The sequence below is a fragment of the Neltuma alba genome, unplaced genomic scaffold (genome assembly GCF_004799145.2).
Source record: "Neltuma alba isolate B1F8T4 unplaced genomic scaffold, ASM479914v2 tig00010369_pilon, whole genome shotgun sequence".
Lineage (NCBI taxonomy): Eukaryota > Viridiplantae > Streptophyta > Magnoliopsida > Fabales > Fabaceae > Neltuma > Neltuma alba.
The window spans coordinates 232,222-304,310 of NW_021635274.1; the positions used below are offsets into that span (position 1 = coordinate 232,222).

Sequence of the window (72,089 nt, forward strand, 5' to 3'; positions counted from 1 at the left end):
TCACTAGTAACATTCCATAACTTTTTCAGACCTCTAAAAATTTATTTCTCTCAATGATAATTCACATTTTAATATGGGAGCATGATCTGGAAATTTTCAGAATTTTTCACCACCTTTAGGTATTTATTTTGAATTTTCTCCGATTAGACCTTTATCAGTAAATCTGAGGGAAAATAAATTCCCTAAAATTAATTCCTGAGCCTCCAAAGCCTAAAACTAATTTTATAAATTCAAACACACATTTATATGAATTTTTCATCAATCTCACAAATTTATTGTGGCCTCTAACTTATTAAAATAATTATTTTCCTTCATTTTCCCAATAATTTTCTAAAAAACCTCTGTTTACTGGAAATTTTGTAATAATTCATTTTCACTGAAATTCCACCTTCTGGGCCTCAACCGAGTTTCCAAAACCTCTACTCTATACTTTTCCTATTTTTCAAGGATTTTCTAATATTTTTCTCAAATTTTCCCATTTTGACCTTTTTAGACTGATAATTACGAAAATTCCAGCCCGGACCTTTTCGGGATTTCATATCAAAAGTTGTTTCATCTCTCCATCTAGTTCTTGTATTGACTCTCATCCCAATTTTTGATACTTCATTGCCAAATGAAAATTTTCGAGATGTGACAACCGGCACGGAATATGAGAGACCTCACACCCCTGAGCCCAAATATATAGATTGTTTAACTAAAATTTTTAAGGTAATCATAGACAGAGGCATCTCATTAGACAAAACATTCATATACTTAATCATGTTGTGATTCAAAATATAAAGCTATTTGTAGAAATTTTCGATAGAGCCTCTACTGTAAACTAGACTTCCCGAAAATTCTACAATACCCTGCAAGTTTCAAACAATATTTGGAGCTCTGCTCCCCAGCACCAGTATATATATAACTACATTCCAAAATAACCCAAAAGACGAAGATCTAAACATAGATTACGTGGAGCATCTAATTCTAAAAATAAAGACATAAATGTACTTTTGAGTTTACATTAGCTAACAATTACTCAAAATAAAGTCACGAGTTATGGTTCTTCAATGAGGCTCTTCACTACTCAGCTGGGGGTACAGGGTCAGTGGAGTTGTCTAAAGTCAACAAAAGAATCTACCAGTGAATAACGTCCCATTGATAATATTTAACAAAGTAATAACAGATGAATGCAATAAGATTAAATTTTACTTTGAATGACTATATGACAAAGAATTAATTTCTACAGTATACAATCTTAAATTAAAAGATAAATATATATACTCAAGCTCATTAAACAATTAGATCCAAATTCACAATAAGACAGCTTGTTACACAAAAATATTATAAAATAACACTTTTTAAACACCGATCTTCTTATAGGGCTTCAACATAACGGAATAGCAAACGCGGCTTAAAGCCACGAATACAAGCGCGGACACATAGTCCACAAGGGTAAGTAACCAATCAAGCATAGCCAAAGTCACAAAACAAGCATGGATACGATGCCCACAAATATCAAGCGAGCTTGAAATTACCATGGCGCACCAAGGACTAATAGTGCTGCTGTTAGTGACTAGCGTTCGGTATCCAGTTCTCTTAAAAAAGTGTACAAGTATGCATGGGATTGATTTATTACTAACAACCAGAGGAATATATATTTATATATATTTTATTTCTACTAATGGAATCCTTTAAAGAATATTTTATAACAAATGATCCCAATATGAAAATTTTCAAATAATATTTTCAAAACTCCTTTCCAAATTCCAAGTATAAATATTTATTAGAAACAAAAATACAGATTAACAAATTGTAAGTAGAACTTTTAATCAGCATATAACAAGAGAAAATATTCCTTCAAGTAATAAAACATTAAAACATTAAATAAGTGAAATTGAAAAAAATGATAAAATTTAAGTTAAACCACCTTAATAGACCATTTAAAGAAGCTAAATGTTTATAAAAAATTTGTAACAATGGGATGCTATTCACTGACCTGTTGTGCTCTCAAAATATAACTTATTCCAATTAGTACATCCTTGAGTTATGCTCACTCCTCAATCTCCTAGTGTTCCGAAACAAAACATTATTAATACCCCATTTATAAATTATAAAAACTCCAAAATGTTTCATTTAAACATTTCTATACTGTATCACATCGACCCTTCCATTTATCATCACCCCAACTATTACATTCCTTGCACTATATTATAAAAACCAATTTTCTATCAAAGTGTAACCATTTAACTTATGCTCACTATTTTAAAATCAATCTTTTAATGCTGTAACTTAACTTATATACTTCTAAACCATTTATCAACAATCTCATACTTCTAAATCATTTATAAACAATCTCATACAGCTCTAACAAGCCCAACCATGTCAAAGTATCCAAAGATTAGCATAGTAGTCGGCAAGCATAACATATAAATTATAATTCATTTGTTTCCCAATAACAATGTAAAACTCCACAACCTTCAAATTTTCTACCCACAAGAGCAATCAACTAGTATTTCCTTCATGCATCTCCTGAAAACCAAAGTTTAATCATAATTAATCCAAAATAATATCTATCTTGCCCTTTTCCATCAAAATGTTATATGAACACCTATCAAGAAATTATTTTGCTCACGTAGACATTTCACCAAACACCGCAGGGGCACTCAAGATTGTTTTGTGAAACAAGCATCCGCACAAAATTTCTCAAGTTTCCTTCTTAACTAAACTCATCTCATAGATCAAAATAAACAGCACCCAACAATTTCAAGTTTCAAATAATATTTGCAAGCAAGTACCATAAATCACCCCATTCAATATATAAAATCCTTCCTCTTCAATATGCTTCACTTAAGACAGCCCCACAATCCTTGAAATCTCAAAACTTCCAGCAACCCAAGCAATTAACATTCTCTACCCACACAAAAATCACAAGATCCAAGAAGGAAAAGTTCTACATGTGACCACACACACCCAAAATTCTGCAGAAATGAACATGGAGAAAAAATTCGCATAGCCACCGAAGATCAACCAAAAACAGGCCCAAACGCACAACAAGAAGGGTATAACTTACCTAAACTTACACCATACTCCTACATTGCAAGACAGACAAGAAGAAGGGGAGAAAATGACTCCAACTGAAAGAGAAACACCCCAAACTCTAGCACTGTTCTGCAGCGAAAACAGAGGAGAAGGAATCTGCAAGAATGCACGCCGAAGACTGCAAAGTGAACGGTGGAGGACAAAGGGAGATGCGACAGTTGAAGAAGAAAAGGAAGGGTTAGGGATTCAGCTTCTAAAAACTTATTCTGCTACTCCCTTCTCCCGTTGAAATGAAGAGCATCGGGAGAGAAAGAAAAATCTGATGCTTTTTTTCTGTTTTTTTTTTTACTCTCAGGGCATTTAAGTAACTTTAATAGTGTTGAAACAAAAATTAAATTACTCCAATGACATGGCCCTAATTCAAACCCAGTACCTCCAATGCCTTCAGCCACTTCCAAAGCCATTAAACCACATGATTTGCTTGGCTGCAAGCTACAACAACAATAAAAAGAAACTACTAACTAATAATTTAGTATAATAAATTGCAAGATTGTTACAATATTATTCTGTACTGCTAATAGGTTTAACACTTTGATTGACCCTTTTGATATTACTACTATACAAGAATTCTTTCATACAAGCCAGATACTAAATCAGAGGAAAAATAAAGGATTATAGATCTATGCATAAAACAGATCGATCTGTAATACATAAGACCTAAATGAGTTTGGAATTGATCAAAAGGTTACTCTAATTAAAAATCTATGATAAAGGAAGACTCATTGGAGTCTGTGTTTCCGATTATCATTGTTCTCAAAGAGACTTTCATTAGTTTTTGTCAATTTAATTGTGACTTTTAGGTCTACTCAGTACTTTCAGGTCGAACACCATCTTTTATAGGTCTACCATTTAATAACATTCTTGCGGGCATATACTATTGAAGATCACACAATTGTCTTGCTCTTTTCTCAAATCAAGTTTTTATTTCTTTTAGAGGACAACTTTTATGATTAGTTATTGAAATATGACCTTTATCGCTTACACCTTAGGGTCAAATTCAAAATTAAAACCAAGGATTGCACTATAGACACAACCTTAGGTCGTTTCACTTGTTAGAGCCTTAATTATCGATCTTAAGTTAACTAAATGCCATGAAAATACAAATTGACTAGGGAAAATTTGAGGGCTTTCATTAAAACTATTAATTGAGATGAAATGCAATGTAAATATATTTTTGGATTTTTGGAAAATTAGGATGGAATGGATAGGAAACAAGTTAAAAACAATTGATGAAACCTCTTGAAAATGGATCTTTGGCAATCATAGTTCAAAATGATTTTGGGAGTAGAAATCTCAAAGTTTTCTAAATAAAAAACCTTAAAATATCCTTTAAGTCTCGAATCTTAATCAGTGGCCACCCATCTCATAAAATCCTATTAAGCTCACTTAGTGTGTATATTAGGATGAATTAATGCGCTTGGTTCAATGCAAATCCAGATTAACTCAACAATCAAACAATACCATGCAAAAAAGAGAGTATCAAAAGAGTTGCATAGAAACATATATGTAACCACATATATTGAAGCTCAAATTCAATATTAACTAATCCAATACGAGATAATCATTCGGAATTGATTACAACCATAATCAAAATAGTTCATCCCCAATTTACAAATCCTAAGGCCTAGGAATTCATAAATAAACAACTAGAACTATGAATGAAGCTAACTCCCCTTTGAAGCTCTTGGAACTCATGCCAATCAACCCATCTTCAAGAAAACATACACTTAGCCACACATTAGAGCAAGAAGCACCACAACTAGCAGTAATTTTGAGCTACCCATGGTGGAAAATAAATGAGAAATGGAAGAAGATGGAGATTTGGTGAAAGAGAGTGAAAAGGATGAGAGAAAAATGAATGGTAGAGGTTATGAATAAGTGAATGTGGCTAGGTTTTCGAAAATGCCTTAGTCTTAGGGTGTTCTAGCTGGGTCTAGGTTGGATTTTGAGTGGGTAAACTGTTTAGAGTCGGATCTTACAAGTAAAATGCACAGGTTCAGAAACGTGCCAGGTGCCACAGCAGATTTGTCCATCCCCCACAACGGATTTTACGGAATCACATTTCCTTCATTTGGTGCTGTGTTGTTCTTTGGTCTTTGATCTCAACTCCATTTTTCTTGTGTCCTACAATCAAAATTAGTCTAAATGAAGTACCAATTGTCCTAGAAATTAATTAATAATAATTAATCACCTATTATGACAATTTTTTACCCCAAAAAACATTAACTCTATGCAAAGGTATCTAAACTATATCAGACACAAATATGCACAATTATACTCTTAATAACCCATAATAACCCATGAAATGATATAAAATAATATATAATAAATGGGTTAGATCAGTTATTTATTTGTTTCATTATTAATATTTCATTTTTATATTTTATTAACATCATGAGCTAAAAGGTATGTGTTTTTTTCTTTTTTTTTTTTGGGGAATAAATTAAAGTTGATTTTACCTCTATTTTTATTGATAATCTAGTGTGTCGGGGTAAAAAATTATCTAATTATCACTTTTATTTTATAATGATTTTCCTATCGATGAAATTCGCTCGATGAAATTTTATATTGATTTTCTCAAATTCCCCAATATATAGCACCAATTAGTGGAGCACTTCTAACAATTCAAATCCATCAAATAAGGGCATTTTGAAGTTGTTTGTTGCCAAATTGATTGTGACTTTCACTTCAACACGCCCTGCAAGGCAATCTGCTAATTACATATAGCAAATAGCAATTTGGAATTGTTTTGCAATGCACATAAACCAACGTGATAACAAGTTGCAATTACTTTGAAAATGTAATAGCAATGATGATAACTTAAGAAAAGTAATAATAATAGTAATGGACTTAGTCCTTGCGGTAATTGTAGCAAATAACCCAATTTTTATACAATATAAACAAATTTCAACGTAGTAATAATCCAAGTTTTACATTAGAGACAACAGGGATGCTTACAGCAAACTTTAAGAAAAACCGTGTCTAAAATTTATTCAAGTATAATACTATGCTACAGATATATATAATTTAAAATGTGAAATCATCTTTGATTGGATGATTGATTTTGTCACTAATCAATTAGTGATGATCATTTTTGTGATAGAAAAAGTTTCTTCACAAATTCTGTCACTAATTGATTAGCAATGAAATTTCATCACTAAATTTCATTATTAAACTTCCATCATTAGTTTATTGTTTTTTTTCCGGTAGTGGAATACTTGAAGTAATACAATCAAAATATAATTCTCAAACTCAAAGTTATAGCTCACAAAATTGAACACCATATAATTTTTTGAATGCGGTCCTCGAATTTGCAAGCCAGTTATACTTTTTATGTGAAATTTTTACATAAATGGTAGAATTTATTTGTATATTCATAAAATTGTAAAAGTCCAGCAATAAAGAAAGAAATAACTGTCTCACCCAACAATTATAAAAATTAAAAATAAAAAGCAAATGCAAAATTGAAGGAACAATGTATCCCAACCATAAATAAAATTATGCAATGAAACTATGGTCCCATACGAAAAGCAAGGGAGGAAAAGCTTCTTTTCATTAACATAAATTTTGGGTTATTTTACACCCCACCAGACTTGTCCACAAAGAAAACAATGCACCCAACAAATATAGTTAAATATATGTAAAAGCAAATATAATACGTCTAGAATATCAATTAATTTTTTAGTTGAATTTCTTTTAATCTTATCACAAAAGACACCCTTTTGATTTGCAACTCCACATTTTGTTAGTACAACTTGACTTGATTCGAAATCAGAGAAGTATAAAACGATGTGTACGTATTAATTCCTATTTGTGGAAAGATTTGATAAGTTTGATTTGATCAATATGGGAAAACCTTGTCTTCCGCTTCTTACATCATTGCTTCACAGTCTCCTCTACTTCCATGCATACAAACATCGCTACTGACAAATCTGCACTTCTTCTCCTTAAATCCTTTATCACCTTAGATCCATATGATGTTTTTGCTAAATTATTTGTCTCTTCTTCTCCATGCAGTTGGGTTGGAGCAATAATACAAAACAAACCAATTTTCAGCAAGTAAACCAAACAAACCATGCAATAAATAATTGAGAACTATCATAAGCATTCCATTTTATTCCAGAATCCAATTCAATTCTATACCAACATTTCCAATGAACGATTCAACTAAGACACAACTAAACCTAATTCAACTAAATAAACATTTCAATGCCAAAACTCAAATCTAACAAATAAGATAACCAAAATTTCTAATCCTAATTGGACTATACCTAATGAACAATTCAATTGATAAACTAATTCCTAGTTTAATCAACCTCTAAACAACTAAAAAACCTAACAATACTAAAATTTTCACAATATTCATCAACCCATATACTCAACTATTGTTGTTGACAACCCATCCCTTATTGCGTTGATTCCTTCAGCTTCATATTCCTCTTCATTTTGAAATGCCTAAAAAATAAGTAGCCAAGTATTGTGAAATAGGAAGATGGTCATCTTTCTCTGGCCTCACATCCTGCAGCTCCTATAAATAATTAAATAGTATTTTGATGAGTTTAGCATTTAAATTAAAGGAAAAGGTAAAAAGAATAAATGGCAAAAGTTATGTTAGATTTCTTTTTTAGAATTATTTCCTGTTAAAAACTGTATGTGAAATATAATAGTAATTGATGATTAATAAGACTACATGCTAAACATAAAAGATAATCCTATTTTTGATCTTAAATTTAGTGTTGATAAGGTGGACTCTAGATTCAACAGAAAAACGATGAAAAATATATGTGCAACCCGCTTTTAGTATGCCAAAAGCATAAAGTTAACACTTATCGACACAACAAATAAAATAGAATCTCACGTTATAATGTGAGTTCTTAAATACACAATCTATGTGCAAGTATAAAATTAAACGTTGGGACTATCAAACTATAACTTTTTTTCCGTCCCTAGTTTATATGGCAAATCAACCCATATTACATATAAAAATAATCCTTTAATTTTAATACAATTGGGTAAAAAAACTAAATTGTTCATGCATCCAAATTATTAACTCACACTGCCAACTAATGATGCTCAAATGACCTTTTAAATAATGCTGGAAGTGGTAACGAACTTTGCATGATAGGAAATAGAACGTCAGGTCAAGGGAATTGCAAGCAAAAGGCATTTGTATTTTTTTTTTTTTGGTCAAGAAAAGGCGTTTGTAATTTTTTTTTTGGCCATATTAGACTTAATGTTTCTAAAATTACTTATAAAATTTCACATTATCAAAAATAAATAAATTCAAAACTACTACATTTTGATCATAATAGTTTAAAACTGCAATAAAAAATATTTAAAACATAATTTTAAAAAATATTATAACTCGATCACTCAAATTTCAATCTAATAGTGAAAATGGATAGTGTAAAATGGGATGGATGGAATGGGTAAAGGGTAGAAGCCTTATCCAAAGCGTAGAACTCTTACCTAAGGATTTCTCCTGAACTAAGCCCACTTGAATTTATTTTGAATAGCAATTTGGACAACCAACAACACTGCACATTCTCAATCAGAATTTTGATTCGGATTATGACTCTGATCTGAAGCGTTACAAATAATAATTCTGTAGTAACCTCAATTAGTTAGCCAGCGTTCAATATCATTAAATAGGAAAAAAAATATTTCTTCTCAACCAGCATTTTTAAATATGATACATAGAATGATCTCGAAAATAATATTTGAGAAAATATTTAATTTTTGTAATACAACAATTTAATTATTTCATATTTAATAATTTTAACACAATATTCATTATTTAATTATCAATTATTTCGTATTCAATAGAGAATATATGTCTGACAACACGTCACCATTCATTTGGCAATAGAGAGTGTTTTTTCATTCAAAATATCGGCAAACATTAAAAAAAAAAAAAAGATAACTATACATCACATAGGTAAAATATATATATACAATATGCATCGCTCCGCATATCGCATGGTGGAGAAGACCTTAGTTTCTCTTCATTAGAGAGATTAAATGAGTGTTGCTTTAAATTTTAAATTCAAGGTATTATGCAATTTTCTGCTTTTAAACTCACCAAGCAAGTATGCACACCTTTCTGTTTAATATTTTAGAAGTTATCTATGGCATGCTCCCTTAATTTGATCTTTATTCTTTTTTCGTGAGAGATATCTCCTTTTTCCTAAATATAAAATATGAAATAATCAATTACAAACATTATCTAGTGAAGTATGAAATCATTGTTATAAGATTTTATTCATTTTCTTAAATCAGTATTAGTTATTTTGTGATAATTGAGTCTAGAATAAGAAGAAAGATGTGCACAAGCAAAGATAAAATGATCTTGTCCCATGAAAAAAGAATAAAGATCAAATTAAGGAAGCATGCCATGGATAACTTCTAAAATATTAAACAGAAAGGTGTGCATACTTGCTTTAACTAAATAAACAATGATCCATGCTTATGTAATTTAAGGATTTCAAAAAGTCATTGATTAGTATCAATATAAAATTTTAGAAGTTGTACCTTGTAATTGTATTCTCATCAATGGACTGTGATTACAAAGGGTCATATATAAAATATTCCTTCGGTCCTTAATGTATGACCTAATTGTGAAATTAATCTTAGTTCTAAATGTAAGACATATTTCTCATATTTATTAATTTTTTTAAATTGTCCGATACTCTTCCAATCACAATCAAGTAAGAGAGAGAAATGGGATATTAAGAAAGATGATTATGGTGTTTTAGGAAAAAAAAAACATATCATATTATTTATAACTAACTAACTCTCCTCACTTTTTTAATTTAATAAAATTAGTTAAATAAGTCTTATATTAAAAACCAGAAGAATACAAACTTGGTTTAAGTGCCCACAAAAGACCGATTGTGACTTACAAGTCAAGCACGCCAATATTTTCCATATTTCCAAAGACTTCTGATATATTTGTTTGTTTCTTTGACATCTTCTCGCTAACGTTTTTTATGGGTAATCTCTAGTCATAGCCTGCCAAACTAGACCACAAAATAGAAGTTGTTTTGTGCGAAGTGGTACATGACTTTGAGGTCTACTCACAAGTCAACTATTCCATGTGGCTATGAATATTGGGTGGTTGGTATAATGAAGTCAAGCACGCCAATATTCCATATTTCCAAAGACTTTTGATATATTTGTTTGTTTCTTTGACATCTTCTCGCTAACGTTTTTTATGGGTAATCTCTAGTGATAGCCTGCCAAACTAGACCACAAAATAGTTGTTTTGTGCGAAGTGGTACATGACTTTGAGGTCTACTCACAAGTCAACTAGTCCATGTAGCTATGAATATTGGGTGGTTGGTATAATGAAGTCCTTAGACTTTTGATATATACGTTTGTGAACGGTAGGGACAAGATATGGCCTGCAAGATTGACCGTAAGCGAAATAATGCAGTGAAAATGAAAATATGGTTTAAAAAATTAAAGAGAAAAAGGTTCTTCTCATCATCAATATTATTTATGGGGTTATTCTATAACCCATACAAGACGATGAAAATAAAAATAATTTCCTTGACTTGATAAAAAGCCATTTGTAGTTCTTCATCATGATTTTCTTTTTCCTTCATTGCATCAACTTCTTCTAATGACCACTTAATGTTTGAAAAATCTACCATGCTTATGCCTAGTGAGTGCTCTCTAAATAAACATTATTTGACTATTAATAAGTGTATTAATAAAGGGAAAATAATAGAGAAATCATTTAATATATGTTATTGAAATATAAAATGAGATTTATTATGAAACATGAGTTTTTGTGACATTTATTATGAATTGAGGGAGTAGCTTAGTAGCACATACCAAATGGGTCCTTAGTCATAGTGTAACCTAAAAAGGCTACTTACAACCCTACAACTCTACTTCTGAACGAAAAGCGCGTCTTATTAAGCTTGAAACTTCAATTAGTATCTTATATCTCCGCTTAATTAATTTATAATTAAATTTTTACTTAAGGATAATTTTTTAAAATTAGTAATTTTATAACAATTTATACTATAAAAATAAAGTATATTCTCTCTATCCTTTATGATCGAGTAAATAATTAAAGATTTTTTTTTTGGCCTCTTCCATCCATGCTTTCTCTGTATTTGGTTGTTAACCCAAATATATTTGGGATTATGTTTTGCCAATGTCATTGTTTGGCTAGTCTCAGAAATTAAGATGTTATTTATATGCTTTAAAATTAAAACACTTGAAAGATTAATAAGTTTATTATTATAGGACTTGTTGGAAATTTCTAATTTTTTTAATAAATTTAAAAACTCCTCAAATTCTCCCAAGAACATATTCTTTAAATTCTTGGAACATGTTTAGTTGGCATTTTCTAGGATTTAGATTTAGATTATATATTGTCTTCCCTTTTTTTTCCCACGCAACTTTTTTATGCCCCCAAATCAAATAATGTAATGTTAAATTTATGGTCATCTACTGAATTTCTATAGTGTTAATTTAAATTTAAGATTAAGATCTATTATGCAATTTTATGTTTTTAGATTAGTATGCAGATGTTTGTTTTTATTTTATTTCCCATGGCATGGATGCTTCTTAACTTGATCTTTACTATAATATACGGTGTTTCATTTTCAGCCTATTGGTGCGAGAGCACCCTATCTTCTTTCTCAATTTAATTATCAACAAAATTAACATTTTTAAAGGAATTAACTAAAGTTTTAGAATCTTCTAAGAGATGATTTCATACTCTACTGGCTAACATTTTTATTGATTATTTCAGACTTAACATTCGGGAAAAATTTGATAATCTCTGAAATTCCATTCATGCTTTGCTTTAATTTAAAAATATCCTTGCTTATATAATTTTAAGGATTTCAAAAATCATGAATTATTTCTTTTCGATGTGCAAAAAAAATCATCAATTATTTTTTTTGGTGTACAAAAGTTCATCAATTATTACCAATATAAAATTTAACACATAACCAAATGAAGCTGTTTCTTTACCATTCAAAAGGAGACATTTAGAAGTTGTTTCCAGTCAGATGAATTGTAACTACGACTGTAAATTTGACTTTAATGCACAATAGACGGATTGTGTTTTGCAAGTAAAACGCGCTAGTAGTTTCTCTATTTCCAAGGACTTTGATATATTTATTTGTTGCTTTGACATCTTTTTTATCACTAATTTCTTTGGGTAATCTCTAGGTATATTTACAAAAGTATTTGAAGACTAACCGCTAAAATGATTTTCATCCCAACAATAAAATTCAAACCTCACACTCCTTTAAAATATGTGCGGTATTATATTTGTATAAACCAAGGAACAAAAAATCATACCGGACACTAAACCGGTTGATATAGTGGTTCAAGAGTCAGCGGGTCAGATTGGGATCAATCCGGGATCAAACCGGTCATATTAAAATAATATAATTTGATTGAAAATAACAAAATATAACAATGCTAATAATCGCTAATAACAAAATACAAGGAAATACAATAATAGTTTGATTGTAACAATAATAAAATATAACGGTATTGAGAATTTTGATCTTTATGATTCCTAAGTTATTGATGCCAAAATTATCATTAAAATCCATTTAAATCTATAATAACTGAGATATTCAGACCGAATGAGGAAAAATATGACAAATAGCAAAATAATCATTCTGACTGGTTCATTACTGGTTCACACCGGTTTTTACCGATTCAACCCGGTTTGAACCGTTCCCAAGTTTAATCTGTGAACCAGACCGGACCACTGACCAGTTCACTAGTTTTCCTGTTGAAACGGCCTGTTCAATCCTTTTTTTTTTTTAACTTTGGTATAAACTAAACCAACTTTAATTTTGTTAATATGTTATCCTTCAATATGATTTTCAAAATGCTTTTAAAAAATTGCACAAATGATCCCTTCAAGTTTGTGGCGTAGAAAGTGGATTATCAGATTGAGTTTCTGTGCCTTTTGGAATATACATACAAAAATACATATTAATTTTTTTGCCACATACAATCTATAAAATCTGAAACAAAAAATAATTAAATTCTACGCTATTCAAGTGTTTTTGAAGTCAACTGTGGTATTCTCTTATGGGTAAATTAAAATGATATTACCAAATCAAAATTACAAACACACGCACACATATGAGTTGTTTCGTTTGAAATTGGGTGTGACTTTGAGGTCTACTTACAAGTCAAGCGCCCCATGTACCAATGCATACGTACAATCAATTAAAGTTTGTTGACTTTTGATAGATGTTTTGTTCATGCGTGCTTCTTCGCACTAGTAATTATAAATTTTTTTCCTCTATATATGGACAAGATTGACCATAAATGAAATAATGCAATGGAAATGAAAATGTGGTTCAGGAAGTGGAATTATACTCTCTCATTACTAACGTATTTATGGGGTCATTTCATCAACCTGTTTTTGGAGATAACTTTAATCTTTGGAATGCCGATTTCATTTATGCTCAACTCTTTGTTGGTATTAACTGGAATATATTTTGGTTTAGTGATTTGTCAATATCTTTGTTTGGCTAGTCTTGAAGAAATTCATATGTTATTTACACTTAGCTGTCATTTATAAATTTATTTTTGTGGATGTATTTTCATTTTGAAAATTCCCTAATTAAAATAAATTGAATTGAAGGCTGCTTTTAATAAAATAGATGATACACTAGTTGAAAATTGCAAATTGAGACTACATCAAAATTAACATTTTAAAAAAGGGATAAGGTGATTAAATACTCTAAAACTATTCATGAAAAAACACCCAGCATCTTAAGTTTTTTCCCCCCTCTTATCTGCCATTATTTATAAATTTTTTTATCTGTTATTTTATAAATATATGAATTATAACATGTCGTTCAGATCTGAGTTATTGTATGTGTATTGAAATATTATCTGGCAAAAGAATGTTTACAAGAATATTAAAGCCACACAAGACAAACAGAAGAGAAGATAAATCAATTTTAAACAAAGTACAATACAAAAAAGTAAAAAGCTTTTATTATTTGAAAGTGTAATTAATAAGCTTTTCTTACGTTCTTTTGGAATTATACTCTATATATGTGGCCTACAAGAGTAATCATGAATGAAACATTGCAATGAAAATGAAAATGTGGTCCATAAAGTGGAATCATATTTTCTAAAGAGACAAATATATTTCTCATCGCTAACTTATTTTATGGGGTGAATCTATTAGCCATACAATACAAAGGACAATGAACATATGGTTCAATGATGTATGATAAAGGACCACTTGTAGGATCAAACTGTTAATCATCACTAATATAATTTTCTTAACTTCTTCGATGCATCAACTTTTTTTGTGGACAGCTTTAATGTTTGAAAAGTCTACCTAACCATGTGTTTAATGACTACACTAATAAGGAGCAAAACAGAAAATAAATCATTTAATATCTTCTTGATTTATGATGACACGATTTATGAAATATGTAAGAACATTTTGTGACATTGATTATGAAAGGGAGAGAGTAGCTTAGCATAGCATATACCAAAATGATGATGTTTTGTGACATTTACGTGTATTTAAAAAATCAACTATGCGGTATTTTTCTTTGAACCAAGATGATGCTATTACAAAAAATAAAATTTTCATATTAGAGGAGATATTTAGAAGCAGTTTCCTATGAAATTGAGTGTGATGACTTTGAGGTTTATTACTAGTCACAAATGGGAGATAGAGTCAAATTAAAACTAAAGACTTTTGAGGTATATATTTGTGAAGGACTAATGCAATGATAATGAAAATGTGGTCTAAGAAGTAAAATTACACTTCACAAAAGGACAAAGCTTATTTTGGATTACTTTGTGACTCATACAGTGCAGTAATAATAAAAATATGGTCCATGATGTCATAATGAACTATTTGAAGGGTGAAAATGTTTCCTCAACAGTAATGTAATTTTCTTTCTTTTTATTACGTCAACTTCTTTTGGGGCCAACTTGATGTTTGAAAAGTCTGCCATGCTTTTTGCCTATGATTTTGAGAAAAACAACTTCATGCCAGCAGTTCTTCTTCTTTAGACCATTGATACTCTTGGCAAGTTTTCCAAATGATGGCAGAGAAAGCTTCAATATAATTATTCATTTTAAAAAAAGCATCACTTTATTATTTTTATAGCAAAAGTCACACAAAATTTCCATCCAAGGATTAATCTTTTTATTAAAAAAATGGACTTCATAATTTAAAATAGCCATATAGACTTGTTTTTTGCAATCAATTTTTTAAGCTTCATATCCAAATATCTTTTTTTTTTTTAGTTTTGCTTTTCTCCACCGTTTTACTACAGAAGTCCATTTTTCAATACGATGTTACGGGAAGTTCTTTTGTTTTTAGCTTCTCAAAATTGAACAAAAAAACTCATAATACATAGAAGGAATTTTGGATAATTTGCAAAAGAATCCTGAACAAGAAGACATAGAAACATAATCATATTATCAAGATTCATTTTTTTGCTAAAAATCTTGTTGCTTTTGTTAATATTAATATATGAATTGCACTAAGAAAATAGACTGCCTTTAATTCATATATAAAATGAAAATATTATGATATATAGGTCGTAGATATTATGATTTATTTTGTAGTTACTGTGTACCATCCAATAAATATATGTATTATGACATATCGTTCAGATCTAAGTTATTAGGTGTAACAAAATCTTTAAGTTTTCATCTCCATGCACGTGTAATTGAGCATCGTGGAGTGTGTAATCTTCGCAAATACCATTTTTAATTATACAATTTAATTTACTGTATGTGTATTGAAATATTATCTGGCAAAAAAATGTTTGCAGAAATATTAAAGCCACACAAGACAAACAGAAGAGAATATAAATTAATTTTAAATGAAGTACAATACAAAAAAGTAAAGAGTTTTTATTATTTGAAAGTCTGTAATTTATCACAATCATGCATTATATTTAATTTTGGTGTTCTCTTCTTTATCCTTATTTTTTAATGTATTCACGAGAAATGCTATTTTCCAATTTGAAATTTAACTTGGTGGCCTTGACTTTGATTTAGAATTAGAGAAGTATAAATGGACGTGCTTGTTAATTGCTGGATGCGCAACACTTGCAAATTTGATAAGTCTGCTGTGCAAAACATGGGAAAACCTCTAGCCTTTGTTTTCCTTTTCTCACTGCATTGCTTCATGTCCTGCTTAGCTTGGACTCAAACAAACATCACCACCGACAGATCTGCACTTCTTTCCCTTAAATCCCATATCACTTCAGATCCATACGATTTCTTCACTAATTGGTCTGTCTCTTCTTCTCCTTGCAGTTGGGTTGGTGTCACCTGCAATACTCGTCATGGAAGGGTTCATTCCTTGAATCTTGGTGGCATGGATCTTAAGGGTAGCATAACTCCACAACTAGGAAATCTCTCATTTCTAGCTTACCTTGATCTCAGTAAAAACAACTTTCATGGTCAAATTCCTCAAGACTTAGTTCGATTACGTCGATTGAGACTATTCAACTTGAGCTATAATGACTTTCACGGACAAGTTCCAACATGGATAGGAGATTTATCTATGCTTGAGCACTTGATTTTTCAAAATAATAGTTTCAATGGATTTATTCCATTATCTCTGTTCAATCTATCAAGGTTGGAGACTTTGGATTGGAACTCTAATATTATTGGAGGTACCATTCCACCTGAAATAGGAAGTCTAAAGCACTTGAAGAATTTACAACTTTCAAGGAACAAACTTTCAGGAGCAATTCCCCAAACAATTTCCAACTTATCTTCACTTGAATTGCTATGGTTGTCTTATAATAGTTTGTCAGGTATGTTTGGATTAATTTTTATATTTATATTTGTGTTTGCTCAAAACTAGTCTATTTATTCATCTGGATATAAACCCTCAATCATCATTGTTTGGGTGCGTTGAACATGGTTTTTCTTTAATGATCCTTCGTTCTCAAAATTGAAGTTAATTATTTATAAAGTAAGGTGATAAAGCCTAGAATTCAAGTTTTCATAATTAATATTGAATAAGTCAGCTCTAATATTGATTTTTTTTCTTGTCAATCTATGCAAATTATATCATTGTGAAAGAAAAATTTGTTTAAATTCTTAGGAGTTACTTAGGTCATGACGTTTAGACGTAGAAAATATGATGTCAGATAACTAAATGGGTTTTATCTGTCATTACGTACCAAACGGTTCTTGATGATGCTCCAAAGTGCACAAGACTTGTTCCTCAAAAATGCGACTCCCACTTTTTTTTTTTTTTTTACATTTTATACTAATGAGATTTTTTTTTCCATTTTGTGAAATAAAAAGCTATGGTGAGTTGAATTTTAGAAGTTTAAAATAGTTAAGGCGTGTTTTAGAACTCCACCAAAAATATTCACAAAGATGATTATAAATTAACATGGATCCCTTATTTGCAACGTGCTTTGAACACATGGCACCAGTTGGGATTCCTTCTTTCTAGTTTTTTTTTTTAATTTTTCATTTCCCTCATATTTTCTTTTCAATAGTAAGTTTTTTTCGTTTTCTTTTATTATAGACAATCCACTAGAATTTAATAAACACACATACTTATTATGCTTAGAGTGTGCAATATTCGCAAATACTATTTTCACTGTATGTTAATTGAAATTTTAAAAAGGCCCCTTACAACACTATCTAGATTCACATGGAATTAAAAGGGTGGAGTATTTCTTACTTTTATCAATGATATTTTCATCTTGCGTCATTTGTAATTGGCTGTTTATATTTTGTGATATCCTTATAATCTGAATAGTCTCTTTATTTATATATTTATTTTAGCTTCTCATACTTTTAAAAAAATAACTTCAGACGTATTGAAAACGAATATAACATGCCACTCTAATTAATTTTAATTTGACGCAATCACGAGAGGTCATTTTCCAGTTTGAAATTGAGTTTGCACTCCTTGACTTTGATTTGGGATTGGAGAAATATAAAATGACATGTCTATTAATTTCTGGATGATCGACACTTACAAATTGAATTTTCTATTTTTATCTTAATTATAACAGCTTGTTAGGTATGTTTTGAATGATTCTGGTGTTGTCTCCCTTGTTTTTCTTTCTTTTTTAGGTTTTGTTATATTTTTGTGCATTCCTTCTTTTTTTTTCCCCCAACCATTTTTCTATTCTTCTTAAGAGAATAAAAAACAATATGTCATCCAAATTTTGAGATGGTTAGTATTGTTATAATATTAGTCCGAAGAGATCTTTTAAGGCCCATTATCAATCTTTGAAAATGATGTTTATTGCTATCATGTTATTAAAAAGTTTTTGAATTTTTTTTTAATTAAAAAATGAATAAGCCTTACGAGCAACATGTTTGTAAAATGGAATATTTAATTTTAATTTGGATAATATATAATATATATTAATTTTAGGGAAAAAGACAGTAAAATACCCTCAAAATTACTAAATGACAAATTAGGGTAGGTAAATTTCAAAATCCCAATTCAGACCCCAGGTACCATTTTAGAATTTTCAAATCTTGTAAAATGACAACATTATCCTTACTATCGGTGACTACTTCCATATAGCTATTGACTACTCTGTTTTAACTATTGGCAACTTTTGTTTTCAAAGTTCCAATGAATATTTTTATATAGCTATTGACTACACAAGAATAGTAAATCGCATTACTGGAGTGGTCAATAGCTTAGCAAGAGTAGTAATCAGAATTTAAAAATAAATGTAATCAATAGCTAAAAAAGAGTAGTCAATATATAAACAAGAGTAGTCATCAGAATTTAAAAATAAATGTAGTCAATAGCTAAAAAAGAGTAGTACTAGAGCACCCCTGACTAGTAACCAGAGTTCCAGTAACGTGTCATCAAAGTTCAAAAATAAATGTAGTCAATAGCTAAAAAAGAGTAGTCAATATATAAGAAAGAATAGTCATCGGAACTTCGACAATCGGTCATCGAAGCTCCAGTGGTTGGTCGCCGGTGTTAGAGCTCCGGCGGCCGGAATTGCTGATATGGCAGTATTTTAAAAAAAAGTATAAAAAAAAGTAAAGGGCATTTGTGTAATTTTGTAACCTTTGAAAATTCCAAAATGGTACCTGAGGTCTGAATTGGGATTTTGAAATTTACTCACCCTAATTTGTCATTTAGCAATTTTGAGGGTATTTTACTGTCTTTTTCCCTTAATTTTATGATATATTATTCACTTTTATTTTAAACTAGTTTGTAGATAACAAAAATAAATTTTTTTGCAGTCTTCCAACAAATGATCTTGAAAAAATTGGCATAAATCTTAAAAAATAACAAAAATAAATTAAAATTAATCCAAATTACAGGAAAATAAATGGAACTGAAACATAAATCACAATGTAACGAGTCTCCCATGTACGTTCTCCAACATTAATTCATCCAAATATCTCATCAAATCACATATCCAAAATATTCATTCTACCGTTCTTACTTGAGCTAAATTGAAAGGGTTATTTCTATTTTGAAAATAATTATCGTTGTGTTTTATTATTTAAAATGTACTTATGTTATTTCTCATATAAGAGCACAAGCCTTGCGATATGTGTTTTTAAAAAAATTCAAGTATTTCTCATGTACATATTATTTTTATCAACGATAACAATGATAGGACTTAGTTAGCTAGTGACAAATTGAATTTTTGAAAATAATTATATTTGTTAACATTGTTAGCTTAGCTTTGTAAGGATATACCTTATCCTTCAGTATGCTATGAAAGTTGATATTGACATATTGTTTATCATTTAATATTCTTAGGACCCATTCCAAATGAGATTGGTGATCTTCGACAGCTTCATGCAATATATCTTGGAAGGAATCAGTTTTCAGGCACTATACCAACCTCCATATTTAATAGTTCAGTGCGACAATACATTGACCTTGACAGAAATAATTTATCTGGGAGTCTACCAACAAATTTGTGTTCTGGGCTTCCAAAACTTGAACTATTATATCTCCATCACAATGATTTGTCTGGAGAAATACCCTCCATTTGGCATCAATGCAAGGAATTAGTAGACTTAGAAATTGGGGATAACAAATTCAACAGAGGAAACATTCCAACCGACATTGGAAATTTGACCAAACTTGAGTGGCTATATCTTAGCAAAAGCAACTTGCAAGGTAAGAGTTTTAATTATATGGTTGTCTTAAATTTTGTTTAGTATTTTGATAAGTCATGAATTTAATTTAAATATTACAAATTTAGTGAATAATAATTTTGCTAGATTAATTTTAAAGACATGGAACTTGATGCTTTCTTTTAATCTCGGACTGGATATGATTTTGATGCTTTCTTTTAATCTCAAACTGGATATGCTTTCTTTTACATATAATTTATTTTTCACACGTGCATGTCAAAACATGAAATAAAATATTTAAACTGAAGAAAAATAAATTAATCAAAATTTGTAATTAACTTTCATGCAGCGTGGCATTCCTTCCATGTCGGTCATTTTCACCTCCATTTTCTTGTTGGCGGCAAGTTTTTTAAAATAAATCTGGTTCTATATTATCAATTAGATCATATCAGTGTTATTTTTCAAAATGACTAAGTCTTGAACGATGTTATACGAAAAAAATGTAAATTTTGTATCTTGTAGACATGACATGTAAATGAAATATATCAAAAAAAAGTAGAAAACTATTATTTACTAACGTTATAAATTGCTAAGACACACAAATATATTAATTCATTCATATTGAATTGGAACAATTTTCTGGCCAAAAAAAAGAAATTGGTACAATTCCGTACATTCAATTCTTGGTAAAATTAAACAAAGCTCTTGAACATAAAAATTTTCACTGATAATTTCTTAATAATTATTTAAGTTGAAATTAAAAGAAGCGTCCAAAATTTTTGTAATTTTTCTAATTTCATGGATTTCAAAATTTTAATTTTTTTCTTCATTTTTTGTAATTTTTGAAGTGTTAGGTGCCTAAATTTAAATATCATAATTTCAGGCTTTTTTATCTAAAATTGTTTCCTATAATTTCTTACTAACATTGTACTACCTTTGGTTCTTAACATAAGACCTCATTTGACTTTTATTTTGATCTTAAATATAAGATCCCAATCTACTTTGTCTCTCATATTTATCTATTTTTTCAAAATAATCTTTTTAATAATGATAGTTCTAGCCAATAAAATTGATTAGCAAGGATATTTTAGAAAAGATAATATCTATTTATTACAAATAACTAACTTAATTTATTTATTTAATCTACTCAAATTAGTCAACTAGCTCTTATATTTAGAACAGGAGGTAGTATCAAAAAATTCTTTTATGCAGAGATAAATTGCTGAAAAAGTAGTTTAATGTTTTTATGCCACACATGATTAATTGGAAATTTACAAAAAATTATTTACTCAAACTTAACGTCCTGATTTGCAATATTAAAAGGTAAGAAATTTGATGGTTAGACAAAAATTGCTTCTCCCTTAATCTAAATATGTGTGTGTATATATTACCTATATGCAAACAATATCTTTTGTGTTTATAAATAAAGTATTCCATTTCTATTTTTCAAAGTGGAGGGGTGTCAGAAGTCTTGTAAAGAAGTTATGTTCCTTTTAGTTCAAAATATAAACATAAAATAATTTAGGCAATTCGAAAAGTCAGTTAAAATTAATTAAAAATAATAAATATGTAAAATATATGACTTATTATCCTAAAACATCCTTATTTATGGTGAGGTTGAGTGAGAGAGAGGATGAGTCAAAAAACCTCCAAATCCTCGATTTTCACAACAACAATTTGCAAGGTGCGAATTTTAATTATACCACTATCTTAGAACATATGCGTGTTTTTGTTTTTGTTTTAATATTGAGAATGAAAACTAATTTTAAAATGAAATTTTGTTATTACTTTTTTCATTTGTGGAAATATCTTATTACAATTTATTAGGTGTATTTTGAATGAACCTACGCTTTGGATATTGCTTTAGATTTTGTTGTATTTTTGTCCATTTCTTCTTATTTTTTTCAATCATTTTTCTATTCTTTTTTAAGAATAAAAAAACCTGTCATCTGATTTTTGAAATTGTTAGTTATACCAATGGGAAAAAGAATATTGTCATAATAATAGCCCAAACAGATCTTTTAAGGCGGGTTATCAATCTTTGAAAACAACTGTTTCTTATTATATAATTTAAAACTTTTTGAAGCTTTTTCTTAAAAAATGAGTAAGCAAGCCTTGCAAGCAACATGTTTGGAAATTGGAACATTTAATTTTAATTTGCATAACATAAAATATATATTCATTTTATTATTTATTATTAATTTTTATTTTAAACTCATAATCTTATTTGTTGAATGAAACGTATGCAGCTCACATGATATATAGGAATTTCTCAGAATTAATTAATCCACCAAATCTGAAAAACATAACAAAATTAAATCTATAATTATAAATTAATCTAATTTAAATTGCGGAATAATAAACTGAACTGAAGCATAAAACACAGTGTAATGAATTGAAAGGTTTTTTTTTTTAAATAAGTATTTTTGTGTTTCTAAATGCGCAAGTCTTTCTGTGTGTTTCTAAAAATGTAAGTCTCCCATGCACATAATATTTTTACTGAACCAATAATCTAAATTGGGCAATAAATATTGACAATGAATTGTTCCTGTATAGGACTTAGTTAGCTAGTAACAAATTTAATTTTTGAAAATAATTATATTTTTTTAACATTGTCAGATTAACTTTCTAAGGACATATCTTATCCTTAAGTATATTTTTTTAAATTTTTCAATAAAAATACAGACAAAAAATGCAACACCAGATTGAGAAATGTCATAATGTAAACATAAATAAAGAAATACATAATTTCAAAATTGCCATAACGTCAGGTAAGAAATTTGAAAGACAAAATTTGCTTTCCCCTTTCATAATATTTATGCATCGATTAATCCGCATAACGCAAATATTCAGGTTTTGGGGATCAGCGCGCAAGATGCGTGTGTATATATGTGCGCGCGCGCATATATATATATATGTATGTATATGAGTATATATTTTTATATATAGTACCTATAGGCGAACAATATTTCCTGCTTTATTTTCCCTTTAAAGCTGGTACACTTATACAAATATATTATTAACTATTTTATTTTTTTATTTACAAGTCCATTCAGTGTTTTCACAATCAAAATTGTTGTTAATGAATTGTATTTAAATGCCAACCTCTTTACAAGCATTAAGATGATCATTTCTTATTTTTATTATTTTCTTCTTTTTAATATTCTCCATGATAAAATAAATTTAAAATGAGGTTTTATCTTTTAATTTCATTAATATTGTATATATTCATAGCGGAGGCTGAGTTATATAGCTCGTAAAACTAAAATGAGATTTTGCTTTTTGTCATTTTATTCATTATATTGTTGATTCATAGAATGTGGCTTATATATAGCTTATGATTACAATGCCAAAATAAAAGAAATAGAAGATCATGAACTGATGGACCACTAGATATTTATAACGTGGAGAATAAATGGCTTGTTTACTTCTTCTTCTTTTTTTAATCTTTTTTCCAGAACAATTTCATATTTTTTTTAAAAATAAGTTTTGAGAACAAAAAGATGAAAAATATGTTTGGATGACGATTTTAAAAACCACATTTGAAACAAAAAAAAACATAAAAAAAATCACATTGGGCAGTTTGATTTTATTAAAAAAAAGTTAAAATGTGTTTTGGATCATTAGAAATATGTGTTTGCTGTTTGTTTTTATATATAGAGTAATCCGTTTCTTTTCAACATGCTATGCAGTTTATGTGCTTTAAAAAGGTTTCATATTTGTAATGTATGAGTGGACGCAATGCTTTTTTTTTTTTTTAATGAAAGGATTTGTATTTGAAAAGATTTTTATGATACATCCAATTCTCTCATCAAAATATATATAACTCATATCTTATCCTCTTTTAAATTGAAACAGGTGAGATTCCATCATCTCTCCTCAACATTTCTTCTTTAAGAATGTTGTATTTAGACAGAAACAATTTGAATGGTAGTCTTCCAGTATCAACTGGCAACGGAACATTGTTGGAAGAATTATATTTATCATGGAATTTCTTTACAGGTATGCCCAATCAACCCATTTCTTTATTTTATGTTTTAAAGATTTTTATTTTTTATTTATACTTATTCTCTATTGCTTGCAAAGTTTTTAATTGAGATTGTTTTAACCCTCTGTTTGGATAGAGAGAAAAGTTGGGAGGAAAGAGAACTAGGAAAGAAAATAGGAGTGAAAGTTGGGATGAAGAAAAAGTGGGGGAGAAAATGGCCAGCGGGATTCACCATATTTTCCTCTCAAACTTTCTCTTCAAATGTGAAAAGAAAATGAGAAGAAAATACACCTTCCACTACTGCCCTCACATCCGCACCTCTTCATCATGAATGTTGTGAGTGAAACTCATGGCAAAACTGAACTTCACATTATAGCTGTTCCTATTATCCCCAACATTAGTGCAGTTCGCTTTTCTTTTTCCTTTTTTTTTGGGGGGGCGAAAGCGTTACCACACTTCAAGAACCTCATTTTTTTAATTAGAAAAAAAGGAGAAAACCTCGAGCTTGTGATAGACTGATAGATTGTATATGATTGAGCGGCTTCTCACACATAGTTTATTTATTTTTATTTTATTTAATTTTAAAAAATTAATCACTTTTATTGTTATCCTAAAACGTAACACTTTTATTAAATTACTACCTCCGATCCTAATTATAAGACCCAGTTGACTAATTTGAAGAGATTAAAAAAAGAAGTTAAGTTAGTTATTTGTAATAAACAGGTGTTGCTTTTCCTAAAATATCTTCACTAATCAACTATATTGGCTAGGACTATAATTATTAGAAGGATTACCTTAAAAAAATGTATAAATATGAGAGACAAAGTGGATTGGGGGTCTTATATTTAGGATCAAAATAAAAGTAAAAAAGGGTCTTATATTAAGGACCGGAGGTAGTATTTGACAATGTAAATGTTAATATGATTTTTATTATAATATCTTATTCAATTTTAAACATTTATATTTTGTCATGGTAAAAAAGATATTTTAGTCATTTAAATATTTATTCATTTTTTTCTATTTTCTCTCCTTCATTAAAACATGAGAGATGATAATATTTTCTCTCAAGTTTTCTCTTCAGTAGATTTTCTTTCTTTTTGTTTTCTTTCTTATCTTTCCATCTAAACGGAGAGTAAGAGTCAAAATTCTAGTATACTTGATATGTTTAACGCAATCCATTTTTCTTAAATAAAAATGAAGTTGTTATTATTTATACTATATCAGTACGATGTGTAACTGAAAGTACTTTAGTTCATTAAATAAAAACTAAATTTTAGCCTTCCATTTTTTTTGTTGCCTATGATGAACTCATCCTCATATTTCAAAATTTAATCCTTGTAAATATTAAATAAGTTTAATGCAAAATATAAATAATTTGGATGTTCATTTTATATAGGTGAGGCTAAATCCATAGTCTCTCTTCAGCAATTCTTCTTTGAAAGAAATTTAATATTCAATTGATCACTGATATTAAAGGAGTCCTTTTTACATTACCGTCAATCTAAAAACTGACTTATTTTCTATTAATTTTAAGCATCTAATTATCAAAATTCCATGTACTATCTCCAATCCTTAATATAAGACTTTATTTGATTTTTATTTTGGTCTTAAATATAAGACACCAATCCACTTTTTCTCTCATATTTATGTATTTTTTCCAAGGTAGTCCTTCTAATAATGGTAGTTTTAGCCAATACACTTGATTAAACAGGATATTTTAGGAAAGACAATACATATTTATTACAAATAACTAACTTAACTTCTTTTTTTAATTTTCTCAAATTAGTCAACTAGCTCTTATAATTAGAACCGGAGAAGCATTATTTATATGCTTATGTAGGCGTGAATTTATTAGGAAGTTGCTTGCCATACTACCTGGTAATTAACAAATAATTGGTATTTATTTATAGGTGAAATTCCTTCATTTCTTTGGAACATGCCTTCTTTGAGAATTTTTGACGTTGGCATCAATCATTTAAAGGGTAATTTGCCAGAGGAAATGTGCCATCATCTCCTTTTATTTGAATCCTTTGATGTTACTGATAATCAATTAGAGGGGATCATTCCAAAATCAATAAGGAACTGCACATCTTTGAAAGAATTATATTTGAGTGATAACTCATTTACAGGTATGCACTTATGTGTCTTTGTTTTCTTCTTTTTAATATTTTCTATGCACTTATGATAGGACTCATGTAAGGCTAGTCATGACAATGCCAGGATAACAAATAAAGCCAAGATTATGAATAGCGAGGACCTCATGATATTAAATTAGTAGGATAGAAAAGTTATATATAATTTTTTATTCATTATATATTTTTTTTGAGAAAAATTCTCTTTATTATATATAAATTGTAACAATTCTATATTGTTTAACTGTAATTAAAATTATATGTAATAATTTTAAAAAATTTATATCGTAGGAATTGAAAAATGTACAATAAACAAAAAAATTATTTAGATAATTATAGAAAATCAATTACAAATAAAATTTAAAACAAAAATTTAACTGAAACTCAAAAAATGCTTATTCAAGCAAATTTAATTTCCAATTAATGAACGAGAACACGAGATGTTTTCAATAGTTAGTCAAATTATTAAATCGCATCATTCGAATTCATTTGAATTTACAGAGAAACTGTTTTATGTTCAATTTGTATGTGAAATTAAATAAAGTTTTTACAATAAATCTGAAATTAAAAGAAGGATACAAAATCAACAGGTTGAGGAAAGTATGCTTTCATAATTTCTCACTTCAATTGTACCCTAAAAAATCTCTTGGAAAGAAAAATTGCCAAAAAAATAGTTTAATGCTTTATGCCACATATGATTTATTGGCAATGCGGAAAATATTTGTACAGTTAAATTTAACAGATTCACATGCAATTTGTTAATTAAGAAATTTGCGTTCTCCCTTCCTAATATTAACAAGGCACGTGTAGTTTTTTTTAACAGTACACGTGTGTATTATGTATATTATTATATGCAGAAAATATAACCTGCTTTATTTTTTCTTCTTATAAGTCCAATCAATCTTTTTACAAGAAGTTGTTACTAATCAATTATATTTGGTTGCCACCCACTATACAACCGTGGGATTATTATATCTTTTTTTTTCCTTCATTTTTAGAATCATTTTTCTAATAGACTAAATTTAGATGAGGATTATGTTTTTCATCATTTCATTAATATTGTTCTATTTATAGTGGGGGGTTTTAAATATAGCTATTAATTTACAGCCCCAAATATCAAAAGATCAAATCATGAATGGATGGTAGTCTATAAAAAATTTTTTAGCCATTTCATTCATTCAGATTGTTCATTCATATGATAGGACTTGTATATATTAAGCTTGTGATTACAATGCCAAAATAAAAGAAAGACAAGATCAAGACCTGATGGGACCATTTGATATTTAAATTTTTTAATTTTACTCTAAAAAAGTCCCACATCATTTATACTGTGATAAATAAAATAGCTTCACCATATATAATTTGCTCAGGAATTATTCCAATTGAGATTGGAGGTTTGACAAACCTCCAAATCCTTGATCATGGTGTGTGCTTTGTTCATAATGTGATTGGTCTTTTTGAAAAAAAAAATTAATTTTTTAGTCCTCCAAATTTTAACTACACGTCTTTAGTTTTTCTTTTCTTTTTTTAATATATACAATCCAGGAAAAGATACCACACGCCTTGCATGAACAAAAATGGATCAATAAACATTTCTAACTTCATCTGTGGTCGCATTCCTTCTATGTGTGAATTTCTAACTTCAGATGCTGATAAGGATGTTAAAAAGGATTAGTTTTAGTGTTTCTTTCTAATATCCAGAATGTATAACTAAAAATAGTTTTTATATCAAAAAACTGAAAGTAGTTTAATTCCTTAAACAAAATAAAATAAAATTTCAGCCTTTTTTTTTTGGCGTACGATAAATTCATTGTCGTATTTTAAAGTTAGAGCCTTTTAAATAGTTAACAACCTTCAAGCAAAATATAAATGATTTGGTAGTTCGTTTTAAATAGGTGAAATTAATTCCACGATCTTTAGCATTCTTCTTTGAAAGATATCAGAGTAAAATACATTATCTACTCCTTTATTTTACCTAAATTACACAAACCTTTAATCTATTTTGAAAATAAATATAAGCCTTCCTTAAAATTAAAATGTATGTTATAAAAACTTTTCTTGTATATTTCAGATTTTATTTTTGTTCATCTAACCATTAGTTGACCGTTAAGTTTGACTATTAAAATTTTTTGACCAAAACACCCCTCCTTAATATAAAAGTCATTTCAACATTTACATTTTTCAAAAAAAATAATTTTAATACATGTATTTTCAAAATTTTTAAAATGTACTAAAATTTACTAATTTTGATTATATTATAAAATTTTATAATTTTAATTCTTGATCACATATAATGAAACTTATTTATTTAGTTTTTTTAAATGGCTAGAAAATAAAATAAAGACATATTTTTTTCTCATTATGTAATATAAATTGTCTAAGTTTGAGAGATTCTAGAAACCATTTAAATTTATAATTTAAAACTTTTAAATAAAAATTTTATTAGAAAGATTTATAACTTATTCAGTCAATTATATATTTACTTAAAAAAATTAATCAAATTTCCATTCAAGGTTTTTAAGTCTACATTACCTAAATTACTTAATTTTCTATACCAATATGATAAAAACATTAAACAAATAACTATTTTCAAAAAGAAAAAAAATAAAATTCAGGGATAGGAAAAAACATTAAATTGTTTAGAACTTTTTAGCCAACATTTAGGGATTTAGTATTATCAAGGGTAAATTAGTAAATAAAAATATTTTAATATAAATTTTAATTAAAAAATATTTTTAGAATATTTGTAACAAAATTAACAATTTGGATTTAATTGTATGTTTTCAAAAAAGAGGGGAGATCCGTGTAATTAGGACAAAATACAAGAAAGATTAGAGTATTTAATTCTAAATTTATTTGTATATATTAATATCTAAACTATATAAAAGTCATGATCTTCCATCAATTTTTTCATGTCCATGTTTCGTACCTTAAAAAATAGGCAAACTTGATAAACCTAATGTGTTAGACTTGACCCTATTCTTTTTAATATATTCAACATGTCAGCATTAATGAATATTAAGTTTTTGGAATTAGTAAGAGGAGTATAGTTTTCTATGTTATATGGTATGCACATATATTATCTGCGAACATTATTATCCATTTTGGTTTCTTTTAAGGAGTACATTCAACTTTTTATTTCCAGGTTATATACCCAACGATATAGGCAATCTTGTTAGACTTGAAATCTTAGCTTTGGGAGGAAACAATCTGTATGGACCCATTCCTTCCAATATATTTAACATTTCAACATTGAAAAGAGTGCTCCTTGATTGGAATTTCCTCTATGGCCTTTTGCCATCATATTTAGGAATTGGCCTTCCCAACCTGTATGAGTTACAGTTGCAAGGAAATGAACTAACTGGACAAATTCCAAATAGCATATCAAATGCTTCTAAGCTCATTAAGTTAGATTTGTCGTTGAATAAATTTAACGGAGCTATACCCACTACCCTCAAAAGTTTAACAAGCTTGATAGAATTAGATTTGGATGAGAATCATTTGACAGGGTTGATTCCAGACATATTTAACCAATTACATAACCTTCAACGTTTAAGTCTAAGTAACAACAAATTGCACGGGTTCATTATAACTGAACTTTGTCAACTCAAAGGTCTGAGTGAGTTGTATCTTGCCAAGAACATGTTTTCAGGAGCAATTCCAGGATGTCTCAGAAATACTTCTTTGCGGAAGTTAAATTTTAGCTCTAACAAATTGATATCTCATATACCCTCTTCTCTTTGGAGTCTCAAAGATATCTTGGTATTAGACATATCCTCTAATGCACTAAGTGGAATGATTTCACCAGAGGTATCAAACTTCAGAGCAATTATACTATTGAACTTGTCCAGAAACCAAATTTCAGGAAGCATCCCTGCAGCTATAGGCAGCTTGCAAACTTTACAGACTTTATCTTTAGCTCAAAACAAATTGCAAGGGCCTATTCCTGAAGCGTTTAGTGGCATGATAAGCATGGAGTCTATGGATCTTTCTCATAATTACTTATCTGGGGTGATTCCAAAGTCCTTGGAGTCATTACTCTATCTTAACTACATGAATCTTTCCTACAATTTATTGCATGGAGAAATTCCTGATGGTGGCCCTTTTTGGAATTTTACTGCCCAATCTTTTATGATGAATAAAGATCTTTGTGGGAAATCCCAACTACAAGTTCAACCATGTAGGAGAGGAAACAAGCCCATATCAAATAAAGTGATGCTAATGATAAAATGCTTATTACCCATCATGTTTGTCATTTTGGTTGTTTCAAGCATTATCTTTCTAAAGCATAAGAGAGATGATGATAATTATTCAACCAAAAAGGATTTAACAGATTTGGATACACCAACTAGGATATCCTATTATGAACTTCTACAAGGAACAAATGGATTTGATGAGAGTAATCTTCTAGGCTCTGGAAGTTTTGGATCAGTATACAAAGCAATTCTTCCTAATGAAAATATAGTTGCTGTCAAAGTATTTAATAACTTAGACACAGAAGAAGCATTGAGAAGTTTTGATATTGAATGTGCTGCCATATGCAATTTGCGCCATCGCAATCTCATTAAAACCATTAGCAGTTGCTCAAACGATCATTTCAGATCTCTAATCATGGAATTCATGGCAAATGGGAGTCTCGACAAATGGTTGTACTCTCATAACTATTATTTAAATGTCTTGCAAAGGCTGAATATAATGATAGATGTGGCAACAGCTTTGGAGTATCTTCATCATGGTTCTCCTATACTAGTTGTTCACTGTGATGTGAAACCAAGCAATATTTTGTTAGACGAAGATATGGTGGCTCATCTTAGTGATTTTGGTATTGCTAAATTATTTGGTGAAAAGCAATCAAAAATTTATACGAAATCTTTGGCTACTATTGGCTATATGGCACCAGGTAATGGATTAGTAATATTGTTGTGGATTTATTTCTATGTTCTTTTGTTTATCATGTATGCTTTATAAAATTCTATACTACTCAATTTGTAGCAAATATTTCGTGCCTTCATATGTAAATATTTGAAGAAATGATACAAAAAAAAAACAGATTAACAAGGGACAAACCTTATGGTTTTGACATCATGACTTTTATACTGATTATTCAACATGACATACAGAGTATGGATCAAAAGGAGTTGTCTCTGCCAAAGGAGATGTGTATAGTTATGGTATTTTGCTGATGGAAATGTTTACAAGGAAGAAGCCAACAGATGAGATATTTGTTCAAGGACTAAATTTGAAAGACTGGGTGAGCAAATCCACACCACATTCAATCATCAATATTATAGATGCAAATTTGTTGCATAGAAAAAATCAAAATACTGATAATATATTATCTCATATATCATCAGTTTTTGATCTAGCATTAAAGTGTTGCAATGACTTACCTGAAGTACGACTTACTATGATTGATGTTGTAGTGTCATTGAAAAAGATCAAGGTTTTGTTAATGGAAAATGCTCAGCAAATTGTTAGTTGAGTAATTGTTAAAGCACATTTTACGTACCATTTCTTTAATCCTTTTTTTTTTGGGTAACACTTATTCTTGTAAATTAGAGTGATTCTGTGTACAATGTAATAATATGTAAAATTATTTGAAATTTGAAATTTTCTAACTTGATCAGATTCATTCTAAATTTCTTTATGTTTCATTATATCACTACTATAAAATAAACATTTCTGCCCTCTATTCTCTTTTGTTTAAAAAAAAAAAAAGCTACATATACACATTTGTCAAAAGAAAACATATTAGTATATGAATATATACTTGTTTGTTCTCCATGAATAGATGAATATATGTTAATATACTCATATGTTATCCTTCAACAGACGTGAATGGATGTTTAAATGCTATAAATCAGATTGAATAACCCTACGGCAGAAAACCCTGTGCATTCTCCTCCTTTCCACGACATATCTTCTTCTCTGTTGACAAACTCACAACAACAATATGTATAGATGCTGAAACTCATAGTGGACAACTCAGCTTGAGGTGAGGACATGTATTACAACTCTCCTTATCATTTTGCTGAAAAAAAAAGTTATGATTTTGCATTTCTAAAAGTTGGGACTTTTCAACTTGTCTTCTCCATGATAGTTTTGAGTTTAAGAGCTTGAAAGTCCACGGCTAGTAGCAAGGTAAGTTAAACACTCTTCCCCCTGTTTGGTATGTTAGGTGCTGCATGTTTTAGGTGTGTGTGGCTGCTATTTCATTTGGTTGTGTGGGTATTCAAAGTGATGAATATAAGTGTTTTGTGGGTGCATACATTTTCTGTTTAAATTGATTATTGGTAAAGAATTGCATTTAGGAAGCATTGACCATTGATTGGGCAAAGCATTTGAAGATTGAAAGCTTGGTAAATTTGTTGGAATGTTAATGCACATAATGTGTTTGTAAAAATGTCTAGGAGAGGAATTTGGTTGGAATATAGTAGTTAATTAAGTATTCTCAATATATTAAGGATTGAAATTTAAGAACAATGTTGTTTAATCTCCATCTTGATTTTTAGAATGCTATAGATGATATTTGAACACACAAACACACATATTATGGTGGTTAAGAATGTCATATTTAATTTGAGACTTCTTTAAAATGTGATTATATATAAAGTGTTGGGTTCAAATAGTTTGCTTTAATTTTTTGTTTTAATTGATTCTTGGTAAGGAATTGCATTTAGGAAGCATTGAACATTATCGGGCAAAGCATTTGAAAATTAAAAGCTTGGTAAACTTGTTAATTAAGTATTAATAATGTATTAAGGAATGAAATTTAAGGGCAATGTTATTTAATTTTCATGTTAAATTTTAGAAAACTATGGATGTAATTTGTACATAAATATACATGGTGGTTGAGTATGTGAAAAAGGGAAATGTTATATTTTGTTTTAGGCTTCTTTGTTAGTTTCCCAACTTTTTCTTATTTTTTCTTCTATTCCCAAAAGTGGAAGCTTATGTTTATTTCACATATTTATCCACATCCACTATATATTTCACATACCTATGTAAACTAACAAAACATGGCTAGATATCTTTTAAAGTTAGTTAGTTCCAATGTTGTTAATAGAGTTTTGGTTTTGTGTTCTTGGCTCTTTTTTCAGTTCCAGTTACATTGGATTCATCACATTAGGCACAATATTAGAATATCTGCACATGATAATTTCTGGTCCATTGAAATAAACATATTAGGCATAAACTTATATAGTAAATTGTTGGATTGAATATCTGAACTTTGTGTTGAATTGTTTAAATTGGAATTGAGCTAAATTAAATTAAATTACAAATAATCTATCTCATTATCTTTTTCTTATACATTCTCTCTCATTTTGTTTTTCTCACTCGCACCTACCCACCTATAAACGAGGACATATTTGGGGAAAAAAAGTACATTTCCAACATATTTATTACTTTTAACTAATTTTAACAGTTTTCTTAAACCATATAATACAGTTTAGTGGATTTTATGATAAAGGACAGAGGGAGTACTATCTATATCTCCTTTAGCAGCGTCTTACCCCTAAACAGATGAAAAAAAGTCCTTTACAATAGATAAAAATAGTATATTTTATAGCAGTATATTTTTCTTTTTAACATTTTGGATTAGAACTATAAGAACAGTGAGTCCACTCTTTTTCTTTAGGCAACTTTGTAAGGTTTGGAATTTGATTTTGGAAGGATAGCTTTTTCAAATTAACTAAAGTGAGCCCTACGTATAATTAAAACGATTAATTTGGTCATACCTTCTAAGATTTATAAGTCACATTTTCCAAATAATTTCTCTTAAGATTTATATTTAGAAATCATATGACAAGTTGAGATATTAAAGTGATTAATTTGCTAAACATTTTTGCTAAGACCAAGTTAGCCATTAACGAATAGTTTCTCATTATACTGAGATATGATTATTGAACAAGTTGAGAGATTTCTCATGTTACGCTACAATTCTTTATGCATCCTCTTCATTTTAGATAATTAGAACAATAGTTATTAGGTTCTAATCAAACAAAAATAACATAATATTGGCAACTATAGAGGAAACCATCAAGGGAGGCTTCAAACGACCAACAAATAAAGAGACCCTCAATGGACGCTTCAAGTGACCAAGCAATAAAGATGGAACCATGAACTGAATTGCACGAATAAACAATAACACTCAGAATAAGAAAGAATAAAACTAATTATGGTTACTTTATTTTCTTCTCGTCATTCTTCTTTTTCATCCCCCCATCTCCCCAACCTTCCTAAGTGTCCTAGGAAATACAAGAAAATTGGGGGAAAAGACTTTAAAAGGCTGGTAAAAGAAGAGTGACTTCCAAATGACCATTTCACCCCCATTTGCTACTTAATATATTTCAACTTTTAATCCCATTATTGCATAGAAATGTTGCTCAATACATATTTTATAACTCTCCATTCCATAAACATACATTTCCAAGGGTTAGACTGGCTTGAAACTGTCCAAGATATCTCATAATAATGTTTGTTGCCAATTTTCTCATTTCTTGGCCATTACTATGTTAGCAATTTTAACCCTTCCTTGTCAATCTAGTTAGCTCATTGAACTCCAATATAATATCGTATGAAATAGCTTCTCAACATATATACAGTATTCAACTCCTTATATTTATATCCTTAACTGTTAGGTTAAATTTCCGTACTACTTTCTCTTTTATGCCTACTAGCTTGATCACAATTTCATCAAATAACCTTTAAATACATCTTGAGCCTTATAAAATGAAATCCATTACATAGTTTATTATTAAATATTGTGTGTTATTCACATTTTGCTGATTGTAAACAGTAATAGTAATGACCATTAAGTCGGTAAATGTAGTTAGTCATTCAATGGTAATGATAGGAAGAGAGGCTAAAGGAAGATAGGAGGAAATATTAAGACCATAAGCAATCAATGGTAATGATGCAGGAAGAGATTTATTCAATAACTTCATATTAACAGACAATACATTAAAAAAAAAAGATTTATTCAGTAACTTCATATTAACAGAAAAGACATTCAAGAAAAAGAAATTTGCTGCTCCAATTAACGTCACTTATTGATGCGGTAAGAAAGAGGTCGACCAACAGTCCACACACAAGAACTCAACAGCAACTAATTGAAAAGGAAGAGAGTAGAAATGAAAATGATTTTGACAACAAACTTAGGAAGCTTCAAGAGATGGAAATAAAGGGCGAGGAATTATCAAATGGAAACAAGGTGGGGAAAAAAAGAAGAATGAACAAAAAGGGGTATTTTAGTAACTTAATTGCATGTAAATTAAAGTTGTGAAATTATAAATTGGTATATAATCTAATATTTTTCTTGCAAACGATATGTAATCTAATGTTATATAGGGATATATCACATTTGATAGAATAAAATAATTTATTTACTTTTCTTAATCAATTTAAATTAATTAAGTAGTACTTACATTATGAAATAAGAAATAGAGAAATATTTACTTGGTACAAAAGTGGTTCATTAAGCATGGTGCAAAATGTTATATTTGGCATCAATTAAAAATACATTTCTGCTTCTACACAAGGGGTTTAGTAGAAATAAGAGTCGCAGAAAATAGATATTATGGTGTCAGTTAGGCAACAGATACCATGAGTGTATGCATTACGGCGTCAATTATTACGCAACTCACGCTGTAATTGGAATTTTTCTTTTAAAAAATATATTACATAACCTGCTACTCCTCCGGTAAGTTATTGAGTTAGTTTTGATCCTAAATATAAGATTCATTTATTATATTTATCAATTTTTTTTAAATTACCCTTATGGATACTCCCTCAACCATAATCAAGTAGAAAAGGAAGAGAGAGTATTAAGAAAGATGATTATGGTATTTTAGGAAAAACATGTTATATTTCTTATAATTAACTAACTTATCTAACTTCTTTAATATAATCAAATTAGTTAAATGAGTCTTATATTAAGGATCGGATGAGTATTATATATAGCCAACGTACAGCCATGGAACTTACCATATATGCATATAATATTATATGCAATCAATATACAAGATATACAACTAAAGTTCACAAATAAATGGTTAAACAAAAGTATGCATTTAATATTAGGGAATTTTACAAAGGATAAACATATGCAACTCAATGTGTATCTTCTACTCTATTTGTTAAATGTAGAGAGTATTCTGACGAAATGTTAATGCTACAAGTCAATTCAACCAATCTTTACGTTAGCAGTATTCTAAGAAAAACTGTGTCCATGTAATATCCTAAATTTTGAAATTAGGAATTAATAAGATTCTTAGGAGGTTTAAAGAATTAGTTAAGGCCTCAAAAAAATAGTTATTAAATAAAAACCTATTTTTAATTAAGTAAAAAATTCTGGAAAATAAAAAATAAAGAATTATTAAAAATATATAAAGTGCCAGAATAATTAAAAAAATCATAGATAATTATTTTGTGAAATAAAGGAGTCTATAAAGAGTTGATTTCCCAAAAAGGAGTAGAGATAATTCAAAAGCTAATTTCCTAAAATTAAAAGCTATTGTCTTAAGAAATTCAAGAAAATAGTTAACTAGAGGCTAATTTTTAATTTAAAAATTTCAGAAAAATTATTTTATGGGTGAAAGAGACTAAATAAGAAAAAAAATTCTTGGAACACATTAAATAATTAAATTTTTACAAGAATAATAAAATTTACTAAAAGGTGAAGTTGAGATATGAGTAATAACTAGAACCTTCTCCCCTGTGCGATGCACATGATGACACATTAAAATGGTTGATACTACTGAAAAATATTTTATTATATTCCTCCTCTTCTATTGTAAAAAAAAATTCATCTTTTTTTCTTAATTTTTGGAAATATGATTTTTCTTATATATGATTTGGACAATAAAATATAAGATTTAAGTATCTAATGTTGACAGGTTTACTAAATACTGATTTCACATTAAATTTTTTAGTAAAACTACCTATATTGTTATTCTCCCTGATAAAACATCAATGTTTAGTTCCAAAGAACTGTGAAAGGTGTAACCACAATTATCGTGTCATTAAAATAATTAAATTCACAAAGGTAGAAAACAAAAAGGTTGAGTGTCAGTTTCAGGATAACGTATATTGCATAAATGAGATGTTAAGAAATTCTATGAATAATTTGTTAGCGAAACTCCATTTGCATCTTTCCCAATAGCGTTTATGATGCCCCTCCACTATCATTTTCATAGTATTAAGTATCAATTGGATAGTTATTTAATTACCTAACCCGACCCATTTTGATATTATCGGGTATTACAAGATTTCATAGTTAAGGTAGATAGATAGATAGATAGATTGAAGGGCAACTCAGTCTTTTAGGCACCACCTCACACGTGCCTTCCCAAATTGCGTTGGCAACCACGGCCCTCAATCCCTTCCTTCTTGCTCGACGCATACGCGCACACTTTCCCCTTTCACACGATGCCTATCAAAGAAGCCAAGAGGCATAATAAACAAAAGGGGAAGGAAATCAGGAGTGAGAAAAGTGAAGGCGAGCTAGAAAAAGCTCTCAAAGGGTGGAAGGAGGAGTGGGAAAGAGCTCGACACTACAAAACTCGATCCTAGGCCCAGGTGAGATACCCAAGCTCTCTCCCATCTTTAGTCTCTTCGATTAATATCACCTAGGGGTTGACGGGAGTGATTGGGACTAAAAATTATTGGTTAAGGAAAAGGGGGAGCAGCATTAGAATCAAGGGATGGTTGATAGGAGTAGAACAAAGCTTAGGCTGGAATTTTGTTATGTTATATGTGGGAATATATGAATTATTGTTTTCATTTTGCTCTTGTTATTGGGCAGAATTGTCGCAGGCCCGGTCGGTATGTTTAGTCGACAGCTTATGTTGGACCATGGCGCTTGGTATGGGGAAAGAGAGAGAAGAAGCAAAGAGAGGAAGGATGAACGGGAGAGTTGCAAAGTGGAGTAGTGGCCGATATAGGACATGACGCTTGGTGTGGGTAAAGAGAGAGGAAGGATGAGAAGGAGAGAAATTGACAAAGGTGAGAGGGAGAATATATGAAATTGGGATAGAAATGGGATGGGACTGGTCCTGAGACATTTTTATCTTGTCCCAAGACATTTTTGTCCCGAAAATTTTCGGATTGGGACAGGGCTTAAGTGAGCACTACTAGTTGTTTGATGAAATTGGATGCTGGAAACTGATTCAAACTTGTTTGCTGTTACCGACGTTAAATAAAAATCTTTAAAAGGTTCAAAGATACTGATTTATATGCTAAGGTGATGAATATGGGAAATAAGCATATGGGTTTGATTGCGACGTTGTGAACAAAATGGAGGAAGTTTAAAAGCATGTCTAATATAATGGATAGAATAAAAGGCTTGGAGCTGAAAATCCAATTGAAGTTTGCTGTTTGGTATTTATGAATATTAAGTTGCTCGTAGAGTGTTAAACAAATGCTTATGCAGATGTTTAATTGCTGTAAAAATTTCTAGATTTTATAATGCTTGCTGAATCGAAGTATTAAAGCTTAAAAACTGATTTGAACTTGCTGATTTATGTCTCTAAGTGCTGAATCGTTGTTGCAGCTGTTTGAACTAGTGATTTGTTCTGAGGCTTATGGGTTGAAATTAGACCTGGAAAATCAGGTTCAAACTGTTGCTTGATGCTTGCAATACACAAGGATTGACTTGAATGCTTAAATCATATTAAAATGGAGGTTTAAACATTGTTTTTAAATTTGGAAAAATTCCCAGATTAAAATGGGTTGATATCCAAGTATTAGGTAAGCAACTGAGGTTGTTAAAACATGCTCAACTATTCTAGTAGGTTGGCATTTGGAAATCTGAAAAATTCCAGATTTAGTGAGGAAGCCGTGAAAGTGAAATTTAAGTGTGGAAGCTGAAACATTGATTCAAGTGAGGATAAGGTGCAAATATATCCCGAAAGTTTGCGCTTGGGAGCACTGGGTATTTGGAAGTATTTTTTGGCTCAATGTCGTCTTGAAAGTTTTCAAATCGTAGCAATGTTGCCCTGACCATTATCTAGGTTAAGTTTGACCTTTAGTTGATCAACTATGTTGAGTTGACAAGTCCACGTGTTGTCCACATCTTTTTCTTTTCTGAGTTAAGATGCAAATTTGCCCCAGCAGTTTTTACTCTAGAGTGTTTGGTATCTAGAAGTTTCAAATTGTAGCAATATTGTCCTAGATGTTATCTATGCTAAGTTTGACTATTAACTAGCCAAATATGCTGAGATGATAGGTTCACGTGTGATCCACTTTATTTTTTTCCAAGTTATCTACTTCATTCCTTGTTGATAACCTTGATGCCATGTCTTCCACACAAAAACAACTCTTTTTGCACATCTCTTATTTTGTCATTTGCTCTTAGTTTAGTGCTTTTTATAAAAACAAAAGTATAGCATAAAAATATGGTAAATAATATATATAGAGAAGAAGCTCACTAGAATTCTTGAAAAATGTAAATATGCACTTAACCTAGAAAAAAGATGATGTGGACAACACGTGTACATGCCAACTTAGCGTAGTTGGTCAACTTAGATGGTTATGGTTAATTTTAACCTAGATAATGGTTAGGGCGATATTGCCATGACGTAAAAACTTTCAGGATGACATTGAGCCAAAAAATACTTTTGAATACCCAACACTTTGAAGCATAAACTTTCGGGGTGAATTTACACCTTAACCCATCTAAGTTTATTATTGATGTAAGCACCTATATTTGTGAAATGCGTAAAGAATGAATTAAAGCTTAGGGACTGATCTGAAGTTTCTTTTGAATGTTTCTAAATATTAAGCCAATAATGTTATGTATAGCTATATATAGTTGGAGGCATTTGAATGTTGATTTAAATTTGTGGTTTTATATTCTTTCATGCTAAACAATTATTCAAGAGAGTTGAAGAGTTAATAACTAAGTTAAATGTTATTCTCTTTACTAAATTCTAACAAATTAAAAAGTTAAGAGGAAGCAGCGTAAGGAAAATGAAGGCTTGGTTATGGAGGGATCTAGTTAGTTTAGAGACCGTTAGAGATATAAAGATACATATACAATTTTTGCCAAGATGACCAACCATTTTAAGAGAGGAGAGTTTGCCTAAGTGAAGGTTAGAGAGGGATTTAGTTAGTTATAGGTTAATTATAACCCGAAAGTTGACTTACCTAATATATATATAAATACATATGTTTCGTTAGGATTTAATTGGTGTCCCAGCTTTCGAAGAAAAAAGAAACCAAAGCAAGGTACAAGCACGAGAGAGCAGGTGGAAGGTAGTTTTAATCATTATTTTGTATGTTTTGTATATTTTTCACACCTATGTTATAGTTAATTATGAGAATATGCAAGTTGCCTTACTACACTTGTTGCCATGGCCATGTGCATGTATTTTGCTGTCCAGTTTATATGCATTTAATAGTTAGTTAGTCAGATTCTTCAGCTGCTCAGTTATTTAGTTAAGCATATGCTCAGTTATCTATTTATACATGTGATTAGTTATTTAGTAAATCAGGTATGCCATTGCTCTGTAATTCAGTTAATTAGTTATGACAATAGTTATATGTGATTCAATAATATTACAACGAATATGCCTCAATTAGTTATCTAGTTTAGTTATTTGTAAGGTTTTGTTTTCTGTGGGTTGTTTTGCATATACTCGATTTATACCACGCATAATATATGAAACATGGTTATGGCTTCTGGGATTCTTTGAATCTCACCCTTGTCTTCTATATAATCATAGGGTCCCTTTGATCTAAGGGGAAAGAAAAGAGAAGAAGAATTTAGTTAACTAATTCATCAATGTAAAAAATTAATACATTATGTGTTTATATTCTCTTTTGTGATATTTTATATGTTTATATTATCTCCTATTTGTGAAGCATGTAAAGTGTACTATTATTATATTTCTATGTACTTCCATAAGGAGGAGTACTTTGAGGCAGTTTTAACATAGTTGGGGTTTTAGTATTTATTTGCATATATTGATAATAGAAGTGATATGAATGAATTAATGTTTATAGGTTATGATTTATTAGAGCTGGAACAAAAAAGCAGAATTTTCAAAAGTAAGACCTGTACACCCTTGGTAAATAGATATTGCTGGCTAATAGGTATATGTAGAACGAATTCAGGTCTTAAATTATAGCATAAAATATCAAAAATTAAAATTATAAGTCTTGTATCAAAGTTAAACAAAGTTTTGAAAATTTCATCTTTTTAGTGTATGATAACCATTGTTAATAAATCTGCTCTCAGCTAGGTATATTCAGTTAGGTATTACAGTCTAAACTAAAACTATGATTTTTATATATGGTATTATTATCTTGTTAAATGAGTTAGTGGTTGTTTATGGCACTAGAATGAATGAATGATTGGGATCATTATGTCTTCATAGTTTCTTTTCAACTTGTACGTTTATTATTTATCATGTGGTCAAAAATGAAAATCTCACCACCAAAAAAACCTCCTTTTGTGAAAAGAATATAGTTATGGACCTTCAGCCACAAGAAGAACCTCAAAACCTTATCATTTTTAAAGGCGTGGCTTATTTTTTAGTCATCAAACATATCAAACAACGAAGAAGCACATAGAATGGGACAAGCAAAGGAAATTCGAAAACGCCTAACCATTATTACTTTTTGTTATCACGAAATTTAATCTGTTGAATCACTGAATACGACAGGGCTATTTTAGTAACAGAGAAATCAGTAATAGGGAAAAATTTCAGTGATGTTTTCCCCTCCACCTGCATAAACAATAAGACATATTATTGTAATAATATATATATACTCAGAGAAAAAAAAATTGTAGAAATTATTTAACAATCGTGACATCAAAGACCTAGAGGCTAAGATACGGGAACTAGTCCCGCAAGCAGGAACAAGAACAGAGGAGAGGAGACCCATAGATCCTAAGGCCTCAAACTCATGGAGGAAAAGACGCACCACGCATGGAATAGGTGAAGGCGAGCTCAACGGACCAATGGGAAAACACAAGGGAACACCAACGGATGAAGAGCTTGAAATTAGTGTGTGTGTGTAAATTGATAAAAAATTTCATCATTATATGTTTATATATATTTGATTTCCCTCATCAAATATATAACGATGAAATATATAACTAACATAATTGTTAAATTATGATGTAAATAATAACATTATTTTCTTTTAAAACTTGTTTCTGTTACTTAAATACAAATTAACATGACATATTTATTAAAATATATATTTATTATTTCAAAATTACTTTTACTTAAATGCATTGACCACCTTTACTTATTTTTTTTTAAGGTGTACTCAGCATTCTAGAATATTTATTGGTGTAATTTTGCCTTTCATATATTAAAAGTGGAGCAATTACGCCCTAAGGTTATGTTTGGTATGCAGCAATAAATTTGAGGGTTTGGGATTGGTAATAAGACAGGGAATGGAACTGGAAATCATGCTGTAGACTTACGTTTGGTACAAGGTAATATTTGACAGGATTGGCTCGATTAATTTTTATTTTAAAATCAAATCCAAGTTATGAAAAGACAATAATGCCCCTTCCAATAAGCGAGAGAGCGAGGAGAGGTAAAGCGAGCGGCAAGTTTAGAACGATAAGAGGAGAAGATAAATTAGGGCGGAAATGAGAAGGTCAAACTCATCTGAAAATTATTATAAATGAGGATATTTTTGTTCTAAAACTATTCAATCCCAGAATTGAAAATGCAATACCGGGGGGAGGGCGGCCTGTCCAGTCCCACCCACGTGGCACTGTGCAATCCCAGGCCTTGCTCAATGCCACATACCAAACACCATAAATTGTCTCATTCCCTGATTCAGTCCCTGCTCCTCACTCCTAATGCCACATGCCAAACGTGGCCTAAAAGTAACGTGCCTTTAACGCCGTCAATCAACACCATCTTCAACAACGTGAAATCACAATGCTGGCTGCTATTGTACCCTGCACTGCGATTGGACTCTTCAGCACCTTCACATATTAAAAGTGGAGCAATTACACCCTAAAAGTAACACGCCTATAAACCCGTCAATTAACACCAACAGCGTTAAATCACAACGCTGGCTGCGATTGGACTCTGCACTGGGAAAAGCTTAAGCGAAGAAGATGAAGAAGAAAATGAGAAATCCATACTTCGGTTCCATAAGTGCTAAAAAAAAAGTTTAAAATCTAGAAAACTTGGGAGGAGATAAAATAAATTCAAAATAAATGAAGAACCAACTAGGAACTAAAATGGAGAAGCTTTTTAGATTATTTTAATTTGACGGGGAGTGTGAAGGAGAGAGAAAATTTGGAGCGTCCAACTGCCAAAAAAAATCAATTTTGTTCTAGCCATCAATAAATTTACAAAGGAGCTTAATAGGGAAGGAGGCGGGCAAGACCCTCCAAAGCACTAAATGCTGAGCTCTTAGAAATACTAGCTATTTTGTGCTGAGATCTGAAGTTCTGACACTGGCGAGCTTTGCATCGTCTTCTTCACGTCTGCACCACTGTCGACTATGGGCAAAGCAAACTCGACTCAATGGTGATGGAGAAAACACTCTACCTCATGATGTTGTTTCGGTGAGGCAAAATTAACAGCATCAAAAGTGTGTTGGGTTGGGGTGAGATTTCTCCACTTTTAATATTTTAAGATGCTTAATGCATCTCAAAATATAAGTGAAGGTGCTAGCTTAATCCTTTCATTTATAACTAAGAAATAAAATGGTTTACTATAAATTTTTTATTTTATAAAAAATATTTTATGACGATATAATTAATACTCCCTCCATTCCTTATTATAAGAGACAAATAATCGAAGTACGTTGATCAAAAAATAGTTAAAATTAGTTAAGAACAATTAATGTGTAAAAAGTATAATTTTTTTTCCAAAATACCCTCATTAATAAGGAGAGAGAGCATGAGAGAGAACAATTAAATTATTCAAAGAAAGAAAAGTGGGAGGGAGAGAGAGTGTGAGTTGGAGATAATAAATATGGGTAAAATAGTAAATCAACACAGAAAAGTAGAGACAACTTGTAAGTGTCTCTTCTATATAGGAACATGCCATAAGCATCAAATGCCTTTTATAATAAGGAACGGAGGGAGTATTAGTTATTTTTATGGAATAGTACACAATAACCTAGTAAACAAAGGTACGCACTAATTTGAACACAAAATATAAAGAGAAGTCAAAATCCAAATTTTAAAAGGTATGCACTACTAATGATCTACTTAGCTATTAACTGTTTTTGTTTTTAACTATAGACTACTCTAGTTTTAGTATTGACTAATTTTATTTTTAAAACTCTGAGTACCCTTTTTAACAAAAATAGCTAATAGCAATAATCAACAGCTAAACAAAAATAGTTATCGGAACTCTAAAAACAAAAATAGTTGCTAGCTATGCAGGAATAGTCAAGAGGTTAAAAAGAGTAGTTATTAAAGCTTTAGCTACACGCCACCAGAGCTCCAGTGGTCGAGTGTTGGAGAGGTCACTGGTCTTGGAGCTTCAACGGTGGGCCTCTAGCTATGGGTGCTTAGCAGGTATATATTTTTAAAAAACTAAAAGAAACCTGATTTGGGAGTTTGAAATTTACCTATCCTAATTCATCATTCAGCATTTCCAAGGGTATGTTACTGTCATTTTTTTTATTTAATTATCATTTTCTTAGAATTTATGACTTATGCTACATTATGTTCTAGATCGTCACAAGCAAAAAGGTAGATTTGATGGTAACAAACTGTAAAAACCAGAAGAGTTGATCGAGTCAGATAATCAAAGCGTATAATATCTCCTATCGTATTCTCTTTATATATATAAGGTTTATATATATATTCACTGATAAAAAAATATATGATTTTTCTACAACCTTTTACGTTTTTTGTGAAAAAAAAGCATGTAATTATTGGAAAGAACAGAAGTATGTGATCCCATACAAGTGATGAAATTAATATTTGCATTGTCAATTTGTTCGGTATGTGCTCCTCTAGTCCTTAATATAAGATTTATTTAACTAATTTGATTAGATTAAGGAAGTTAGATAGGTTAGTTAATTATAATAAATATGACATGTTTTTTCTAAAACTCCATAATCATCTTCCTTAACATCTTCCTGTTGACAAAGAGAGTGGGCCCAGAAGAACTGGTCATTTTCTATTAATCATGAAAACGGAAAATCAATGTACACTTACACACTTAACCGATCCACTATTTATAGACTATACACAGCAAGCTCCCTAAGTTCCTAAGTCATACAACAATCAAAGTAAACGGGCCGCCTTATAGGCCCAATACACAAGATGGAAAACACCCTATATATTTCATCACTCCCCCTCAAGTTGGAGGGCGGAAGATGTCAACAGCACCCAACTTGGACAACATCCTATTCAATGTTTCAGCACCCACAGACTTAGTGAGGAGGTCAGCTTCTTGACTAGCAGATCGAACATGCAGTAGCTTGATCAATCCTTGCAGGAGCTTCTCTCTCACAAAGTGACAATCAATCTCGATGTGTTTCGTGCGCTCATGAAACACTGGATTCGCTGCAATATGCATAGCCGCTCTACTATCACAATGGACATCAACTGGCTCTGTCTGGTTGATCCCTAAGTCACTCAATAATCCAACCATCCACACTATTTCTGAGACTGCAGAACCTAAGGCCCTGTATTCAGCTTCTGCAGATGACCTAGAAACTGTAGCTTGTTTCTTAGTCTTCCACTTGATTAATGAACCTCCCAACTTCAAGATATAGCCTATGACTGATCTTCTAGTAGTAGGACAGGATCCCCAATCTGCATCACAGAAGCACTTGAGTCTGAAATTTCCTTCAGCACTTAGGAGGATACCACGGCCAGGTGTCCCTTTCAAGTATCTGATCACCCCAAGTGCTGCAGCCATGTGTGTCTTTGTTGGGATATGCATAAATTGACTCAAGACCTGCACAACAAAAGAAATATCAGGTCTAGTATTGGTTAAATATATTAAACGACCCACTAGTCGCCTGTAGCGTGCGGGATCTGGAAGCAAATCTGCTTTGCTATCCTTTCCTTCTTCATATGCTCTTAACCTCAGATTTTGAGCCATTGGAATGGTAAGTGGCTTGCATCCACTCAAGCCTGTGTCAACAAGAAGATCCAACAAATACTTTCTTTGTGTTAGCATAATGCCTTTCTTAGATCTAGCAATTTCAATTCCCAAGAAGTACTTCATGTCCCCTAAATCCTTGATTTTAAAATTATTGTGCAGATAGTCTTTTAACTCCATTATTCCCTATTCTGAGTTTCCAGTGATCAGCAAGTCATCAACATAGACTAATATTAAGACAAGACCATCAACATGTTGCTTAGTAAACATTGAATAATCATGTTTGCTTTGAAAATAACCAGCATCATGTAAAACAGAAGTTAGTTTGCAGTTCCACTGCCTAGAGGCTTGTTTAAGCCCATATAAAGACTTTCTTAGCCTGCACACCATGTTCTCCCCCTTGCTCTCAAAGCCCTGGGGCAAGGACATGTAAACTTCTTCCTTCAAGTCTCCCTGCAAGAATGCATTATTCACATCCATATGGTAAACATTCCATTTATTTACAGCAGCAATTTTAAGAATAACTCTAACGGTTACCATCTTAACAACCGGGGAGAAAGTCTCATGGTAGTCAATCCCCTCCCTTTGAGTATATCCTTTAGCTACCAACCTAGCCTTATATTTGTCTATGCTCCCATCTGGTCTGTACTTTATTTTAAATACCCATTTGCACCCTATAGCTTTCTTTCCTTTAGGTAGATGCACTATATCCCAAGTCCTATTATTTTCAAGAGCATCTATCTCACACTTCATAGCCTTTACCCAATCTGAATTCTTTACAGCTTCATTATATGAGTAAGGTTCTGAGACAGAGTCAATAGTACAAAGATAACACATATAGTTAGGAGAAATATTACCATAGCTGATGTAACTCTCTATAGGGTACTTGCACTTCTGCTTCCTAGCAGCTGATCCATCTTGTTGATCAGCCACCAAGTTGCATATGTAGTCCTTAGCCCAAACTGGAGCTCTTCTCTCTCGAACAGGTCTTGCTGAAGCTTCGTTACTGCTCCTGGTTTCCTGTTGTGCATCTGTGGAGCCATTATTGTCAACGGGTTCTCTACTCTCCATATGATTTGGAGACTGCCGATCTGCTTCTTCTTCAACAAAATCAACAAAAGGTGTATGATCGAAATAAAAGATGTCTTTTGGATTATGATTGGCTCCCCCTTTCGTGGTGCCTATGTTATCTCTGTAAGGAAACTTATGTTCCATAAAAGTTACATGTCTTGAGATAAACATTTTCTTTGCTTCTATATCATACAACAAGTATCCCTTTTTATTGTTGGGGTACCCAAGAAATATGGAAGGTATGGATCTGGGTTTTAACTTGTCTTTGACAGTCAGATCTGTGGCAAAAGCTAAGGAACCAAAGGTTTTCAAATTTTTGTAATCTGCTACCTCACCATGTATTATTTCATAAGGAGTTCTGTATCCTAAAATCCTGGATGGCAATCTATTTACCAGAAAGGTGGCCATTTTAACACATTCACCCCAAATTTTAACAGGAACATTTGATTGAATCATTAAACCCCTTGAAATCTGCATTAAGGTCCTATGTTTTCTCTCTACAATCCCATTTTGTTCAGGAGTATAAGTACAGCTAGTTTCATGTATTATCCCTTTTTCTTTAAAATAATTCTGCAAGTCATGATTGGTGAATTCTGTCCCATTGTCACTTCTAATTTTCTTAACATTCACAGAAAACTGATTGGATACATACGCTAAGAAATTTTTGATGTGATTCACAGTTTCATGTTTGTGTTTCATAAGAAAGATCCAAGTGGCTCTAGAAAGGTCATCAACAATAGTAAGGAAGTAACAATAACCATGATATGTGGGTGTCCTATATGGTCCCCACACATCCATGTGCAGCAATTCAAAACAAAATTTTGACTTAATACAACTAGGTGAAAAAGGAAGTTTGGTTTGTTTTGATTGAGCACAAACTTCACAATCTACATTCATAGAAATATTTCTGCCTTGTACAAATTTCAAATGTCTCAATACAGATAAAGGTGCATGTCCTAATCTCCTATGTAGTAACCGAATATCAAGATCATTACATGATTTGCTCCCTTTACAAATAGCATTCACAACATCATGTGTTTCAGTACAATTTAAAATGTATAAGCCATTAATCAATCTACCAGTCCCCTTCTTCTTCCCATCCTGAAGGCCCTGCATAAAACAATGATTAGGAAGAAAACATACCATGCAATTAAGTTCCCTAGTGATTCTAGGCACGGAAATTAGATTGAATTGTAGTTGTGGGGCATATAGGATGTCTTCAAGATAAAAATCATCAGAAAATTTAACATTTCCTATATGCGTTGCTACAACTCTATCACCATTTGGGATCTTAATTGTCTTAGTTGGTCCTCCGTACTCGGTAAATGTATCTAGTAATCTTAGATCACTAACTAGATGTGTAGTAGCTCCTGAATCAATAACCCATCTAACAGGCACACGATGAGAAGGAGAAAAATTATCCAAACCTGTACCAGTTAAGGCATGGACTGCTGTCTCTGAATCTTGCTTCAATAATTCCAGGAGGCGTTCATACTGCTCTGGTGTCAAGGAGGTTATCACAGTATTTGCTGAATGGGCTTCAGAATCCCCTTCACCTTTGGCATTTAATCCTGCTTGATTGGCCGCCCCTGTCTTGTTTGTTTTAGCTCTATTCCCTTTAAAATCTGAAGGGTAGCCTATTATCTGATAACAATGTTCTTTTACATGCCCCTTCTTGTGGCAATGAGAACATTCCAGTATGGTTCCACCCCTCCCCCTACCTCTGCCACGTCCTCTGCTTTGTGCCACCATTGCTATCCCGTCAATTGGTCCATGCATTGTAGAACCAGTAATGGTTTTCTGAGCCTCATCTTCAGAGATCATGGCATACGCTTGATTCACCATCGGTAGAGGGCTCATCAAGAGGATTTGACTTCGCGCCTGAGCATAAGTATCGTTAAGGCCCATGAGGAATTGTAATAGCTTCTGCTGTTGCATTACCTCAGAGTAAATCTTGGAAGTATCACATTTGCAGGAAGGGATTGGAACCAGAAATGATTGTTCTTCCCAGAGTTCTTTCAGTCGTGTATAATACCCTGATACAGAGAGACCGCCTTGTCGAAGGGAGGAGATTTCTCGGTAAATTGTGAAAATGCGAGAGCCTGAAGCTTTATCGAATCGTTCTTTTAAATCAAGTCAGACCAGTCGTGCATCTTGAAAAAAAACAGCTCCATTCGCAAGCTCTTTCGACATTGAGTTGAGGATCCATGAGAGCACGACTGCATTGCAGCGCTCCCACTGTTCCTTCATGCTATCGTCTTGCTTTTCTTTCGTGCAAGATCCATCCACAAACCCCAGTTTGTGTTTTCCCAGCAGAGCAATCCGCATTGCCCTGCTCCAAATGTTGTAATTTTCAGCTCCCGTCAGAATTTGAGAGACTATCGTAGCTCCCTGTGTATCTGAGGGATGCAAATATAGAGGATTATTGAAATTCAGGTTTGCTGCGGCTGAGTCGTTCATCCCTTTCGATTCTCCCATTTCTGGCAATCCCGATCTTGTGTGCCTTCGGTGCCGTCAGGATTTGTCGATGCGCTCGCCGCTATTCTTGGTGTCTTTAATTTTCACCGAAAGTCGTCGTTCTCCTGCGCAACTCCTCTTCGAACATGCCAGAAGCTCAAGAACGATGTCGTTCACCGAAGAACATCTTTCTTCTGCAGCTCCTCTTTGAACATGCGGGAAACACAGGGACGACGTCGTTCATTCTATCTTTCCATTTCTTGGACCTTCAGGACCTTGCTCTTGATACCATGTTGACAAAGAGAGTGGGCCCAGAAGAACTGGTCATTTTCTATTAATCATGAAAACGGAAAATCAATGTACACTTACACACTTAACCGATCCACTATTTATAGACTATACACAGCAAGCTCCCTAAGTTCCTAAGTCATACAACAATCAAAGTAAACGGGCCGCGCCTTATAGGCCCAATACACAAGATGGAAAACACCCTATATATTTCATTACTTCCCTTCCTTTTTTAATATCAATAGGGGTAATTGAGAAAAAATTAATAAATATGAGAAATAGATCTTATATTTAGGACCAAAATTAACTAAACAATTAGATCCTATATTAAGAATCTGATAAGTATTTAGTACTCCTACTGGTCCTCAATATAAGATCCTTTTTGTAGTGTAAATTACACTACAAAAATGGTTTTATATTTAGGATGGGAAGAGTAATATTAAAGTGCGTATAAATTTCATTTTATGTTTGGCCATGATTTCTAAGAATGTTATGTTCTTTGGACACAAAATCAGTTTTTGTACTCATGGCATTTTTTATTTACCAAAAGTTGTCCATAGTTGGGGGCCTTGACACAGTATTTAGGATAGAGACTAGGAAGGGGAATCACTAGGAACCATTACCTATGGGTATGGCTGGATTGGATGTAGATGCTTCAGTTCGAGTGATAGAACCCACAATATTGGCCCAGAAATTTGAAGTATTATTACTAAACTGAATAATAAGTCCACACATCTACAAAGACTCAAGCGGAACTATTTATACTATGTACAAGTAACTAAAACAAATCAAACCACCCTATATGGGCCATAGCCTTAAGGCTTAATCACTCATAATACAATATGACACACTCATTACTTCCCCTCAAGTTAGAGGGTAAAAGATATCAATAACATCCAACTTGGATAACATCTTCCTTAAAGATTTTGCTCTTAAAGATTTAGTGAGGATGTTAGCTTTTTGTCTAGAAGAACGAATATGCTACAGATTGATTAGCCCTTGTTGGAGTTTCTTCCTCACAAAATAACAATCAATTTCGATGTGTTTCATGAAACAGTGGGTTTGCTGCCAAATGCGTAGCCACTCTACTATCATAACAGACATCAACTAGTTCTAAATGCCCGATGCCTAAGTCTTTGAGCAAGCCAACCATCCACACTAATTTTGAGACAGCAGAGCCCAAAACCCTATATTCAGCCTTGGTAGAAGGTCTGGAAACTGTAGCTTGTTTCTTTGTCTTCAATATTACCAGGCTCCCAACTTCGACAGATAACTTGTGATTAACCTTCTTGTAGCATGACAAACACCTCCCAGTCAATAGCATTTAAGCTATAAGTTTTTGTAAAGCCCTTAACCCACAAAACATTATAAACTCGTCATAAAATCACTATTATGGTAGAAAAGGAAATATGTTACAACTTACTACCATAGTAGAAAGAAATTTGCATAATTTTAGAAATTAACATTTAAACTCGGTTCAAACTCAAACTCCATTGCATACAACTAAAATAATTCATTAACATCCACTGGGCCTCCGAGCCTCCGGCCCGGGTAACAAAAGACATCAACATCAGCCCATACGATTGGTTTCCAATAATGTGTATCAAAGTTTCACAAAACACTAGAAATGGCCTCCGACCAACCAAAAATAAGGAGATAACATTTCCTCCAGTTTACAATAAGACCAACAATCAAAATATTTCAAAAGGGGCCCTAAATGTGGCAATATACAATTAGCCATACATATACAAGGGCTAGAGGCCTAAAACTAACCAAGCTCAAGCCTCTGCGTTTCTTCCTGATGGCACACGCCTAGAACCTTCACCTGAAAACGTTGTAAACCACGGGGTGAGACAACGTCCTAGTAACCAGCCTTTCCAATTCAAGGTACAACTAAATAGGTGCTCGTGAGGTGTCAAGTGGGTCAGTTCACAAGTAATATGATAAATGAAAGCCACAATATGTCATGCAAGTGCAATGGTGCAATCCCATCAACCATATCCCTCATTTTGGGGGATTTTCAAGAGCCAAACCCGGCCTATCCCTCACTATGGGGGACGTAAGGAGCCATAAAAGGCATATCCCTCACTTGGGGGACGTATGGAGCCAAAAGGCCTATCCCTTACTATGGGGGACATAAAGAACCAACCATCATGCATTAATGGAGGCCTTACCACGTGGTAGTAAGAATCAAAACTCTCACCAATTCCCAATTCATGCATCATGCTCAAACCGTAATCAAAGAGTAAATGATCATTTCACAATTAACTTCTTTCAGTGGCCTATCTTTCACAAGTTCCAGATTCAATCAATATCAATTAAAACCCCACAAGACGGTTTTCCTTTTCAATATACAACATACACTTGAACATAGTTGTTACTCGAAGCACAAAACATAAATCCACTCACAATACCACAAAAGCATGTACAAAGGATTGGAAAGTGGTTACCTCTCGCCTGAGCAAGGAATAACAAACCAACAATACGGCCTCGTGCACCAACAAGGCTCACAACCGGTCTACACAAGCACACAACCATTATGTATTAGCTTTCAACTAATAATGTGGCAAAAACAACACTTGGGGACACAAAATTCCTAGCTCTAACCACAACTCTACCCAACTAAAAAGGGTATAACCATCAAGGCAACACTCCAAGGTCATAAAAATCCATTAAAACCTTAATTCCTTTCCAAACATCAATTAAAACTCATAACCTCAAGGACCCACTATAGGAATTCAACACCCAAACATCCCATTTGAACATTTGAAGTCTTAACAACATTCTAAACCGATTAAACATCCAATTTAACCCTTCTTAACATAACCCAAATCACAAAACTCAAAATCAACTTCCACATTATCATCCTCAATCACAAACCTCCCATTCTCATAAACCCTAACTTCAAAAACTCCAAGTTCTTTAAATCCAAAAAAACTACACCGATTAAATACTTAGACTAACCCAGAGCAATCAATTAAACTCAAAACAATCGGTTAAAAACCTCAATTCCATCACAACCTAGAGAACTCTAGGGTTTCACCATAAATCCTCAGAAATTCCAAGAAAGAAAGTAGATTAGAGGTTAAAATTACTTACTTGAGGTAATGGATCCTTAGAAATGCCCCTCTCCAAGCTAAAAATGCAAAACCCTAGCACAGCCTCTCTCTCTTCCTTCAGATTTTCTATTTTTCGCACATCTGACCCCTCCCGCAACTATATAGATTCGACCCCTTTCGCCGTGGCAAACCCATAAGTTCGCCGTGGTGAACTAATCCCGAAAGGAATTACTCGCCTGAAAACCTGACTTCGCAGCAGCGAACTCCAATTTTCGCCGCGGCGAAACCTTCCTGAAAGGACACTCCTCCCGAAACTCCCAGTTCGCCGCGGCGAACAAACCTTGAGAGGGATTGTTCACCTATTCCTTCAACCTGCCTCAATCCCAAGCCAAACACCAAGATCAAGGTTAAATCACTAATCTATCCTCAAAATCAACCAAAAAGAGGCTATTAAAACCCGATAAAACTCAGGACGTTACAGTTTTCCTCTACACTCAGAAGAATACCACCTCTTGGTGTTCCCTTTAGGTATCTAACTACTCCAAGTGCAGCAGCCATGTGTGCTTTTGTTGGCATGTGCATGTGCTAGCTCAACACCTACATAGGGAAAGAGATATCAGGTCTAGTTGTTGTTAAATATATCAAATGCCCTATCAATCTTCTGTAGCATTTTGGATTTTTTAAGAGATATGTTTTGCTATCTTTTCCCTCTTCATATGCCCTTAACCTTAAGGTCTGAGCCATTGGAATTATAAACCACTCAAACCTGCATTAGCAAGAGGATCGAATAGACATTTCCTTTGGGTCAATATAATTCCTTTCTTAGACCTTGCAATTTCAATTCCTAAAAAATACTTCATGATTCCTGAGTTTTTGATCTTAAAATAACTCTGTCAAAAAGCTTTCAGCTCTCTTATACCAATCTTGGAGTTTCTTGTAATGAGTAAGTCATTAATATAAACCAGTACTAACACAAGACCATCAGTATGCATTTTAATGAACATAGAGTAATCTTGTTTACTTTAAAAATTTCTAACATTAGTTAAAGTAGAGGTTAATTTACTATTCTATTGTCTAGAGGTTTCACTACAACAAAAAAGAGTTTTTACCTCCCTTGTTTATGTCCATTTAAAAAAAAAGACATAAAAAGTTATATTTTTTCATCTGTTTTGTAAAACACATGCAAAAAGTGTAGATTCTTTCTCTGTTTTTGCAAAATAGCTAGAAAATCTCAAGCTATTCACTTTTTTTCCACAGAAGCAGACGGGACTATATGGTTTCTAGTCTCTTTCACCAAAACAAATGGGAATACGTGTTCATTTCTTTCTTTTCTTTTTTTCCAAATTTCATTCAAAACCGTACGCCTTATCACTCTTGATCACACCGTCTCTCGCTCAGCTCACACAGGTTCTTTATTCCCATTGCATAGTTTGACGCTCAGCTCGCTGTCCTCTTTCTCCATTCACTACTGTTTTAGGTGTGCCAAGAATAGGAATAGAGATAGTGGGTATCCCCTGCCACCACCGTCTTCCGGGGTTTGGTGTGGATGGACGGTGTTGAATGGAGGCGGTGAGTATTTTGTGTGTTTTTTTCTGGGTGTTTTGCTATGAAGGAAGGGCGCTGAATGGAGGCGGTGGGTACGGGTGAGAGGTTTGCTACGGAGGAAGGGTGCTAAATAAAGGCTGGAGTATGGGGTGGCACGCCTCTAGACTTTTTGCATAGATAAAGAAGTTGAGGAAGAAAATAAATTGGTGTAGTTAAGTGAATCATTTTTTACTAAATAAATAATAAAGAAGCCAGTGAAGAGAAATTATATCCTTGCTCTCCTGACTAGTTATTCTGTTTCAGTATAAATTCTAAGAAATTCTAGTCTTTATTAGCTGCGTATGTGGGCATGTTATACCCAAGAATGAACTCGTTAATCAATAGCCGCAACTCTTCTTCCCTTAATTTGCATATTGTATTTGATATTTTGTCAACTACTTGGAAAGATATCTTCATTTTTGTGGAGACATTCCTATTGTTTATATATGTTATACCTGTTTCATTTTTGTCAACTCCTTAGGCCATTGTTTATGTGAATAAGATCATTGATATGTATTGTAAAAATCATAAGATTAAACACTGATGAAAAGAAAGATTGATGAAAATTATAGACATCTTTATCAGATCAATGGGTCCAAGTCTCCCAGAAATGTCCTTAACGCATTATGGTGCTTGGTGAAGATTTGAAATTGCCTTTTACATCCTTGTATGTTCCATTTATTATTGTTATATTGACCTGTTCTTGAGCTTAGGTTTAATAATGGAATAAATGCACTTTCCAAGAAAGGAGACTAATAAGTGTTGCTTTTTTTTTTTTTTGGGTGCGGATGCTGTAAATTTTTCTTTATTTCTTTAAAGAAGGCCATTGTTTTATGTACTTCTTTACACTTGAAGCTTAGGTGCCTCTAAAAACGCCTGATAAATATGATAGTTTAGTAAATTGTCTTGCTTATATTTATGTATGCGGCTATATTGGTTATATTGGGCCTAAACTATATTTATTCAGCCTTTATGTTTTTTATCTTAAGACTATTGTGGATATCCATTCTTTTTGATGCACCGGATGCTACTATAATGACAACAGTGGATATCTGTAATATAGCATGCACTTCCTACTTTTTCTTTAAACTACCATATGATGTTTTAATCATAGTGACAACAGTGGCTTAATTTTCCCATCAAGCATGAATTAAAAGATTATTGATATGATAATGAGATTCGAGTTTCTTTTTCACAAACATACGACTCTCTCTTTTCGTCTTTAACTCCATGTATGTTCACACTTTTTATGCTGTGAGTTTCCTTTTTTTCCCCCTTCTTTTGGAACATGCATGAAAGTGTAAGAATTAGTTTGATAGTATTTATTGCTTGTTTTCGTGCACATATTTATCTAAAGATGTTCAGTATCTTTTATCATTGCAGAACATATATGAGGAGGGAGATGGTGAAATGAAGAGAGCAACTATTAAAAACTGGGAATGATAGATCTGAAAAAATAGCTAACCCTTTAAAGGGTTACAATTATTGGAGAGAAAACTAATGTAATTTTTTTTTCCTCTTTCGTAGAGTATGGGTTGATTTCTAACTTTATGGTTTTACTTGCCTCTGTATAATTTTATTGTGCTTTTACTTGTATTAGATACTTTTATGTCGTTTTACTATGGTTTGACATTATTATTGACTTTTGAGCACCTATATAACACTTTTTTTATTAATATATATGTTATAACTTAGATTATTACGTTTTTATTTATAATTCTTCTTTTAGGAGGTATTTATGTAATGATAACAATTATAGGGTATTTTTTTGGGACTGGAAGTGATTTAAGATTTTAAATTACTTCCAATCTAACAAAAAATGCCTCATTTTTTTTTAAATGTCATGTTTTACCTTTTTCAGGAAAACAAAGTCAAAAGTGGGTATTTTTCACCTCTATTACTTTTTACCTTTATTTTTTGAGAAACAAGCATGTTACACTTTTCACCTATGTCTAAAAACATATGTAAATAGTGATGTACTTAATACACCTTTTCCTTTTATGCCCCCTTAAAATAGATATAAAAAAGTCTCTAAAACAACAGAGGTAAAAAGTATAAATTGTAATAGTACTTGTTTAAACTCATATAAATATTTTCTTATTCTACAAACCATGTTGCCCTCGCTGTTAAAGCCTTGAGGCATGGACATATAAACTTCCTCTTTTAAATATCCTTGCAAGAAAGCATTGTTAATATCCATTTGCTATATATTCCAATTGTTCATGGCTGCAATTTTAAGGATATGTCTAATAGTGAGTTTTTTTACTATGAGGGAAAAATAGTTTATTCCTTCTTTTTAAGTAAGGCCTTTGGCCACTAATCTTACCTTATATTTTTCTATGCTTTCATTAAGTTGATATTTTATCTTAAATACCCGTTTACATCCAATTGCCTTCTTCCTTTTAGAAAAAGGTACTATTTTCTAAGTTCTATTATTTTCTAGTGCTTGAATTTCATACTTCAAGGCCTAGCTTTACCCAATCAACATTTTTAATAGCCTCATCATAAGAATGTGGTTTATAAATAGAGTCAATAGAGCAAAGGTAACACATAAAACTTGGAAAAATATTATCATAACTAATGTAGTTTTCTACAAGATACTTGCACTTCAACTTCTTACCATGAGAGTCACCTATGTCAAATGCAACTAGATTGCATACATAATCTTTAGCCATATTGGAGCTCTTCTTTCTCTCGTGGGTTGAATTGTGGAGTCCTTATTGATTCTCACTTTTTGTTGTACAATATGGAGAGATAATATATATCTCCATTATCATCCTCAGAACTATCATCAATCATATGGTTAGGTTCATCCAAACTTGTCATTTCAATAAAATCAACCAAAGATAAATCATCAAAATAAAATGTACCCCTCATATGGTAAATCACTTCTCCTTGATATCCTTACTCATGCTGTTCCTATGAGGAAATTTGTGTTCCATAAAAGTCACATACCTGGAAGTAAAGATCCTTTTCTCTTTTATATCATACAATAAGTATTCAAATACAAGAAAAATCTAAGATATCGATATAGGCTTAGCTTATCTTTAATGTTTAAATCAATAGCAAAAGCTAAGGAACTGAAAACTTTAGATTTTCATAATCAGAAACTTTGCCATAGACTATCTCATAAGGGGTCACAGTGTTGGCTGGGTGTGTGCTTGAGTTATTATCATGAACTAAATTTGCTCTAGCTTCACTTGAATTGTCTGCCTTGGTTGATTTTACTCCATTTCGCTTAAAATTTAGAGGGTAGCTGATTATGTGATAGCAGTCGTCCTTCACGTGCCCTTTCTTGTAGTAGTGTGAGTGTTCAACTAGAGTACCTTCTCTACTTCTTCCCCTCCCATGCCTTCTAACCTGCATAGCCGTAGCAATTTTCTCTGTTAGTACATTCATGCTTAAATTAGCAATTGTCTTCTAAGCTTCATCTTCACAAGTCCTAGCATAGGCTTGATTTACAGAGGGTAGAGGAATCACCAGGAGAATTTGACTCTGTGCTAGGCTATAGGTATTGTTAAGCCCTATGAAGAATTGCAACAACTTTTGTTGCTGAATCACCTCTGCATATACTCTGGAGGTTTCACATCTACAAGAAGGAACTGGGACCAATGAAGACTGCTCTTCCTAGAGTTCCTTCAATCTCCTGAAATAGCTTTACACAGACATGGACCCTTGTGGAAGAGAGGATATTTCTCAGTGGATGAAAAATATTCAAGAACCTGTTGTTTTATCAGATCCTTCCTTTAAGTCAAGCCAGACCAAATCAGCATCTTGAAAGAATACAAAACCATTAGTGAGCTCCTTTGAAATTGAATTTAGAATCCACAAGAGCACAACATTACAATGCCCCCATTGTTCCTTTATACCATCTTCTTGTGCTTTCTTCATGTAATAGCCATCCACAAAACTGAGTTTGTGGTTTCCTTGTAAGGCAATCCGCATCGCTCTACTCCAAACACTGTAGTTCTTTGTACCAGTGAGAATTTGTGAAATGATTATTGCCCCTTGTGTGTTTGAAGGGTGCAAATACATAGATGATTGAAACCAAGACCACAGGCTATTGCTTGTGTTTTTTTTGGCTTACGATCATAATTTCATACGTGTTTGCTCACCTCTACTATTTTTCTGCCTCTAGTGATGACAATTTCTTGTTTTTCCATTTGCCTCTAGGGTTTTATCGAGATAATCTTGCTTGTTTCTAGGACTAGACAATGAAAAACCAAGACGACATTTTCTCTTACCTTAATTGGCGATGGACTTTCATAACCTGACTCTTGGTGCCATGATATAACCTACAATGCTGGCCTCGAAAAACTGTTATGACTAAACTGAATAATAAGTCCATACATCCACAAAAACTTAGGCCCAACTATCTATCCTTTGTTCAAGTAACTAAAATAGATCAAACCACCCTAAATGGGCGATGGCCTTACAGGCCCAATCACTCAAAACACAATATGACACACTCTTATTATCAAGAGCAAAACCAAGCAACAAAGGGACATGGGTTATGGGCTTCATGACGAAAATGGAGCTTTATCAAGCATATGAAATTTGGATTAGAGGATTTGGATTAGAGGTTTGTCCAGCATCCAAATGTTCACCGATTCCCTGGAAGCTTTGAATATTCTGATGAGAATGGAATCGACCAACCCTTCAGGTGGAGATGTACAATACAAATAGGGAATCAGTTGAACAAAAAAGCTCACTCAATTGATGCAAATAATAAAGTGCAATCCCAGTTTGCATATTGTTACCTATAAGAGTAAAATACTATAACCTCCTTTGCATTTTGTCTTAATTACACAGATCTCTCCTCTATTTTGAAAACATACACTTAAATTCAAACCGTTAACTCCATTAAGAATATTTCAAAAAGTAATTTTTAAATTCAAATTTATATTGAAATATTTTATATTTGCTAAATTATCTTTCATAATATTAAATCCCAAAATCTTGATTAAAACTATATCGAAGAATCTAATATTGTCTCCTTTACCTTAATTTTATTTATTTTATTTTTGAAAATTTTTGCTTGTTTAATGTTTTTATTGTATTAGACCAAAAACTATGAAATTTAGTTAATGCAAATATAAAGTTAAATGATTTATATAAGTTTCCAAACTGGCATAATTTATATTATGTGATGAGAAAATAAGTATTCAAAATATTTTCTAGCCATTTAAAAAAAATCTTAATTTTCAATATCTCATTAGGAACTAAATTATATAATTCTATAATATAATTGAAATTAAAATTTTTATAACATATTAAAAAATAAAAATTTTGAAAATACATGCATTATAATTATTTTTTGTTGTATCAAAAATTATTTTTTAAAAGATATAAATATTTAAATAACATTTATGTTAAAGAGGGATATTTTGGTTAAAATAAAAATTTAAAAGTCAAACTTAACGGTCAACTAAAAGTTGGATGGATAGAAATTGAATCTTAAAAATATAAAGGAGGTTTGCGTAACATACATTTTAATTTGAAAGGAAGTTTATATATGTTTTCAAAATAAAAAAGAGGTTTATGTAATTTAAGTAAAATAGAGGGGTAGTCAATATATTTTACTCTCTATATAATGATGAGGACTTCATCTGGAAGCCAAGGAGGGCATTAATCTCTATGTTTAAAAGAATCACGACTATGAAAAACAACCATACCTGGGATAAAATCATATCTAATTTTATGTAGTATTAATTAATACACACACAGTCTTATCTGTTTAGCGTACTTGTTATCAGTCAAATCCAAACTTGTGGATCATTTTATATATTGTTATTAATATTGTCCCTTTGAAATTCACTTATTTTGATCTTATTGAACAAGGTCCTGAATCTTTTCCTTTAAAATCATCCATGCCTCTCCATATATGCACGATTGATTCCCAAGTTTGCAATTTGGATCAGTTACATTGATGATATTTTTAAATTCTTAGCAATTAAAAAAAACTTGTCTTTGCCATGAATGACAAATTGATTACGCTCCTATTATTGCTAAGCAAGTAAATTAAAGATGATGTACTTGTTTTGAAAAAAATTAGATTATTACACCACAACCTAGGGTTATGGCTCGCCATTCGCTATTTTTATTTAATTTCCTCCTTCAAATATAATATTTATCCAATTTTATAGGTGATCAACATTCAGGCTTACGTTTTATGATTTGTATTATTCACAAGAAAACACATCTTAATTAATTAGTACTTTGGGACGATTCTTTCATCCATTTTATTCAATATGCGAACTGCTCATAGATTAAGATATATTTAGGCGCAATTACTATTTTTATGAGCTTCTACCATGAGATTCTTTAGATATGATGCTCCATGTAGCACCTTATCTCTATCCACAAGTAGGATTATTTTATTTAACTTCAAACCACTAAGAGCCAGTTTTTAATCCTGGGAAGAACAATTTTTTTTTTTCACTTACTTTCTAGACAACCTGTAACTAATAAAATATATAATTGGCAGGGCTCAACATCCAATACCCTAGCCATTGGCCCATCCAAAAGGATATATGTACTCATATACACAATCTAGGAATAATAATAACCATATATCAACATACAAGCCATTCCTATCAATGGTGGTCACTATACTGTATTTGTCCTTAACCACCTCCTTACAGATGAATATTTACATAACAAAATATATATGCATACAGCATATTATATCCTCACTCCAAAATAGTAAAATATAAGAAACATTTTAAGCAAAATATTATATCTTCAACTCTCTTCACCTTCAAGCTCCACCAATCACTACTCCCTTGTTCTTAGAAGTACATGCTTTTGCCATATGACATAGAAGAAGGGGTGAGATTCTAAACAATCCTAATAGTAACAAAATTCCTTTATGTAATCATACAAGATCACAAAAAAACATGCTACCAAAGTCAAAGAGAATAACACCTTGCAACCAAATATAATCAATGATGCCAATACATCATATACTTACATAATCAATAAAAGCACTCAACTTTCCTCGGCATAGAAATTTCCAAATTCAAATCCTCTTCTTCTCAAATAAAACACAACATGTAATCCAAGAAACATAAGTATATACACCCTCTCCTTCAAACCCCGACAACCTGACAACTTACTTAGATAAACAGGGACATTGGATTCGAAAACATCACAGAAACATATCAACACACATGCAACACTGAGACTTATTTGATCAAGCTTCAAATTGCAACTTCCTACCATTATTTCCTTCGGTCCATGGCTTTCCTTTACAACTCTGATTTTTAATCTACCATCCACTCACCAACAACACAGAAAATGGAATAAAGAAGGGTAGGAAGATGTTAAAGAGCCTTACCTTACGCTACATCACTGGTTGCATGTGAGTTCTAAGGCCCCTCCTTCTCCGATCAACCTCCTCCTCCTCGACCTCTCTTTTTCTCTCAACGCTCTCTGGTTCAGTATGTCAAAATGGGGAGGGAGATGATGCTTAATAAGAGTGAAACAGCACGTGAGAGTGGTGGGAGGCAAATTTTTTGGACTATTGTGCCCTTTAACTAGTTTTTGTCCTCAATTTCATCCTTTATTTTTCTGTAACTGTAAAATAAATCCAGAATTTAATCCCCAATATTTTACATTGATTTTCCTTATCCAATAGCTTTCTTGATCCCTAAAATAATTTTTCTAAAAATTCCAGGTCAAAAATCAATTCCCAACTATTTTTCTTGAATTTCCCAAAAATAATGTCTCAAATTTGCAAAATTAGGTTTATAATTATTTAGACAATATTTTAAGGATCTTAATCTCAACAGTTTCTCTAAAATTTTTCTCCTTCATCATGCTTTAATTAAATCCATAAATTTTGGGATATTATACTCCATTCCCCTGAATGATTTTAAAAATATACTCTGTTTTTAGAAATGAAAAAACAGAGGTAAAGTAGGATAATATGATTTTATTTTCATATTAACAATTTTCGCAGTCCAATCCAATCGTTTTCATAGCACCGTTAACAGGTTGGTTCATATTTTGTTAACTTATTATTTATCATTAAAAAATGGGTTATACAAACTTTGGTCCTTCAAATTTGTTTTCATTTTAGTTTTGATCCCTCAAGTTTTAAATCATAGGTTTTGATTTCTCAAGTTTCATTGGTCCCTATAATTCAATAAAAATTTAAACCATTTTACCCCCCGATTGAAATTTGAGGAACCAAAACCAAAATGAAGACAAATTTGGAGACCGTATATTATATTAACCCATAAAAAATCAAAAGAATTTGATCTGCAAGAGCCCATTGGAAACTCAACCAGAGGAATCATTCTTCCTTAAGCAAATCTAAAAAGTGAAACATTTCGAACTGGATTATTGGTTCCATTGGTAGTAGAGACAATACACAGTAATGTTACGATTAATAAGTTTAATATTATTAAGATCCATTGGAAATTTCTATTTTATATATTTTAGAAGTTCCTTCAAAGAAGATAGATGTTATTTAAATTCTTAGAACATGTTTAGGTGGCATTTTCTAGGATTTATGTCATATCCTGTAAATTTTAACCTTGATTATGGGAATAAAAAATTAAATCAAGGGCCAATAGAGAAAGTAGATTGACTGACGAAGCCATGCATAACATAAAATCCAGACAAGGTCCCAACTGATATTTTCATAACATTTGGTATATGTAGGACAGACTGCAAAAGGGTGTTAGAAAAATTAAAAATTTTCCCAAAATAGGAATATGGAGAACTGAGAATTTAGAATAGTATATGAGGTCCCAGTGGTGAAAAAAGGATAAAAATAAATTATTATAGAATTTATAAGATTTATCAGAATTTTATGATCGGAGAGGGATTTTTTACTATAATTAATTATTTGAGCTACCCGAGGCCTCAATAAATTTGAAACAAATATGAAAAATTATTTAACATATTATTATGAATTTTGAAATTATCTCTGTGAAGGAAATTATTTTTGGATAATTAGCAATGAAATTTTATCGGTTAAACCCAATTTCAGAGAAAATTCAATACAGAAGGTTAAAGGTGAAAATAAATCTCAAAATAATCCATGAGACCTTTTTATATTAAAAGAGAATTTTTTTATGAAGAAAATGAATTTTTGAAGGTCCAAAACTATTATTGAAAATAGTAACTGATATAGTGAGTTTTGACTTGAAAATAATAATTTTTGATTGGGCCACATTCTCCCTTCCTTTACAATTAGTTTTAGACTAATTTTAGGCCAAGAAAACACAAAAAATTCATGCAGCCCATGGTCCCTCATGTAAGAAGAGTCCAAGCCCAAAATAAACCCAAGAAAATCAAGAAAAATCACAAGAGAAGGGACACTTGGCATGACCTAAAATTAAAGGGTTGTAAGAAGGGACACATGTCCCTTGAGGGGGCAAAATTTCAAGGCATTTAGGAGGGGATTTGACCAGCCCAAGAGCTTTATAAATCCCCCTTCACAAAAGCTACATTTCGGCTCAAATAGAGCAGAACAAGGGGAAACTATGCTAGCTGCACCAAAAACTCAACCAAAACAAACCCTATAACTATGCAAGAGAAGGGAAAATTATCAATCTTCAATCAAAGATTTATTAAGTTATGTTCAACTTGATTTTGGTTAGGTTTAAGAGTTATTTTGGCTAAAGTTTCATGACAAAATCCTAGGGTATTATGCTGCAGAAATTTTGGTCACACTAAGAAAGGATTAAGGAAGGATAAAAACCTTGAATATGAGCTTGGAATGGCATGTTTGATTGATGTTTGGAAGAAATCCTAAATTCTGACATTAAGGATGCCATTCAGCCAACCTTGGTTCTTGAAGCTGGAAATTGTTTCAATGTGATTCGATGACTCCAATGAGTTTAAAACGTGATTTTGTGTAAGAAAACACTAAGGAAAAGTGTTTAAAATCATTGGAAAAGAAAATAAAAACTAAGAACCCCTAAAACACCCTATTCGGCCAACATGAGTTAAGGAAAAAGGAGTGTCATTTTGTACAATCTGAACTGATATTTGGATTCTACATGAAAAATTGTATGGGAATGGCTCAAGAGATTAATTGAAATAAAGAGGAAACAATAATGTTATATATCAAGGAAAAAGGGGTTTATATGAGTATGTTATTGAATAATAGTGGTCGTGCTTTGAATTATTAGTAATACTAAATGTGTTTATATTTGGATTGATAATCATTATGCAAGAAAACAAGAAGGAGTATTAAAGACTTAAGGAGCATTGATTGCTATCTTGCTTGTTTGAATGTGCATGTTACTTGTTTTGTATTGCCATGATGTGATTGAGCAAACTATGTGACTATGTGTGAACTTCTATGTATAATATGCTTTGGCAATATGTAATGTGGAATGGCTTTAATGTTATGATATGTGGCTCTCCTTCCATGACAATGAAAAGCATATGAAATGTTGCATGATAATTCAAGTTTCATGGTAATATGTCATGTTTTTACATAGCATGATTAGCATGATAATTATAATTCATTGTTATTGAAATTTCCTATGAAATCTCATTCTTTATGTTCAAATTATTCACCAAATAGGGGTTGGACTAAGCAAGGAGAAAGGCAAGGAGATTGTTTTGGGAGAAAATTGATTTTTTGTAATTATATGTGAATTATTTTGGATTATTGTGATGATGACCCAAGATGTTATGCATGTGAATATTTGATTAAGGAATCATGTTTAAACACGTGATATGTGAATGAAATAGTCCTATGGTGGTAAAAGAGGAGAAAAGTCAAGAAAAAGCATAAAAATGGGGATAAAATAACCCTAATAATGCCTTACTTTTACACCAACTTGATTCCAGTCAAATCATTGAGATTTTGGTTAAAACATGGAAGACTTATAAATTATATTTTCAACTTTAAAAACAAGTGGTATTTTATCAAATTTAGAGTTTTGTACAAAAAGTTATGTCTATCCAAAGTTAGGATAAATTATGAAAAATTAGAAATTTGCCACATGAACAGTACCACTTTGTGTTAATTTTGGGATTGACTAATAAAGGCTGGATACCAGCAGGCATTTTTCTCTGAAGATCATATTAAGAGCTTTAAATAGAACTTAGAACCACCTTATTTCAATTTTTTTGGAATTAGTTATAATTTTTCAAACTTTAGCCTTGGTTAAGGTTACATAAACAATAACCCAAATTTAATGAATTTTAAATTTTAAATTTTTCTAATCTGAGGCCATAAGAAATGGTTCCAAATAGTTCTATTTGAGATATAGTGTGATTTAAGAGGTAGGTGTGACAATTTGAATTAGATTAGATATATTGTCTTTTTTTTCATACCATCAAATAAAATAATGTAATGTTGAATCCATGGTCATCGACTGAATTTCTTTTCATTAAAAAGATTAAATAAGTGTTACTTTAAATGTCAAATTAATACTATTTATGTGTTTTAGACTCATAAAGTATGCATACCTTTGTTTTTACTCTTTTTAGTGTCATTTTATGGGATGCTTTCTTAATTGGAAAAATATCAAAAGAATATCTCTAAAATTTCAAAATCCCAAATTAAAAGTGGTTACAAAAATATGTTGTCATTTGCTTTTCAAATATTTTCAATTATTATTAAAGTGTTGTCAATAAGACTAATTTAAAATTTTGAAATTCAAACGTATTTTTCTGAGATTCTCCCTTCTTAATTTGAATTTTCTTCGTGCATGCCCAATTCGGCATAGATCTTTAATTTTCTTCTTTCTAAGAAATGATTTCATTCTTTACTAGCTAATTTTTATATTGATTATTTCATATTTTGTATTTAGAAAAAATAATTAGAAAATCTCTAAAATTTCATTTAGAGTTTTGCTTTAACTTAAAAATTATCGTTACTCATTTAATTTTAAGGATTTTAAAAAGTCATCAATTATTACCAATGTAACTAAGTTAAGTTGTTTCTTATATCATTATAAGAAGATATTTTTTTCAATAAGATCATTCATGTGTGATATATAAAATACAAATATGACGTCTTGCATGCCAATATTTTTCCTATTTCCAAAGACTTTTTTATATATTTATTTGTTTAATGTCATCTCAAACTTTTTTTGGGGTAATCTCTAGTTGTAGCCTATCAACCATGACCACAAAATAATATAGTGATAGGGGAATAAATTGCAAAAAATTGGTAAAAAAATATTTTGGGTAAAGGAAGATGGTACGTAATAAAATATACATAAAGATGTGCGTATAGTTGTTCCATGTAAAATGGAGAGTGAAAGGATAAAATATCCAACAAGCCTGTGTTCTTTCTCATTAGACTAATGCAATAAAAATGAAAATGTCGTTCAAGAAATGAAGTTACACTTCATAAAGTGATAAAGGTTACTCTCACTAATGTATATTTTGGGGTTACTCTATAACCTATACAATTCAGTGATAATGAAAACAATGACCATTGATATGATATCAGGCCACTTGTAGTGTCAAATCTTTGCCATCACTAATGCAATTTTTTTTTCTTTTTTGTTGCATTGGCTTCTTTTGGCATAACTTGATGTTTGAAAAGTAGGTGCCATCATGTGCCTAGCTATGCTTTCGAGAAGAATGGATGAGTCCTTCTCATTAAAAAAAAAAAATAACTTCATGATTAAAATTAGTCTTATGGATTTATTGTTCCTCATCAATTTTTCTAAGCTCTAGTTTCTAGAGTAAGAAGAATCATCATTAACACATGGTTGCTACCTTTAGTTATATATATATATATATATATATATATATATATATCGGTCTGTGTAGCCAAAAGATAAGTGGGTGCGAGAATGATGGTTAGTCTTAAAGAATATGGTTTATTTCTTGTGATAGTTCACCAACCCACTTCCAGAAAGTACTATATGTGATTTATTTTTAGAGTCACAACGTGTGAGAATCTTGGCAGGTGCATGTGTTTGTGCATGTATGCACCTGATTAACATATGGAAAAAAGTTAGATCAAATTAAATAGATATATATATATTGTGAATATGAGTAAAATACTTTAACTACCTTTTAATTTTGTTTTAATTACATATACCTCCCATCTGTTTTAAAAATCACTGCAAATCTTCCCTGAAGTTAAAATGTATGTTGCACAAACTTCGGTTCTATATTTGAGATTCTATTTCCATCCATCTAAATTTGATTCTTAAACTTTATTTTGACCAAAATTTTCCTATTTTATTGAAACATTTATTTTGCCAAACAATTTTACTATAACCATAAAATAATTCTAATTCGTTATCAATATTTTCAACATGACTTATATACATCCTATAATGGTGAAAATTTTTAAAATTAAAATAAAAATAGAGTACCGATCACACGATATTCGAATATGAGTCAATCAAATGTTCTTCGCAAGTTTTGTTTACATATTTTATACACTGCCGTGAAAGCAAACATGGTCTTCCAACAAGCTTCAAAAGGTAAAATAAAATGCTTTTCCCACTAGTGTCGATGAGTTGTTTCAAATGCACGATATATCCATGGAAACAAAACAAGAACATTGAAATGCACGAATTGATCGATATGCAAAATACTGTGTTTGTTGGCATTTGAATGGAAAAACAAACACACTGTTCATAATTTTCATGTCTTTTTTGCCTTTACGATTCTCCATGGCTATATTTCTCTCCTCCATTATTGTTTCCAGGCTACACTAGTGCAAAATATTAATTTAACTACATGATTTCGCATCAATATGATAAAGAACTGTTGTGATTATATATATATATATATATATGACATATTTTTGCTTCTGTTCTAACTATAACTGATGCCATAATTTATATTAGGGCTTCATTATAGACGCCTGAAGCAGTAATTAAGTTTATAATATTATTGCATCTAGTGTATTTCAAACTGATGCCATAATAAAAATTATAGAGTCAGTTTTGTATACAACAGATGCCATATTTAATTAAAAATCTTAACCTTTTGAAATTAAATTACAAAAATAAATTTATATTAAATATAACATGTAAAATTCGTAATTAAATAATAAAAATAAAATTTAGAAGACAGTAATATTATAGTTACATTATAAATGATTTTTTAAAATGGGTCAATAAACCGAACCCTTTTTAAGTAAGAGTCAAACCTCATTAAAAAATACAAAATGTGGCTTCAGGTTCTTTTCGAACCTGAAGGAAATTCATTTTGGGCTTTAATATAGTTCCAGGCTTTAAGAAATCTAATGCCATAATTTTAGTTGAGGGTCTGCCCATGGCCCACATGTCTTTATTAAATGGTTTTAATAAAAAAAATAGTTGCCTCCACAAAGCTCCTCATTCCCGTGACGCCTTTCTCTCCCCCTCCTTACTGTTTTTCTTCAACCTTCAAGTCTCATTCAGCAAAATCGGTTACCTCCCTACTTGTTTGGAGACTCATTCTCTCACTCTCAACCGCCTCTCCATAGTATCATCATTATGGATCTTATGTATTGTTGCCATGGGTCTTTGTTCTAATTGCTTGGAAGTCTTGGACGTTCACTCATTTGGTCTCTAATCTTCACTGTGCCACCGTGGATTTCGCTCTTCCTTCAAAATCATCCAAGATTTTTGGTTTGGTAAGTTCCATTGCTATGGGTTTTCTCTTGTCTGATTTTTTGTTTTTTGTTTTTTTTGGTTTCTTGTTCTCCTTTGGCTGGTAAAAATTAAATTTAGATTTTTGTTCAAATAATGAAATCTAGTAATTTACTTATTCTCTGGCTGGTTTAATGAAATCTAGAAAGGTCTAGGCTTTAAGACGAAACGGAGGAAACAATGTATTGCTGTAACCTTAGAGACAGAGGTTGGACAGTAGGTGGCTTTTGTCTTGACTTTTACTAGGCTCCATAATTTGGATGTGATGTTATTTAAGAGGAATCACAACAAAGACTAGGTTTATGCCATTCTAATGGTAGTTTGCTTCTATCTTGTATTTTCCAGTGCTTTACTACGCGTGTTTCTCTTCTGTAAAGTATTATATATAATCATATTTAGCAATTTTGTCATGTTCTGATAACAATGCTTACAATGTTTTTTTTTTTTTTCGTTCGCCGTCAAAGTATGTTTGGAGTATCATACAATCATAGTTAATTGTTATATTCTATATGGGCAATTTTTAAATGATATTATCCATGTTCATTTGAATTTTATATTGATAAGGATGGAATGGTGAGGATGAGTCACCGCGGAAGTAATTAATTTGTACCCTGTTAACCTCTTTTTCTAAGCATTTATACAAACGGAATTTTATTAACAAAAAGCGTTAAGTGTGATGGAGCAAAAAGAATAGAAGAGTGCATTTGAAATTGTGCCTTTTCTACATAAAGATGTCAAAATTGTTTATTTGTTCTATTTGTGTGTGTGTTATTGTACATGTTTTAGTATTCTGGTGAGAGAAAAATTCAGAGAGGGAATAACAAGAGGAAATGCAGAAAATGGAATTTTTAAGTACTACCATTATATTGCAATGTGTGCATGTTGAAAAGAAAAGTTGCTTTTATAATTAAGTTCTTCTCGTTGTTTCATCTTAACATTTGTACATGGAACCAAATTTAATTTCTAGAAAAATGGAAAGCTTGTAAGTACATAGCTCCTTGTTAATTTTTATTATGAATTACGAACAAATATTGCAAATAGTATTTCTTTACATCTTTGCAGTACCTAATATGTAGAAGCATTCTCTGTCTCATTCATTTGCATTATATTAGTTTTTGAATTACTTTCTACCAAATCAAACATATTTCTTTACATTATTGTCTTTTCAAGGAATTAAATTTAACTTGGCTTCTTTTTTTAATTAAAAATTCATAGGATTAATTGCACAAGATGTGCTCCTCTATCTTTGAATTAGAGTTTGTTTTTATTTTATACTCAAACTGAAAAAAATTTGTTATATTGTACGAGTTTTTATATTTCATTATTTACTAATTTTTATTTTTTATGATTTGTTCAAGAATCATTAAAAGGTTTCACCTTTGCGACTTGTGTATTGGAGCTCCTTGAAGACGCATAAGGGTGCTGTCTTAAGTAATCTCAAAAGACCCATTATGTCTGTATATATGTATATGTATCTTGTAAAAGCATATGTTATTACTTGTAAGAGCTTGGGTGAAGTTAGAATTATGCCACTTTAAATTAAAGTTGAATTAAATTCGGTATGAGTTGATGATTGTCACTTTAGTCCGAAGTTAATATTAATGTGGAATATCATTAAGATTTGCTCGACAGGGTCATGCTGCCCACTTTTCTATAACCTCAAAAAAATAATGTTATGTTGATATTTGAATTAGGTAATTATGGATTGTAGTTGGATTGATGCTCTAACAACAAGTAATGACTATGAACATGGAATGAATCTGTTTTCAGAATTTTCAAAGAACAATGTCCTTAGTAATAATGGAGTGTTTTGTTGTCCTTGTGTTAAGTATTTGAATGGGTTATGATAAGGTGTTACAAAAATAAAAGATCACCTGACCTGTTTTGGGTTCTACAAAGTATATACATAGTAGGTGTTGCATGGGGAATCTAAAAAAAATGTACTCTGTCCCAAATTGAGGAAGATGATATGGAATTGAATGATAATCAAATGGAGATATGATCTATGATGTTGGTGTTGAAGCTATTGACCATTACATAGATATGATAGCTTGTTTGAAGATGTCAAAAAGTGTTTATACAGGGTGCATAAAGCACACATGGTTAACAACGTTGTTAAAGTTTGTTAACTTGAAAGCAAAGAATGGATAGAGTAATAAGAGTCTCATAGAGTTGCTTATACTATTAAAGAACATACTTCTAGAAGGTAATGAACTTCTGAATCATAACTATGGGCAAAGAAGACATTGTCTCCAATAGGATTAGGATATAAAAAGATACAAGCTTGCCCCAATGATTGTGTATTATATAGAAAAGAATATAGTGAGCTGTCTGTCTGCCCTGTGTGTGAGACATCGCATTACAAAGTGAAAAAGAGGGGGGTGGTAATGTAATTAGTCAAGGGCCACCTACAAAGGTGCTATGAAATCTGGCTAATTTTCTTCAGTAGAAAGGAATTGATCAATCATTTTCTGAATTTGGTAGTGAGCCTGGAAATCTTAGGCTTGGATTTTGTATAGATGGGATGAATCCTTATGAAAACCTTAGCAGTCAACATAGTTTATGGCTTGCTCTTCTAGTGGTCTATGATCTACCTTCTTGATTATGTATGGAACACAAGTATATCATATTGCATTTGATGATTTCAGGCCCAAAATAGCTAGGGAATGACATAATGTTTACTTGGAAGCATTGATTGAAGATTTGAA

At 31.3% G+C, this 72,089-nt stretch overlaps 3 protein-coding genes across 3 annotated transcripts; 2 read left to right on the forward strand and 1 right to left on the reverse strand.

Annotated features, from left to right (window-relative positions):
* The first annotated feature begins 16,169 nt into the window (after window positions 1-16,169).
* Window positions 16,170-27,961, forward strand: LOC114756012 (probable LRR receptor-like serine/threonine-protein kinase At3g47570). Its single transcript, XM_028944922.1, has 4 exons — window positions 16,170-16,886; window positions 19,844-20,209; window positions 27,657-27,710; window positions 27,933-27,961. Exons 1-4 carry the CDS (start codon window positions 16,202-16,204, stop codon window positions 27,959-27,961), a joined length of 1,134 nt encoding a protein of 377 aa, XP_028800755.1. The 5' UTR covers window positions 16,170-16,201.
* A 1,381-nt stretch (window positions 27,962-29,342) lies between these two features.
* Window positions 29,343-31,768, forward strand: LOC114756014 (receptor kinase-like protein Xa21). The gene is made up of 3 exons (XM_028944923.1): window positions 29,343-29,352; window positions 29,432-31,186; window positions 31,407-31,768. The coding sequence occupies exons 1-3, from the start codon at window positions 29,343-29,345 to the stop codon at window positions 31,766-31,768; spliced, it is 2,127 nt and encodes a 708-aa protein (XP_028800756.1).
* Window positions 31,769-46,526: 14,758 nt separating this feature from the next.
* LOC114756015 (uncharacterized) lies at window positions 46,527-49,448 on the reverse strand. Its single transcript, XM_028944924.1, has 2 exons — window positions 48,839-49,448; window positions 46,527-47,371 (listed from the first exon to the last, which is right to left on the reverse strand). The coding sequence occupies exons 1-2, from the start codon at window positions 49,347-49,349 to the stop codon at window positions 46,527-46,529; spliced, it is 1,356 nt and encodes a 451-aa protein (XP_028800757.1). The 5' UTR covers window positions 49,350-49,448.
* Between the last annotated feature and the right edge of the window lie 22,641 nt (window positions 49,449-72,089).

What these genes read in the sequence shown, in the direction of transcription:
- LOC114756012 (XM_028944922.1), top strand. Translation starts at nt 16,202, where the DNA reads ATGGGAAAACCTCTAGCCTTTGTTTTCCTTTTCTCACTGCATTGCTTC. An exon ending in GTCTTATAATAGTTTGTCAG is followed by an intron (nt 16,887 to 19,843) that starts GTATGTTTGGAT and finishes TAATATTCTTAG; the next exon opens with GACCCATTCCAAATGAGATT. An exon ending in TAGCAAAAGCAACTTGCAAG is followed by an intron (nt 20,210 to 27,656) that starts GTAAGAGTTTTA and finishes TAATTTGCTCAG; the next exon opens with GAATTATTCCAATTGAGATT.
- LOC114756014 (XM_028944923.1), top strand. An exon ending in TATTGGCTATATGGCACCAG is followed by an intron (nt 31,187 to 31,406) that starts GTAATGGATTAG and finishes CATGACATACAG; the next exon opens with AGTATGGATCAAAAGGAGTT.
- LOC114756015 (XM_028944924.1), bottom strand. Translation starts at nt 49,349, where the DNA reads ATGCAACAGCAGAAGCTATTACAATTCCTCATGGGCCTTAACGATACT. An exon ending in CCATGCCTTAACTGGTACAG is followed by an intron (nt 47,372 to 48,838) that starts GTTTGGATAATT and finishes ATGGCTCCACAG; the next exon opens with ATGCACAACAGGAAACCAGG.